The 69378-nt window shown below is 37.1% G+C and overlaps 1 protein-coding gene across 1 annotated transcript; it reads right to left on the bottom strand.

The window, feature by feature from the left end:
• Positions 1–9459: 9459 nt before the first annotated feature.
• MEOX2 (mesenchyme homeobox 2) lies at positions 9460–60939 on the bottom strand (the record flags this gene model as incomplete). The annotated part of the gene is made up of 3 exons (XM_079538055.1): positions 9460–9684; positions 22022–22194; positions 60429–60939. The coding sequence occupies 3 exons, from the start codon at positions 60937–60939 to the stop codon at positions 9460–9462; spliced, it is 909 nt and encodes a 302-aa protein (XP_079394181.1).
• Positions 60940–69378: the final 8439 nt, after the last annotated feature.

Here is a 69378-nt window from a genome sequence, read left to right as displayed (position 1 = left end):
TATATATTTTTTAAAAGCTCACAGATTGAGTACTTTATGATCATAGGTTTGACAGAGATGTAGTAGATATGAGCCACAAAGAGTGCTGGTGAGTAAGGTTAATTAAATTCAGAGAAATTATTTCTCAGATACATCATGAAGCCTTCACCTGATTTTATAACTCACAAACACACACATGCACAAAAGGATCTTAAACGTCCTTAAAAATAAAAAACCTGTATTGTCCTACGCGTCACAGAATCGCTTCTAAAAGGGAATCTCATGCTTTATGCCAGTTTCAGATATGCTTCTTCATCTTGGAGAATGTAAGAGCGGGAACTGAGAAATTTTTTTTCTTTTCAGGCAAGATAGATATAATGCCTACGCATTATTTTATTTTTGCTAGTCTGAGTAATTTACTATTGCTTTACTAATATGTGCAACGTCATATCTCATATATCTCATATAACATTCATGGTTATATTGCACGAAGTGCAGCTGTAGGCTGTGGTTAGATACATCATTATTCACATTTACTTATTCTGTTATTCTTTGAATTGTTAAGCAGCTGCAAATCTTCACCTCAGAGAGAGCTGCACAGCAGTGATAGGCAAAAGTAGAGACAGAGGGGAATTATAGTTTTCATAAAGCTGCCTATAACTTTCAAAATGATTCTTTAGAAGCAGATTTAAATGTCTGAATGATAATATAGCCTTTATCTATTAAAATCTGTGAGCAGCCTACATCCACCTTGACCCTCAGAACTCTATCAGATCTCCAGAAAAACAAAAGGACTGTTAAAGTGAGAAAGCCTTTTGCTATACTGGACTAATTTTCTGATAGTCTGAGGCAGTGGAATATTCTTGTATGTGTTTGTTACGAGAATTTAGTCTCCTGCCAGAACAGAAAAAAATCTCTATATTGGAGAATCAAATACTGTATTCACAAAGTCTTTCAGAAAGGCCATTGTAGGATGGACTCAGTCACAAACTAGTGTCTTCATCCATATTTAATCCATTATATGATGAGGTATTTAATGGATTTTAGCCTTTGACATGTTATAGCACAGGAACAATTTCTGTGCAGTTTTTGGCTTTGTTTTCCTTCCTTTCTAATGGAAACCTGACAGCTTCTGTTCCACAGATTCCATGAAGAACTCAATCTAATGAGTTAGATTTTGATTGGTATTCAATTTGGGCTAAGTAGTTTTTTTTATTGTTGTTTTTGTATTGTTTTATTTGTTTAATGAAATGTCTTTGGTATGTTTCAATAAATGTATTTGTACAAGGTCTGCTTTTAATTTCAGTAGATCCTAACTCCAGCTTCATCAGGCTTATCTTTGCACTGTGGCTGAATCTTTAATTCTTCTTTTCTTAGTCTCCTAAGAGTCAGTATAACTTTTAACAGGAATCTGGCTGAGCCAGAAAGGAAATCATCTCAATAGCGCTGCATGCCAGTTCTTTGTGTACATCTCATAATCACAGTATGCTAAGTCAGTCAGAGGCTAAGCATTATATTGAAAACACAAGAGGAAGTCTTTATCAAAGTAGAACTGCTCTTTGTGATAGAAAACTAGTAGTTCAAAATCATCCAGATGTCTCAGGGTTGATAAAAAATACAACAGTGCTAGATACGCAGTTACTTAAAAGACTGCACTTTATCTCAATGTCATATCAATTTATTGTAAATATTTTGTCAAGGGTTTTGCGTAAGGCTGCAGAAAAATTTTGATTACTTTCATCACTGATAGAGCAAACAGTGCAAAGCCTTACTGTCAAAAGGAGTAAATGTGCCTGTATTTTCCTCATCCTCATTTTTTAAACTGCTAACACTGTTATTCATTCTGAACACCCAGATTACAGAGTAAAAAGGCTGTTTATTCAAAAGACTTTCTGAAAACTCCATAGGAAAGAGGAAGCCTTGCATTTGTAGTGGCAATCCCTTACCTCCTAAAAACACTCATCTGCTAGAGACATCTGGCTCAGTGCGGTGAGTTTTCATCTTCTGTTGGGAGGGCTGATGTCATGTAAGAAAGTCAGGGGAGCATACTAACTATTGTAAATGAGAGGCAGCAGCAGTGCTTATCCTGGGAACTGGGACTCCTGGATCAATTGCATGCCTGCCTGCAGCCCCCATGTGTTGATTCTGGCCCATTAATCATCCTGTTAATCTTCAAAAAGCTTAAAAGTGCGAGTGTATGGGAGAGTGAATATAGGTGAGAATTTGCAGGTGTCATTCACAAAATACAGCCATCTTTCTCTTCTCCTTTCAACAAACAGTCCTCCCAGTCTATTATGAAGCACAGAAGGAAATTCTTTCCACCACCTTTTACCCTGTCTGAAATTTCTGAGAGCATCAGGATTTTTAACATTTTTCAAGACTACATTGTAAATATGAAGGAGCAGCAACTTCATCCCACCTATATCTATTAACTTTCATTTTTTGAACATCACTACAGTGTATACCACTGCATGAGTCATCTCAGTCCTGTATCAACCAACTTTTCAATTCTCTGCAAATGTTCTGCTGTACTCTTTTGAGAAAGAGCAACACATGAGAACAAGGCAATTCTAGGCAATTTGAAGGTTATATCATGCTTGACACCTGACTTCACTTTAGTAACACCTGCCTGAACAATAATTAGCAGGCCACTTTTAAAGAAAGAACTTCCATACACCACAGATGGCATTTTTCATACCAGACAGGCAACGATGTATGTTGGAAATGAGCCAAACTGTCTGCAAAAACTGTGAGAAATTCAAGACAGACATCTGAGTGGAAGGAAAGTTTTACCTTCCTCAACACCCCTACCTCCTCTCCCCCCCCCACAACCATTTAGAAACATCTGTTCAAACCTACCTCTGTATAATGTGCTTTATTTTTCTTATCTACTAATGCTACAAATTATAGTCAAAGGAAAGCAGCATTGCAAGTTTCTTTTATATTGGTTATGAAAACTATGATTTAATAATGTAATGTGATGACTTGCCAGCTATAGAAATCCAATATTATACAACTCCTGTCAGAACCAGGAACAAAATTTTCTTAACTGGCTAGTAATATGAAGTTCTCAACTCACATTTCTATAAAGTGGACTTAATTTTCACTCAAAACTTTGTTGAAATCAGGATACTGTGTGTCATAACGGAGGCACAAAGTCAACAGTCACTTTGGAAATTATTGGCTAATGTCTTAATCCTGGACTGCTCTCTGATTTGTATGAACTTTTGTGTATACCTTGGGCTAAATCCAAATATCTGTGAAATCCATCGTAATCTTTCCATTGCCATCTATAGGGCTTAGATGAAGTCCTTTGCTTCCTTGGAATAGTTATACTTCTTTTTAGCAAAAATATTCTATATAAATGGAATCCTGAGATCTTTTCATAATAATCAGTTGTCAGAATCAAATAGCTTATGCATAAATACTAGTTTTAGAAAAGGACCAGGTATATGTTAGATTTAGTAAAATTTACGAACTAAAAATTGTGCATTTTTATACAATTCCAATGAATTATTATGGACATGAGAATTATAGAAATGCATATATAAAATTATTTATAATGTATCTTACTTCCAAACTTTTTTGCCCCCAGTACTTTTTACTCTCCTAAATGCATTTCTGTGGTGGTTGCATAAAATATTCTAAGGGTACTTTTCAAGATAAATTTTTAATTTGGGAAAATGCCCATTTCAGTATTTTCTCAGCTGTGCATGTGACTTTCTTAGCAAATAATTTAGTAAGCATTCAGAACAAGCATATTTCTAAAAACCCTGCAGACGTAAGAAACATACACAGTGGCTATATAGTCATTGTAACGCTAAAGATGAGAATATGTCCCTAAGTACTATATCACTTATATACATATTTACCACTTTCATTCCTTCAGATAGTTTTACAGATGAGATAATTCAAACAAGGGGACATTAACAACATGAAGCCATAATATTTTCATATATGACAAGAAAATTCTTAAGGAAATCAATTACTGTGATGTTTACTTAAAGGATGAGCAAATCTGAAATTTGTTGTTCATGAATATAAAATAATCTTTTTCAAATTTTCTTATATTGGATGATAAATTTTCAAAATTTGCAGATAAAATCCAATCAGCAATAAAGTATTTTGTCCTTCTTTTGAGAGAAAACAAATTTTTTTTTTATTATTTTGTTTGATATAACAACTAAATAATTAAATTCAAATATATAACCTTAATAGAAATATACATAATAAATAAAAATGAATAAAATAATGATATTTCTGTACAAAAAAACAAAACCATTTATGGAAACAACAGAACTCAATTAATGGTCTGAATAGAATACTATTTTTACTATTGTTTAATGTTCTTATTCATATTCTTATATCCTATCGCAATCATACTTTTTATTTGTGGTTTGAAGAACCATGCATTTACTCTTTATTGTGAATCATCTGTTGACAAAAGGACTCAGGGTCTTGAGGGTTGGAAGAGATTATGATAGTAATCACTCAAGGACCAAATAAGACCAAAAAAAAAGAGCAGAAAAGTGTCCACAGTGCAAACCAAAGTGGTAATAAATCAAAAGGTTTGCTGGGTCCATGACACAAGTGACCAGTACAAATTTCTTGAGTTCACCATCATTTATTCAATAAAAGTACTTTAAAACATACCTTTCTTTAAAAACTCTTTATGTAGACAGAGTCTGTCTACATAAAAGCACTGAAAAATAAAGGAACTATGATTTTTCCCAACTATGATTATTATTTAATGAGCTCTTCATTCACAGTTCTTCTTGGGTTCTTTTCTAGTTGTTGATACAAAGCAAGTTTACTGCTGAGATAAGTTTTTATCAACTGAATGTAATCAATGTATCAAGCAAGTTCTGCAGACAGGAGTTGTGACAGTTCAGATGCCAAGAAAAAGACAACAAAGATGAATAAGTCTTCAAGCACTTGGGAAGAAGTAAGAAAAAATTGTGAAATCAGAAACCTCTAATACATTTGCATTTTATACAAATGACTGTGATAGCCTCTTGTTACACCACATGGAGGCCCTGAATAACAGCTATAGACCTTAAACTATATGGAAATTGATTCACATACTGTACCTTTCAGCTGTAAATGATGTCAAAAAACTATGGGATCTAAATTAAAATGGATAGAAATACATAAAAGCACATGAGGTCTAGTAAATTCTTATTAATATGAGGTAATAGTGTGCAACAACAGTGAGGCCATATGCCAGTTATTACAGGCTATATCAGGTACACTGCCTTTTTTGAATGAATATAGACATCAGGTTGTGTACAGAATTCTTCCTTTCAGTACACACACACTGAGTGATATTAAATTATAGTACATTATTGGTTAAACATTGCTCTAAAATTTCTTGAATCTTAAATACTGCATGTACCCTATTAAATACAGGCTCACCCAAGAGACATAAACTAACTGAAGCCAGGAAATTTTAAACAAAGGCTCAAGCTGACTTTTTGTCCCTAACTTATATAACTTTGTTTTCTCATACCAACTAAGAGCACATGTCCTAATGCTATTTTATTTTCGTTCATTAGTGCAAATAACATCGCAGCAGTCTTCATTTAAGAAACCAGGAAACTAGCTTCAAATCTTGCATTTGGTGGAAAGACATATAGAGCCTCTCCTTACATTCCATTTTTGCTAATTTTGATCCAATGGAAAGAAGTTTAGAAAATATATTCAAACTGCTTTGAATAAGTAATTAAGTAAGTCCAGTTAGTTTGCAATGGTTTTGTTTTAACCACACCTCTTGAACAACCATTGCCAAAATAAATCTGAAAAACATGAAGGCACAATTAACAAGACAAAATAAAAAGTCGACAGCCATGAGGGAAGAAAAGGAAACCCTGCAAATACTATGTAGTCTTGTACCTCAAAGACAGTAGAAAGAAATTAATTCCAATCATTTATCATGTTGAAAAACTGTCAGAGATCACTCCTGTCCTACAGTCAGTTAGATTATCCGTGTATTCAGATTCTATCTCTGATTCAACGATATTTTGAGCATCAAAGAAAGATGATCTCTGGGCAGATAAAATATGTTACAAGTCCTTAGAAGAAGGGTTCATCAATGATTAGACATAAAACAGATCAGTCACTATTTAATAACAGAAACTGATGAAAATAAGTAAACTAAATGAAGTTTCATCAAACTTCATTCTATCAAGTGCCTGCAAATTGCAAATCACAATATCAGGGGTTGTCTGTGCCCATCTGTCAAGTGGTATACTCTTAGCCATACTGTATGGCTGGATTGGTGAAAGAATCCTTTGTTAATCAGCAAGCAGATAAAAAACCCAGAGTATAAAACAAAACTTTAAGTTATAGTTCAGAAGCCATCAAAATTGTTTTCAGGAACAACTTATGCTAAAACTTTGATACAATTCATAATATGCTGCATCACTTTGTTGATTCCATAAGCTAGTTTTTGAGTAATTCGTATGTTCAGAAGAAGCCATAATACCATCTGCACTGATGAGTTTTGAGTAGAATTGCTCACCCAAAAAGCACTGTTAATGAGCAGAGGGTTCACTGCTGCTGTACACGGCTTGAGCATGAGCTAGTGGAAGATGCGTCTGGATTTCCATGGGGCTGTGCTTGTAAGTAAATTCATTCAAGATCATAGTAGGAAGCTCACTGTGCTTAGAATTTGTAGCTTCAACTTCTGCCAATGTGGGATCTCTGCACCATATTTCGCTTTGCAGTGGTCTAACCACAAAACAGTTGTTTGAAGCCAGCAAACGTTGCTACATCCAGTCAGTGTTTTTTGGCCACATTCAAAGTCTTATCTCCTTTTAAAATATGGAAGACAATCAATTTTGCTAATCTTCCCACACTCATACTCCAGTGTAAAGTTACATGATTTGGTGCTTTGTTTAAAGATTTACTTAAATAAAATTATATAAAAATTCTCCAAGCAATTTACATTCATCTGCATGTTTCTCTCCTTGTCCCTCATATCTGTAGAGATTCAGCTAAACAAGGAAAATGGAAAAAGACAATCCTCAAATGGAAAATATTCTACCTTGTAGTGAGATTATTACAGCTCATGATTGCCACCATCACACATATTGGCAAGTATTGCAATCAAATCACACAATAATACATCTCTCAAAATGCCTTGGGCTAGGAAGACATCGCTGGTGCATTTCAAGTAATGTAAATAAGCTATTTCCATTTGTACTGTGAAGTGTCATCTCAAACTTGGCAGAAGCCTTTTCAAGTTCAGTCTTAAAGTGTATAAAAGGCAGTAATCAATTTTGTGTGCTCAAAAAGGCATTTTGGCAATGATAGTATTTGAAAGATAATAATACTCTCTTACATCTTAAGTAGCAAAATGGGTCACCTAAAATTTGACTAAAAGTCTTTGTTTTTATAAGAAGGTAGTATCTGAAAATTCAAGGTGGTTTGTTTTAATTTTTTAATTAAGTTTTTTTCATTCTAAAATTCAGGTATATTTATTTTAGCAGGGAGTAAAACTAGCCTAGAATAAGAAGTATTAGTCCGGGTCACTTTTTATTTCCTATTTTGATAATCACCATCATCACTCAAAAACTTTCCCATTTAGTCATCAAAATGAAAAATATCAAGTATTTGCAAGCTGTTGGATTACTTCTCTATCCTCCTCACACACTTAGTAATTTTGTATGAAAAAGGCATTTGAAAAAGAACTGAGAAACAAATAGCAAAACCCTTCAACTCCTGGAATCAATAAAGTACTCTTTAAAGTCTTTAAAGACATGAATTACCTACTGTTTGGATATTTTAAACTAAAGGGATCATGACAACAATTAACCTGCAAGAAAGATCAAATCTACAGTGGAAAGGATTTAGAAAACAGACTCAGATCTCTTGATTGCATTTAACTTATATGATGCCCTATTACTCCACTGATAGCAGAGCTTCAGTGAATACTCTCAAAGACATGCATATTTCCCACTTGCTCCTTCTTACACTCTGCACCTTCTTTGCTGAACACACTTGAATTAATCCCTTACATTTTTGGAGGTATTTTAGTATCTTTCTCTTGAACAGCACTATCATAAAAATTATGTCATAAGTGTGCATCCCTTTCCTGATGTTTATTCATTTTAATCCATTTCAACAATGTCCAACAAAATAACCCTTTATATTCACTCTAGATCTGGAAAAATGGTTGAACAGACTCTTGTTGTTTTTGGCCAAAGACATCAGTAGCCTCTAGATGCCTTTTTCCTGCTGAAGGAAAGAGTTTCCCAAATGGATGAAGGTAGAAAGTTTATCTAGGATTAAAAGCCTAAATTTGAAAATGTAGCTTTGTTTTGTTCGCAGATGAAGTTCTAAAAGACCCAAAAAAGTCAGAGTTCCTTAGGACTTTTACAAAACAACTCTTTTAAGTTTCCTGTGAAATCACTGTAGAGAGACGAGAAATATTTAAAAAGGATTATTTATTAAACATTTTTCTTTACAAAGTACAATCAATGGTTTGCATTAAATTTTGAGTTTTGGTGTTTGCCTGTATGTACACAAAAGCTTATAACAGAAAATATGTCTTGATTTTACATACGGGACACAATACTGAGTTACCTTCATATTTTGATTCCTACCAACATAAACAGTTGATAATAACTTTCAGCTTACTGCTGTTTTTTAAACTGAAGATGAAGCAACATTTCCGCAGAGTCGGTATTAATCAACGTACTCAGTGATGACAAAGTAGAAATGAATAATCCTTTCTGGGGTTTCCACTGAGCATGAAAATTTTCTGGCAGGTTACTGGACTATCCTTATGATCCTAAAAATCATTTTTTGCAGTTATAAGATAAGAAGAATTGAGGAGCTAGGTAAGTTTAATAATACCCTATTAGCAGCAGTTGATAGTAAATGCAACATAACGTTTGTTTTGTCTGTCATACAAGGACTTGTCCTAGCAGATACTTTCTCTACTGGAACAAAAGTATCTGCATGTATTGTATGTCTTTGGCGAAACAAAACAAAAATAAAGAGACAAAAAGCCATTTATTGTCATGAGTGACTATTGCCATCAGCTAATATGAATGCATTGCTAAAATTAGTGAAGACAGGAAAATGCTGTAAGGTAAATATATACAGAGTTAAAATACATTTCTTATCCACTAGATAGTGATTTTGTGGCACTGTGGTTTTCAGAATATAACGTCTGTTGAGAGCAATGTAATTTTCAGTGCAAGCTAAAGCAAAAATACCTGCCCGCTGTCATAAACATGACAAACAAATCTGGAATGTTCAAAGTTCCACTTCTCCACTCTTGAGGCACCTTTAAGACATGGCACTTACTGTAAACCATCTAAAAATCAAGAAAAACAGACACAATAAGCCTGAATCTTCCATAACAACTTTAAAAATCATTGCCAGAGTCACTTGCATACGTAAACGATGCCTGTGTAAGGCTTGCCAGCAAAGCATCTTTCCTGAGAACGGAGCTGGGACACTCTCTGTGTATCATAAGTGTGCGTGCTCAGAGCTGTGATCGCTGTCATGGCTGTCATCATTCGCTAGTGAGTCCCCTGTGTGCTGGAGACCAGCTGCCCCAATGCCAGAGAGCTCGGAGGGGAGCAGCGTGCCTTTTTTCACATTCACCAGTTCCTTTTCACGGGCTGCTGCCCCTTGCTGGCCTCCTTTTACCCGCTTCCACTTCATCCGTCTGTTCTGGAACCAAACTTTTACCTTTGTGGAAGAAAGAAAAAAAACAAGAAAATAGAGATGGAGTCACTGAAGTTTGATAATCATCTTCCTAGCTGTAGAATAGCCCTGTCTTTTTGGTTAAAAGTGCCTCAAGGACTCCCTGAACTGCAGGAGATCAAGTCTGGGAGGGGATGAGAGCCCTGGGGATGTGAGGAGAATGACTGCAGGGGATGGAAAAAAGTTACAGCAAGAAGGCTGCGGGCCCAGCTGCAATATGCATCACTGCTGTCATGCCCTCAATGGGAAGACCTCAAAGCCCTTTAGAAAACACTGGAAATTCAACATGCTCTTGAAAAATGCATTAATGCCATTCCACAGATAAAGAAACAGAGACACAAATGAACCCACAAGGGACTGGACAGGAGATCCCAGCTGTTGAGTAGTCCAGTGTGGTATCCACAGTGCTGCTTATTTTCTAATTACATTTTAAAGAAAGCTAATCACTTTGGAGAGGAAATTCCACTGAAAAATTTTCAGTGTTTTCAGCCTGTTTGTTTCTGTTAACTGGTGGGTTTTGAGCAGAGCACTGTAAAAGTTCTTTTCCTCTTAATTTGCTGAAATGCCTGAAAAAGCATTTCTTACAGTCAAAACTTATTACTTCCCTGTCTATGTTACAAATGCCTTTAAATGAACCTGGTTGATAAATCCTTAATTCTATTCCATTTATTCAAATTTTTCACACAAATAAACACCCACAAAGGCAGACAACAAAGCAGTTATAAATTTGAATCAAAATCAGCAGTTAATCAAATAATTTCAGATAAGAATGGAAAATAAATCAATGGCATGAAAGATTAAAAATGTATCTGTACATTTGAAGTTACATTATACCCCAAGATTTTACTCCAGCTGAAACTCATTTCCCCTCCTCCCATTCTCTGTATAGAAATATATGGGAAAAAAAAAAAAAAAAAAAAGAAAAAAGAAAAAAGAAAAAAGTAAAGCTAAATTATTTGCACAGTTCTAAAGTACCAGCTCTGCAAACCACAAGCACTCTTTTTCAATAGCCAGAAGAAAAAAATGAAAAGGATGTGCATAGCATCTGTCAAATATATTCGACTAGATTAAAGGCCGATTTCAAATCAGCTTATAATACTGTCACTGAAAACACTATTTGTGAATGAAGGGAAGATTGTTGGATTTGATCCATTTAGAGTTAATGTTACTAAAAAATCTGATACATGTGTGTCTATGAAACACATAATATGAGGGTTCCACAGAAAAATAAACAATATCCACAACGTTTCCCTTGGAAAAAATGCAATAAGGCTTGCAATGCCGGTGTATTCTCATCTGTGCTTAGCAGAATGTGTTTTAAAGTTTTAAAAGAAACAGCAAGAAACCATCACAGCAGGACACATTGTACAACATGAGTAGTAGAGCCACAAGAATGCTGTCTTGCTGAATCTGTCTTATACATCCAGGAAACACTGTCGTGTTTAACCTTTACTATCACTCATAATTTTATATTAAAACTTTACTGCAACTGAATTGATAGCTCTCATCGTGATTTGTATCTATGTGTGTGGGAAGGAAGAAAGGTATTGCTATTTTTTAATACTCTATGCTCCAGTTAAAGCCAATGTGAGCTGTTAAAGCTGGTCACTTGGGAAAGAGCAAAATGATTCCAGGTTAGTTAAGAACCTTAAAGCCCAGAACATCCTTTCTTTTAGTCAACTCATTAGAAGCAAAGCAACTGGTATGTACGGTGAAATGAGCGTAAAGGGGAAGGTATTTGTTGGTGGCTGCTGTGATATTAGGAATTATCATAGTAAGATCACATATCAGACGTGTCCAAGCAAACAGTCTTCAAAAAGTGGCAGTATTGGTGCACCACTTACAGCAATGTGGGGGAAGTTAAAATGTCAGTTTGTTTATTTTGTGTTGTGTTTTGTTTTTGTTTTTTAAGACAATGAATTTTTTCTCGCAAAAGCCGTGACTACAGTGGTGAAGGGAAGTATCGTAAATGCGACCACAGGCACAATCCAAACGCCAAAAATCAATAGGCTTTGGGTTCACCCTGGTACAACAGAATATTCTCATCCCACTTCTGAAATAGTGGCCCATAAAATTTTGTTTCATAAGAAGAAATAACAGCGCTAGCGAGAAGTTTTAAAAATCTAAGCAATTCTCAGAATGCTTTTATGTTCTTGATGAAAAACAAAATAATAGTGTATACAATTAGTGGCTTCAAGAAAATAGAAGGAAACACATAAAACTATTAGAATCCAAAGGAGGGCTATGAAGATGGTTAAGGGTCTAGAGGGCGAGATGGGTGAGGAGCAGTTGAGGTCCCTAGGTTGGTTCAGCCCACAGCAGGGGAGCTGAGGGGCAGCCTCATGGTGACTGCAGCTTTCACAGGAAGCAGAGGAGTTGTGCTGAGCTCTGCTATCTGCTGACAGCAACAGGGCCTGAGGGAACAGCATGGAGCTTCGTCAGGGGAGGGACAGGTAGGGGCTAGGGACAGGTTCTGCACCAAAGTGGGATGGGCACTGGGACATGCTCCTCAGGGCAGTGGTCACAGCCCAAAACTGCCTGAGTTTAAGAAGTGTTTGCACAACACACTCATAAATATTGCTTGAATTTTGTGTAGTCCTGTGTGGAGCCAGGGGTTTGTCTCAATGATCCTTGTGTGTCCCTTCCACCTTAGGATATTCTATGATTCTTTCCAGCTTCCAGGTAATGATCAGAAGAGGTCATCATTCTAGGGAGTTTCTCTTCATTCAGATCACCTATCTAACTGGTGATCATTTAAAAAAAGAAAGAAAAAGTTTGAAAAAGAAAAAGTATTCGGGATTTTTTAGCTAATGATTTCAAACAATTCACATCTCAGTTAAAGAATATTAAATAAGAAATTTCATTATTGGTATGGCAATGATTTTTTTTATAATATAATGTAATATTATATAGTTTACATATATATATAAAATATAATTAATTTCAGTGAAATTTGTTATTAAAAATAGTGTGAGATTATTTTTACATCATTTGCTGTGTTAATGTACTGGGGTGCTCATATAAGAGAACCTAACAGTTTAGGTATTCTGTCTCTTTCTCTATATGTATATATCCTTATTTCCTTCATTTTAAAATACTGAAATCCACTTTTAACCCAATTCAAAGCACACTAATATCAGGGGGGAGTGTTTCCATCAAGTCCAGTGAACTCTATATGAGACCTCTTATGCTCAAGTGCTAATAATATGTGACAAGTCCTTCACTTGTTATTTCCTCTGAAGATCAAATTCAGATATAGGAATTCTGAACTTCCTTTGGAGCTGAAAAAGTCAGTTATGGCAGGTGTAGTAGTTTCTGATATGTGATCCATCCATATTTTTGTAACAGGAAGGAGGTGAAACAAACTATGTGAAGTGCTTCAGAGTATCATTTGTTTCAATTCATGGAAAACTGCCTTTCAGTTGCACAGATTATTTGAAACTTTGAAACACACACCAGGCAGCGCGAGGTGAGAAATAAACTGGGAGGGGAGGGAAGAGAGGAGAATATGAGGAGAGGAGAATATGAATGAAAAAAAAAATTAAAGAAACTTTAGAAAGAGAAAAAAAGATGGTCTAAAGACATGAATTTGAAAACCTTGCAGTTTTTTCCCAGTGGAAGAACAAGTTTGTTCCATTTACAACTTAAGCTAAAGCTATGACAAACTTGACAGTGTAGGAGTCCTTTTGCACTGCTTTAGTTAGCTTCAGCAGGAGCTGAATGTGCTCACCACCTCCCAGAATCAGGGTCTGATTGCCTATTATTTATTAAAATGCACTCCCTCTTCTCCTCCCTCTGACTAGCACAGAGTAAGTATATAGAGCAAGCATATGTATATCTGGAAAACAAAGGAAGTGGAGGGAAATGAATGATATTAAAGATGATGGTAGCATTAACAGCTGTTTCTACATCAGCACTTAGGAGCCAGTCTATTGAGCACATCTGCTTACTGGCACGAAAGCACAGCCTCTTTTCCCTTAGTCAACAAGTTGTTTAGCATCTGCATCTCCACATCTGATGATTAGGCTGTTACTTAAGATTTGAGTAAATGATATCACGTTCTGCGTCTCCTGATGTACCAGAGAAATGTTTTTGCTGTGACCAATTTATTTTAAGGAGTACTTTGGAAGAATCACAGAACAAGATTCAAAACAAGGGAACTGATATGGTTAGTCTACACTACTTCAGTTATCAGTATATCCTTAGATATAAAAGTCCTTAGTAAGATTAGGAACCACACTGTTCTGTCTTTTACATATAATTTCAGTACAACTTCATTTTCTGGACATTAGCACATAATTTTGGTTCCAAACAAGCACATCACCTAAACTGCTAATTTAACAATCCTTCAGTGGAGCCCTTCAGTCACATGGAAGTTAAGAATAGTTAACTTATACCATACTCTATAGATATTTCCTTTTGACAAAGGACTTTAGCATTCTGCAGATATAGAGAAAAGATTAATAGGTATTTTCTACAATTAATGATTATTCCTTAATAAAGACATTCTTCTCTGAAAAATTAAGCGTGATTGAATTCAAAATGAGCAAGTACAATAGTGAGACTTTTTCTATCAAGAAAATAGATATTTCTCTTTCAAAAAGCTCTTTTCTGAAATCTTATCTAAAATTAAGTTTTCTGTTCCCGATTTTACAGGCATAAGTCCCATACAAGATTAAAATGTAAGGCACTGATACCTCACAAGCCTTAAGTACTGGAAACAAGAGGGCTGTGCCACTTCAGGCTGTTGTTTAGCTATAAGAGATGCATATTTTTAAGTACAAGCCTTAGAAGTCAGTATCCCAAATTCTATGCCTAAACAATGTGTCAGGAAGAACATATCACTAAGCCTTTTATACATTTTCTCCCAGGTCAGCCACTGTCCTTTTTCTTGGATTGTTGTTTTTTTTAAGCCTATCAATTGAATTTCTTCTAGTGCAAGTAAAAATATGGAAAACAAAAAATAATCCTGATTTTTCTAAATTAAAAAGGAAAAGAAGGTTTACTTCTTGATTTTCTTTGGCTTTGAAAATGTTCCTTTTATTTTTAGATAGTACATTTATCTTGCCAAATTTTAAAGAAAGTCAAACTCCTGGACTTTACAGAAATCACTGATGTTCTACAGCTGAAACTTACCTTCTTCACATACGTAGAGATAGCATTTTCATAACAACTTACTCAAAACACTTATAAAAGCAAATAGGAAAGGAAAAAACAGGCATTTTTCTTTTCCTCATCTTGTCTATGAAAAAAAATAAGGTCAGCATCAGAGAATCATAGAATGGTTTGAGCTGGAACAGACCCTCAAAGATCATTAGTTCAACCTTCTGTCATGGGCAGGGAGACCTTCCACTAGATCAGGTTGCAAGAATCAAAACCATTAACTTAAAATTATTTTTACAATTGAAACTATCAACTTAAAATATTTTCAGAAACAAAGATAAGATGAGATTTTAATCAGTTTGATACATTAGTAGTTTTATTGAATTGAACTTAATTTTTTTTCCTTATATAATTGGATAGAATTCACATTTTTAATTAAAAAAAAGATCACTCGCAATTTTAAAATATATTTTAAGCTTAAAACCAATTTAAATAAATGTGTGGATATTAAATGTCTTCTAATTTATTATAAAATTGTATCAAAACATATCACTTAGAGAAATTTAACTTTTCTAAATTATTAAGTGGTACCAAAACCTTCTGATTAAAATTGCTTTAGTCACCTTCTCAATGATCTAACATAATCTACTCAGTGTTACATTACAGAGCTTTGCACCAAGTACTCACAAGTACTTTGCAGCAGCTGTTGAGAAAAAGGGGAGTTTGGCAGGTGCACAAAGGACAGCTGTAACTTTTGGCACCCAGGAAGGTGTAGGAGGGAGTTCTGGATTTTCATTACATAAAAGTCAGTTGAGGTTTGGTTACTGCTTAGGTGATACATTCTGCTTTATACCTCCCACATTTCGACAAGGATGGAATAGACATTATATTTCAGAAGAGAGCAGTGATAAAAGTATTTTGTTCTCCTTTCAGAAATCTTTGACAGCAGTCAATTAACTCCCTCCGCTCCCTCCAAAGAAGTCCCAGCTTCTCCACCAGTGCTCTTTGAAATTACTTTCACGATCACAGTGAATCAGTTAACTACTCAAAGCTTTTCTGCAATAGGTTTCAGGACTAATGCACTTTAAACAGAATTGGACACAATGCATTTCAGGTTGTTTCCTCCTCCTGACTTGCTAAGGGTGTATTTTTGAGTCTCTCTTATTTGTCTAAAGGCAGACAGGCAGCTTGTGAGGTTACTCCTAGAACTCCCATCTACCTTACCCTCCTATAACACATCTTTTGGGGGATCTGCCTTTAATAAATTCCTTTGCATATATAAAAGAAACTTACAAAAGAAACACAAGGTGGAAAACTAACTTGTGAGGAACGTCTGCTTGAGACAAAATGCTTCTTCACAGCACAAAGTAACCTATGATAGCCCTACAGGACTCTGTGGCTATAGAAGTCATTATCCTTGTACAGGAAAGAAGCACCATCACTTGTATTCATTTAAAGCAGTTCTACAGTTACTTTCCAAAATAAGCCAATCTTAAGCCTTTTCATGGCAAACTAACTCAAAATTAACATCTGGTTTTAAAGTTAGTAAGCCTCAAGAAGCTGAAGCTATGTTCAGCAGGGCCTCCCTAAGAAAGAGCTAGTGAAACTAGAAAGAGATTCTACATTTAAAAAGAGTAAAAACGATTAATTTGTACTTTTCCAATACCATTTATTCTGATTTATTTATTTTCTTCATGTAACCATAAGTCAGAAACTTGAAAAGTTTTTATCTCCTTGAACGGGTTACAAAACAAGCCATATCTTCATTAGATTTGTGCTTAGGAAAGGGTAGGGAATAGCAGAGCCTTACAGTCTTTGTAAAAGTAGCCATATGAGGAGCTAATATTTCTATCTATTATTACATGCACTGCTTTATGTTGCTTATCACAATCATATTTCTCCCCACCCAGAACTCCATGGGGTTTCTCTGCAGGTGTAAAGTCCATTCACAAGTAACAGCTTGAAGTACTTGGATCTTTGCTCATGGAATTGCTTGTTTGAATTCAGTCAATGTTGCAAAAGTAAATATACTATTTGAAGTTTTGCCATGTACATTCTTTTTCTTGCAAATGAAACTTATGTACTAGTTATAATTAAGTTTGCTAGCGGCATTCTTTCCTAAGAGAATGAATTGAGTTAGCACAGTGACTCTTATGGCTGGTATTTATATTGCTCAAGACAAACATAGAAGTATTATAGAGTTTTATTTTATGAACAATGTTACTTTAAATAAAACAAACAATCCAAACGATTTTAAACCATGCAGGCTCATTATTATATTGTGCATAGAGAGTGTTTAGCACATGGAAGCTTGGAATGAGCAGCTGCCTTTCAGAGAAGATGTGACAGCACAATCAGACAGATATGGTCAACCATGTATGATCAATTTATGAACTCTCAGGTGGAGTCTTTCTCTTTGCATTGGCTGTAACCTTATCAGTCAAATTCAATACCTAAAAAATTCTGTGATTAAATCCCCCTGAGCACACTGATGCTGAAAGGAATTTTCATCAAGTTACTTGTGATCTAGGGCTGAGGTACCATTTGCATGGGAGAAACCTTTCTTTTGGAAAACTTATTTAATATTTTTATAACCAAAACAATTTAATGTTCCAGTGTGGTTTATGGCCCCAGTGCCCAAGGTACTATATCAACATTACCTAAAAGCATTTAACTTATGATGTTGCCTCCTTCTTTTTCTGATAGAAAGGAGCATTAAAAAAGATCTTTGTCACTCTTCCCAAGTTGGTACTACATATAGGAAAGCAAAAAAGAAATGCAAAAGTACTCATCATTTAGAACAAAATGCATCCCTTGTCAACACACAATCAAAGGTTTCAGGCATTTTATAAATGACTGGTGGCTTCTGGGTGGATATTTGAAATTAAAGCTAAGGAGAAATAAACATTCTCGTTGCCATCAGCAGAATTTGATCTGACTAGGTGGGATTTTCTGTTTATGTTGGCAAACAGAAGCATTACGTATTTTGACTGTTTATTCCGGTAACCTTATCTAGCCTGCAGAACTGTAACATTGCTCTTTTGATTAGCTCCATGCAAAAAGATCTTGTGAGGTGGAAAGATCTCCTACTCTTTCTATATTTGGCAAGATCAATTCCATAAAAATGTCCATTTTACCACGCCTCTGATACCCCACTGCAGCTGCTTCCTCTCCTCATCCCACAGCGAGATATTAAAAAGCCTGAATGGAACCTTCTCCAAGTTTATCTGGATGTACAAAAAAGCCAAGAATGCGCTTGTCAAGGTTACAAATATCTGGGGAGTGAAGATATTTTTTAGTCTAACTGGCTCTTCAAAATATAATAGAGGCCTGCCAGCTGAAAATTATTAACTGCTGACTGAGCAGGGATTGTGAGTGCACTCCATAGGACATGGAGCAGGAATTATATGTACCTATACTTCTGGAATCCTTACAGTATCATAATAGAGCCATCCTACCACCAGATGTGCTTATAATGCTCTAAAAGTGCATTCTTAATATCTAGGCATTTGAGGTACTTATTTCATTTCTTTCTCCTGTCTTGTAACTCAGGTTTCCTTTTCAGGGAGTGATAAGATTAATTCCTTCTCCTGGTCCATATGCTGTGTGGGTTTTTTCATTATTATTTTTGTGAGATGGCCTTCCATGGGTCATTTATATTTGAACTAATTTTGTAAATTTTTTTAAAAGTCAAATGGAGACTTACTTTGATGACTGCAGAAAATGTTAATACCCTTATGTAGCATTTAATATGGTCAGACATATGTTTTTTCTACAGCTTGATTAAATGCCAGAAAGGTAATTATGAAGTGTTAGTTGGTCAGTGCCTCGTTTAAGCTGCAACGTATGGTTGAAATTACCACCATAGTCAAGAGGAAGATAAAGCTTTCTTGAGATAATAGACTATGATTTATCTCACATCTTGGGAAATAAACTGAAAGTTATAACACAACAATACTTTTCTCAAATTATTTTTTGCTCCTCTTCCCTCTGAATAATATAATGTCATGAAAGAGGAAAAAAGAAAAAAAATGAGAAAAAGAGAAGAAAGCAAGAAAGAGAGAGAAAAAGTGAGAAAGAAAGAAGAAAGCAAGCAAAAAAGAGAAAGAGAAAGAAGGGGAGAAGGAAGAGAAGGAAGGAAAGGAAGGAAGAGAAAACAATATAGAAGAAGAAAGAAAGAATTCTGAAAAAAAATATGCTAAATAATTAGGCCTGAAATCTTGTTTCTGAGGGGATACATTAGTTCATAAGATATCCACTGCTGTATTTGTCATCAGCTGAAGCAAATTTCAATTTTCTTTGGGCAAATTCAGTCTTTCAGGAGCTTGCATCATATATATTTACACAGTTATACAGTCTGTGATGAAACAGAGACTATAACTACTTGCATGTTTGAAGATTTCAAACAAAGGAATTACTGCCAACCAGGTACCATTTTTTTACACTGCAGCCTTTGTGGTAATACAGGATATGGAAACTACTTCAGAAATATCATTTCTGCATCTCTGGAGAGAGTGATCTGGGGAACCCCACTACTGTGTTCTTATTTAGTAACAATGATTTTTAGAGAAAGGCATGTTTTCTTGTATATGTTTAAAATAAGCATCAAATCTGACCTCCTCAGCTGGAACAGCTAGTATAAAAAAGGAATAACAGCAGCATGTAAACAAATAGGTGCAATTATCCCATTCATGAATAATTCACTCCGCTAATGATGAAAAGACAGGTCCTGAATATGAATTCAGTTTATTCATTGAAAAAGAAAGAACAATTAGTCTCACAGCAGATCTGTGCTAGAGTTTTTTCTGGACACTTTTTTAATCACTAAAATACTACTGTATACCAAATATGTAAGAAGATTCAAGCCTTTTGATTTACTGCTTTCAGTTTCTGAAGACTGCCATACACCATGGAAACCCATGCCCAGTTCCTTGACTATTTTTGCATTAAAGCAAAATATCTGATTTCAAAAAAAGACACTTCTAACTGATAACATTAGAAATGACACCATTACCTGGCTCAGTGTGATCCAGAATCCAAAAACTATGCCTAGATTTTCCTTTCAATTTTCCTTTTCTTTTGGATTAGCGATATAGATTTTACACTATACCTTTTTTTTTTCTCTCATACTACCTTATTTCAACAAGATATTGAACTGGATTCTATGGAGATGAATATTTTTTGTTTTCTAAATAATAGTGGCTTTAAAAAGGAAGACAGGAAGGAAAGCAAGGAAACAGGAAGGAAGGAAGGAAGGGAGGTGTCTATAGCAGCTCAGTTATCACTCTTTGACAATCTGGGGAAGGACAGAAGAATTATTTTGGATAATTAGGTTGGCTAATTATAATTCTATAGAAATTATGAAAGTTACCAGGACAATGAACAGAACTGACATTATATGACAATCAGAAAACAAATATACCTGTAACTTAAATGATTTCTCAGCACTAGTCTTGCATAGGATGCCTTTTCTCCTCCAGAGACACTATTCAGTATTTACCCTTACAGTATCTTAAATCCTTTTAATCTATCTACTTCAATCCTTAAAGGAAAGAATAAAACATTTTATCAGGGACAACAGTTAAATTCCAGATCAAATTAACTACTATTGAAAATGGGAATATGTTTTCCGAAGTCAGCAGATTACTTCTCACAAAGTTGCACAGCAAATAGTTAAAAAATTTTGCTGTTGCTGCTCAGTTTTACACAAATTTTAACTTGTTACTGAGGCAAGAATTCATTCCTTCTCTTAGCTGTCAAAATGAGGTGTGGAAGATATTCTAATTGTCTAGGCTTACATGAGTATGAATGAAAAGGGCAGAAAGTTATCAGTTGTTTGATACAAAATTGTATGCTTTATAAACCGACATATTTCAGTAAAGGAAAATGACCCAATGGAACCCAGTAACATCTTCAGGTCAAACAAAAAAGCATTGGTTTCTGCTTGCCAAGCTGGAAGAAAAAAAAATTCTCTAGAAACCTTCAAAGACAATTGTGTTTCATTCACATGTGTGAGTGAATGAGTGTTCACGTATTCACAGATTCTACCTGAGATGTCTAGTTACAGAAGATGTTAATGAAGCTCAAAGCAACTGATTTGATAATTTGTCATACATAGTGCTTGTGGTATTATTCTTACCATCAAACTTGGTCAGTGAAAATATGTGCACATACAGTATTTCTCCACATATTTTTCAAATGTTATTAATGTAACAATAGTGTGATCTGATGACTCTACACACATATAGATAGTTATCTCTACTCAGTGTTATTTTAATGCTGTCTCATGAATTCATCATCATCTTACCAACTGTAACTAAAGCAATCTCTCAATCATTCCTGAAGAAAGAATGACGACTTATGGGTGTGCAAAATGCTTTCAACTTCAATGATAAAATAGTAAATAACATTTCATCAGATTTGATGTTCTTAGGTCCATTATTCTAAATGCCTTTAATAAAACACATCTTTAAAACACATATGTTAGTGTAATTACTATTTGAAAGATAACTTGACCACCCATTTAGTGTGTTGGGATGAGATCCTGGAACACTTCTGTACGCATTTAACATGAATATTTCCATTAGAAATTGATGTGACAACATGCACAATGAAACTTGAGCATGTGCAGAAGTGTTTCCCGGACCAGAGCTTGGTGAGCAGGAAACCAAAAACAGTGATAAGAAATTCCATCATCTCCTCTGCTTTCACAGCACTGGGTAAGATAAAGTGGCTAAAAATGCCTGTATTCCAGTTTTGCTAGTGTTCCCATTCTTGCTGCCATCTGGAAACAGGATGTTCAGAAATTCTGGACAAATAGCAACTGCATACATTTAATAGACTAAAACAAGATGCTCATATTTGTTGCATGCAGGCAAACTGACTGCTTGTGCATACAGTACTTGGGTCCTACCACTCTCAGCCACATCAGCGTGGACAGATTAGAAAAGATATGCACCAGTTTAATATACATATTACTTTTGTCTTCATTTCCCATCTCTGCCTCCAAGATAATCTAATCTGTAGGTGGCACATGTAAAAATAAAGATTACTTGCATAACAGATAATAGATGTATATCTCTTTGATACAAACACTAAATCTGATATATTTAGATATTTGTAAATAACGTAAGCAAGAGTTCTGCTTTGAAGAGTTACTAACCACTAAGCATAACAAATAATGAGAAAGCATTTGAAGTTCATTGTTTTGCATCAGTACCTGTCTTTCAGTGAGGTCAAGGTTTACTGCTATCTCGTATCGCCTCAGCCTAGTCAAATAGTTATGATGAGCAAATTCTGCTTCCAGCTCTCTGATTTGCTCCTTGGTGAAAGCTGTCCTTTCCTTCCTGGGTTTACTGTTGACCTCTGACTTGTAGTTTCCTTCTTGGGAATCTGGAAAAACAAACAAACAAACAAAAAACAAACAAAAATGACACATTGAAGTGTTGGAATTGTACAGCTAAATAGTAAACAACCTCAAATTTAACAACACTGCCTTCTGCATAAGTTAAATTCTTCAAACTTTCTTTTTTCAGAAACACACGCTTGTCTTCATACCCATGGATCCTTCCCTGTAAATCAGGAAAACAGCAGAAACCGTGGCAGATATGAGCTGCTACTTCCATTCATGCATGTCAAACATTTGCTCTAAAACCTTGCAGTGTTTCATTTCCGTAATGGTTCTCTGTAGAATTTCTGCAGAGTTTCAACTCTTTACATTTTTGGCAACTCTCAGTGCATCCAAACATTGCAGGATGTATATCTTTTGATTATTGTTTTAATGAGCAATACTTCAAGAACTGTTCTCTCCTATTACTTCACTTGAGCTCAAGTATTTTAAAGAATACACTTTAAGGTTTATGTTTTCAGTGAAAAGAAACAGACAATTCGTAAGAAATTCAACAAACATCAGAAAGAAAACAGCAAGCATGTCCCATGTGATAATGGGAACCCTCTCCTACTCAAGCCAACGTGTAGGTAAGAAGGCTACGACATAGCTAGTAAGCTAGTATCAGTATAGAAAATTTCTTACTGCTACAGCTGATCACCTAAGGAGTACAACTGGTGACAGAAGAGCTCTATTCAAAGTTTGATAACCGGTCTCCAGGTTCCTCAGAAGGAGGTACGTTCAGTACACACTGAGCCAAACTACTGGACTCAGTGATAGCAATTCTATGGCTATTAGTAAGGAATGTTTAAATAAAAAGAGATCTAACAGTGGGAGGAGAAATAGACAGACACACAGACAGACAGACAGACAGAAAGAAAGAAAGAAAGAACGAACGAATGAAAGAAGGGAAAAGAAAAAAGAAAAGAAAAAAGAAAAGAAAAAAGAAAAGAAAAAAGAAAAGAAAAAAGAAAAGAGAGAGAGTGAAGAAAAACAGAGGAGGATCAGACATTTATATGTTTGGGAATGATACAACACATATAAATCCAAAATTAGCAAGAGAACAGTAGGAATATCATTAGTCAAATTCTGGCTTCATGAACCATCTTAAAAATGTCACAGATAAATTCACACTTCAGCTGCTTATTTAAATAGAAACCTGCATCAACATCCAAATGAAAAGGCCCATAAGAAATCACTCCCTGGAACTCTGTGTCAAATGAATCATCAACATGCCTGAGATAGTCCAACTGGCCAGCGAGTCCAATTTCAAAACTACAGGCAACTACCTACATTTTGTAAAGGTACAAAGGTATTTTGTAAAGGCTTTAGTTTTTATCCATTACTCTGCTGTGTAGAAGAGAATTGAATTTTTTTTCAGTCAGGGAAGTGGTTGATACTTGACTCAGTGCTAGAGTTATTAATTTATATTTTAAAGCTGATAGCTTCAAATCACTGAACCTCTTAGCTTGTGCTGACAAGACACAGAACTTTGTTTCAAACATGGTGTACTGTTGGTGTGTGTACTGAGAGCATATACCAAAGTGGCTGAGTGAGTATGGGAGCTGCTCAGGTCTAGCAGCAGCTGGCCTTCTCTAGGAAAGACTGCACTACAAGGCACACCCATTGGGTGCAGCATGGAACCAAGGTCTAATATCCAGACTTGGCACAGAAAACTTGACAGATCAAACCAAGATCATCATTTTTCCTTTTTACTAGTTAGTTATACTGTCACTGTAACTTGATTTTTCACTTGTAACAATATGCACATAGCTTTAATTCCCCAAAATTCCCTCTTCTGCCACCTCATCATAGGCCTATGTAGGTCCAAATACCATATAGATGACCTGACCATAGATACTTACGCTCCTATTTTAGCTTTCCACTGAAAAGAGACCTCTGAATTATTTTATTTAGCATTCTGTCCTGCTGTTACTTATACCAACAGTTTCATATGTTTGAAAGCAGGTAGAAGTGCATGTTGCTTACCTACAGAATGACACAGGAATATATTTCATGCAAGTCACTGCTAAAATCCTCTTAGCATCCTGGGTAAACCTGTGCCCATGTAAGGCCACGAGCCGTGCAGTATTCCCATGTCAGTAATTGTAACAAAGATTCATGGATTACTATTTTCCACATTAAAAGTTGTGACCTTAAATAAAGGTGATACATTTACAGATGACAACGTCAACACTGGAATTTCATTATTGCAAATAAAGACAAAAGCCGCAAAAAGCAACAGAACTTGTTTTTAAGTAGCTATTAACTTGTGCTGTGGTTAATAGTTTAAGGCAAGTACTCATTCAAGCATCTCTCAGGAGGATAGTAATCTCTGTAAGTGACTGAAACACTTTTTCTGTCAGTGAAGGGTTCTGAGAGGAAACCAGAATTAATATTCAGCCAGTAATATCCTAATAAACCGAGTCATCTTTTGGGCTAATACCCAAAGATCACAGTTCTGTGTTCTCAATTTATAAATGGCATCAGAATCTAAATTTCAGGTTCCTGGGATACTGATGTAAGGAAATGCAACTGCAACAGTAACATTCATCCTTCGTGTTTGCCAGCACAGAGAATTCAGCACTGCTAGCAACAACAGCCCACACAGACCCTGTGTGAATATAAGCACGCATGGACATCTGATTATTCAGACATTCCAGCCATTGCTGGATGCTACCTTTAAGTAAATGCCAGGTTGAAAATACTTGGCAGCTGCAGTTCTGTCAGCAGTGTGATTTCATCAGTAGACTGACACAGTGGCAAAGTTTCAGTCACTTTTTTTCTTTTTGATGCATGCCACTGAATGCATTTGCCTTGCTTCTTGCTAGGCAGACCCTAGCCTACATGCTGGAAATTTCTTCTGTACACAAATCTCTAAACGATTTCTCATTTTGTCACACACACCTGTCTGGGTTGCCATGGCCTACTAATGTTCCTTATTCTTCATGTGAATGGCAGGTTAAACAACACATTTGTATTTTGACTAGAGAATATACCTGCTTACCTTTCCTGTAACAACAGAATTTTCATATCTGTATTATTTCCAGTGTGTTGCTCTGTAGTATCTTTAAACCCTGACAGACAAACTCAGTGTCAAGGCCACTACAGCTACTAACAGCCTTCATAGCTTTGGATGCCCACATAATTGTCTTCAGGAGACAGAACTGCAAGTTTAGATCTTCAAGTTCATGTTGAAACATCGTAAAATACATGGAGGAGCTCACTCATGAGCCAATACAATTTTTCTGTTGTTCAGTGTTCATATTTACCCTCTTTGATATACCATAAATGCGAAGAATTTAGAATATTTTTATAATTCAACTCACATTTAGAAACGAGTCTTGTCAACTACATCATTGACAATACCTTTACTGAATCACACTTTTGTAAGAAATCCGTACTTTGTAGAGAAACTTGCAATAGTCAAGATACTCTAAAATAAACACATTATATTCAAAGTTGGAGAGGTACGCAGAAACCTGAAACAAAGATCACTTCCTCTTTCTCAGTACTGAGGTCCATGCAACAGTAGCACTGTCATTTTTGAGAATCTCTTTTAGCAAAGTTCTGGCTAGTAAGACAATGGTATTTTGCTTAATGCACTAGAGATAGTAAAAAAATTATCTAAAAAGAGACTTAGGTGGGTGTCAGTTGGGTGAACGCCAGTTTTGAACTCTTGCCATCATTTCATTTTCTTTGCTATAGTGCTACTGTAGTTAATTTTATTTTCCACTGATATCATGCTACGAGGAACACTAATTTTTAGAAATGTTATCACCTTAAGTTGTTGCTCCACCTTTCAGAGCCCTAAATAGAGCTTTTTTGATTGCATCTTTTTAAGTCTCTGTTGAACCAGGACTGGGAGCTCCCATTTCTTCCTGACATTTGGGTCTCTGCTCACATCACCTGACTAGTTTCTTTGGTGGAAAATGGGTGGGAGACTTGGAAGAGATTTTTGGCAGAACTAATGTCAGCTTACATCTGTTTTGCAGCTGTTGCAACTAAAGCAAAGAAAAATGTCCCAAAAATCTTAGTTTTCTTCTACTGGCTAAATCTTATGCCAAATGGTAGGTGTAGAGTCTGAGAACAAAGCCTACGGGGATCTAAGTTACAGTCCTTGCCTCTCAAAAGGAAAACATAAAATAAATGCAGATGGTAAAAACCACATGATGAAAAATATATCAATCTATGTTGTCTGTCTTCTACCTTCTCCCAGATGAATTCTGGCAATCTCTCAGAAGACACAGCTAACATGTAGGTATTAGTACCTTATCAGTCTCTTTTTGCAAACCTTTGTTCTTTGGATGTCACGTAATGTAGGCAGTTAAATGCTGCTTCAAGGAGGGCAGGTCATACCATTTTCTCATAATTGTTCTTACTATTTTCCAACATGTCTTTAATGTCTCCTGGTAATTAAAAATGCTTGTTGATAGCTGATGCAGAAAGTACCATCTAAAAAGGCATTAGAAGTTTAAAATGACTGTATAAAAGACAAAAGGATTTCAGAAGCTTAGATTTTTACTAAGCTTAATATTAGTTCAAAAATTATTAAAAAAAATAAATTACTAATTGTGCTAGTCTCCATCCTCCAAAGTTAATCTTACTGTACTCTTAAGAAATGATTGGTGTTAATTCCAACGTCTGTATTGTCAGAGCTCCTTTTTCCTTTGTTGTACATCACTGAGATAAAGCATACCAAGCAAGTACAGCATCTCAGTCTGGAATAGATCATTTTGACAATTTTGCTTTTGATATGTGCTTAGAAAAAAAAATAAAAAATAGAAAATAAAAATAATTTTAAAGAAAGGCCTGCTCACGGAATAGGAAAAAAAATACCAACCAATAAAACATCAGTGATACAGAGATCTGCTGCTGAGCATTCTCAGAATCAGATACAAAATGTGTCTGCTATTCTTTCTTATAATAGTTCAAAAACGTTCTGTCCTTATACAGAAATTAACTTTCTGTCAAGACCTGCAACGTAGGATCTCAGATAAGAATTTTCAAAGAGTAGTGACAACAAACATTAACAATTTGTGACACAGGCCATCAGAATTTCACCTCTAGCATTGTCTTTCAATGACCAGCTTCTCAACTTTTCCTCACATTTTCCAGCAATTTTCACAGAATGTCCCTACCGTGAATAACCTATTTCTAAATTTATGTCACTATAAACGTATAGAGAAGATGGATAAATTAAATGTTATTCATTGCATACCTTCCTAAAAATGATATTCAAGCATTTGTCACAAACAAGTACTAGGTGATATTTTAATTTAAAATGAAATAATCTATACAAATAAATCAACGTGAAAAACTTCTCACTTCTGAGTAGATCAACACTACTAAAAGCATTTATCTGAAACATAAGTCCCCTGCATTTGTTTAAATCACTAATGTAAACAAACGAGAGATCCTAAACATCAACAAGATACAACAAAGGCATGTGACTCAATGCCAAAGCCTTCTTTCATAACCTTCAAGATATCTGCAGTATGAGCTCAGGAAAAACTGCTTCAGTGTCTAGGCAATAATCTAGAATAATATCACTTATCTGAGATACACTGATGAAGAAGCAATTTTGCTAAATTTGCAAAGGGACATTAAGAAACAGGGAAAATATATAAATGTTTTTAATGGGTATGAAGTACATGCTGGTATATAGCTGAATTGCCTGACCTGATTGTTTCTGATACTTTATAGTTAACTGCATTTTCTGGCAAAATGAAATAGTTCACAGATACAAGAGCTGGCATAAAGTCCTCCATATGGTTCCTATTCTTTTCCCTGCAGCTACATGTGAGAACAAGATTTACCCAGAAATGGTCAATTTCAAACATTTTTTTTACATTTCATAGAGAATGCTAAGAAGTTTTTCCATTACATTTATTTTTCTAAATTTTCAACTCAAAGTTCCTTAGACTTCATATCTAAACTTACTCAGTCTTTAAAACACTGCTCATTGCTTTCCAGGATCCCTTGAAATGTTTGTTCAGTTAAAAATGCAATTCCAAATCACTAAACATTGTCAGTTGGTCAATCTGTGGCTACAATTCACTAAATGTGTTTAAAGAATCACCTCTGAAAATTGGAACAAACAGCACCTTCAATTCCATAATTCACAGTACTGCCTGTACAAATGGCCCAGTAGCACAAGTCTGATGTCAAAGTGACATGAAATCTTTTCCTTCTAATGAAAGCACATTTTTGTTTGCTTATTGAGTTAATTTGTTCTAACCCAATATGTAACAACTTTCAATTTAAAACAGCCTTATATCCACTCCCCAGAAAAAATAAATTGAAGTGGTGTAGCAAGACCTGTGAATATTCTGAAACACACTATATACCATCCTAAACCATTACATATCCAGTAGTGCTGCCATTTTATTTTATTTTATTTTATTTTATTTTATTTTATTTTATTTTATTTTATTTTATGTTATTTCAGCCTCCTGAAACTACAAGTCCAGGAATTATACTACAGTATTGGAAACACAGATTCATAATACTGTGATAGCTAATGCTGTAACTTTTGAAGATACCTATGCTGGAAAGCATGTGTTTCTGCCAGGTCATCTGATCTATATCACTATATAGATATAGTAATCATTTATTAGTAAAACTTTGCAAAAATAGAAGCCATTGTAGCTCTTCATATGGAAAACAATATAAGTTGTATAATTACAGCTTATGTTAGTATGAGAGAGTTGAAAGATCTTTTAAGAAACAACAAAACCTAAAAACCTGTTTAGAAATTCATCACAATATTTCCCTTTCAGAAAGCTTTCAGTATGCATTTAAATTGAATTTTATCTAGTGGGACTTCAAGTCCCATTAAGAGTTCCATAGACACATCTCTTACTTTCAGCACTGGATACACATGGAGATTGTTTATCTATTTACAGGATCATTTCTTTAATTAGCTTTCACGTAGAAGAGTTTCATTAATGAAGGTGGGAGATGCCACCATCATCTACTCACAGAATAGCAGTGAGACTTCTTGAGCAAGAATTGATTTATAAAAATAAAACAGGAAATTTTTCACACAGCTTTCTTTAAGAAAGACATCTAAGTGGAAAAATTATAGTTAAGATAGCAGCTCATGTAATCTTCCTTCTCTTGTGTCTCACTTCCTAGATATCTCCCACTGAGGTTCTTTACTACTCAAAGGAGGCAGAATAAAAGTGAAGGGAGATTAAGCCCACCCCAAACACTGTGCATACCTCAGTCATCAGCACTGGCCTGATCAAAGCCTTTCCCTTGACAAGCAGCTGTATCTCTTGTAAAGTAAGCATTATAATACTCCTCTGGGCCCTACTTTATTGTATAAAAATTCTTAGGAAAACAGATTTTTTCCTGCAAATGAAATACATGAAATATCTAAAGCACTACAAAGTGAGGGAAGTGCTTGCTTAAGACAAAAGAATACATAACACGAAGAACTTATTCAGATAATCACCTCTCAGCAGATCTTATCTCCCAAAAACACTGAGTTTTCATTTTAGCTTTACAAAGCAGGGAAAGCTTTATGCCCCTAAAAATGCTGGAGGAGCTAACAGTATTCTTGGATTCATGTTTAACAAAGAAACATCTGTAATTTCTGTCTGGAAAAACAAAACAAAACAAAAACCATTAAAATACTTAAACAATAAAGAATATAATCAGATAGTAATATAATATGTAATATATAATATATATAATATAATCAGATAATATAATCAGATAATAAGATAATACAACTGGTGAGCTTTCTGCAGAGTTGCTTTCTTACAAGTATGTGTATAACACAGTCTTTGTTAAAATATAGTTCAAGCTGTCCCACAGTGCATGAATTTCATTGTGAGAAGAAAAAAAAAGAAAAAAAAAATTTAGCTTGAAGACACTGACAGCAGCAATAGTGGAGGTAAGGCTAGTGAATGGAAAAATATGCTGCAGTGACCAGCCATTAAGACATATACACGAAAATTACAGTAGTATATGTCCTGTATGTACTGTTTGGAACTGAAATATCATGAAAATAGTTATATATTTATTCTCTACAAAGATAGGCACACACTCTTACTATTAAAAATCCAAAGTATATTTGGAAACGAAACATATGTTGAGCAATGCATTTTAGAAATCTGGTTTCTAAATTAATTTCTTTATATAAATGGTCATTAGTTTTACATGTTTTCAAATTTACCTTGATAGTCTTCTGCATTTAAAGCAGGAAATTCCATTGCAAGACCATTGCAAGAATGTCTGCTTCCCAAATGGCAGTTGGCTCTTGCTGTTGATTCTGTTGCTTAGAAATTTGGACATTCAAGATACTATTCTTGACATCTGTCACACTTTCACTGAGATGGTGTAAATTTAGTTATTCCTTATAAAGATTTCAGTTATTCACTTTCCAGATATCACTACAATAAATCTTCACTATGAATTTCCAAGTATCATCCAATTAAAAATCACTGTTGTGTTTTATCCATAGGCAAAGAGACTTTTCTACATGCAGTGACTACAGTCACCTTATACAAACTTTGCTGAAATCAAGGTGTAATTTCCAGATTTCATTGAGCATAAAGTCTGATGCCCTTTCCTCCTTAGGTATATAGATGTTATATGGAAATAATATCACTACCTCCACTTCTCACAAATTAGATATCCGTAGTAATACTGGTGGTTTTGTAATAGACCACACTGTGATGCAACATGTACCTTCACTGGAATAAATGATACAGGACTGAGTGTGTCATCTAGAACAACTTGTAAGTATAGAACAAGTTCCTCCCCAGGTTACAATGGGATACAGGCTGGTGCAAGATCAAGAATTTCAGTGGAAGTGTTTCTCTACTTCCATGATGTCAGAGCTGATTTTGAACCCATTATATGTCCCAGCTTGCTTGGTGTATGAGAAGTCTTAAGTTGATTATATAAAGTTATTTTCCTAGGCTCATATGTACAGATTTTCTCAAAATACATATGCAGAACTTAAAGTCAAAATCGTATTGACATAAGTTTGCTTTTTTTGAAAATTTCATTGTGAACGTATGAGTTCCTGAATAGCAACAAAAATAAAAAATCTTGCACATAAGCCAAAGAATTCAGGCTTTTAGTTTCCTACATTTAGTAATAAAAGTAGAAAAACGTACAGAATTTTAATACAGTGGGAGTTTCTTTAAGGCTCTGTATTGCTTCACCCACCCATTCCAAAGTACATCTTCAGGATACAGTCACATAAAGAAAAATATTTTGGATGATATTGGTGGTAGGCAGACAGTTGTACTAGATCATCTTCGAGGTCTTTTCCAACCTTAATGATTCTATGATTCTACAAAACTATAAATGGATAACAAAAATTCTACTTTAACTCTTTCCAAGAGTTATTTTACTGCTATGTGAAAAAGGAAGCCATTTCACAGTGGTATTTTTCAGTGCAGTCCTTCCATGTGTGTGACACTGGCTGTATTTTTGTTTCCATTCATGGAACAGATTTCTCAAGGACTCCTTAATGATGTAATGAAAAATTTATATATGTTGAGCATGTGACAGAAAGAAACAGTGTCTGGAGCAAATCTAATATCCAATATTTCTACTTAATCCTATGTTAGCACGATTTTTCTCCTTTTTCTTTCTGCCTCAAGTGTTTTTTTCCCTTTTAAAACACTGTCCTTCCGGAACACACTTAACCAGACACTGCAGTATCTACAACATTTCACAGAACTGCAGGATCACAAATTGCAATCCATCTCAGTCTGGGTAAATGTCCTAGTCCTCACAAGGCACTGCATGCAGTCATTTTCTGAGTTACTGGATGTTGCTAGTGGACAGGGCTCAGTTTATGTAGCGTAAGAGCATCCAGTATGAGGAACAAAAGTAACCCCTGCCTGGTTATTTAAGAAATATCAGAGATTTCTGTGTAAATGCATATGCCCACATATGTTTTAGTGACACGTTTTGTAAATCCCTCAGAAAGCATTAAAATGAAGTCAACAGTCCCAGCTGTGCCTATAACATACCTTAGTAGATATCCAGACATTTTTAAGGAGAGAAAAGCACATACACTCTTATACCAACTAAGGATACTGTTATGGGTGTATTCTACTATTTCATTCATAGCTTACTTTACAACACTGTTCTGAAGTATAACACTAACTATAAAAATGGAAAAACAGTGGAAAGTACTTTCCCACATGCAATTAAATTGAATTACCTGTCTTTCAGGGGAAACTAAAATAATAAGGGTTGCAAAATAAAAAAATAAAAAATAAATTAAATTATACTACCGACTTTCAGGCCAACCATGACATTTTTCATTTCTCACATATTACTATCAATTAGTGTTAGGCAGAAAACCTTCCAATGACTATTTTTAAAGTCCTGATTATCAGCTGTTTTTGTCTTACAAGTTTTCCTAGCTAGCGAGAGAGGAGAGAAGAGGAAGGGGAAGGGGAAGAAGAAGGGGAAGGGCAAGGGGAAGAATCCTTTAAAGACCACAAGTTTACAGCGTGTTAATCAAATCAAAAGGTCATTTTGTCTCCAGCTTCAATTCCAACTCCTTTTCAATAATGGAAAGTTTTCTGTGGTCATTATACTAACACAAAAGTAGAAACTATTATTTTCCAAAATAAGAGAGGCCATTTGGCACACAAATGTTAAATAGTATGTCCTGACTCTTTCATCATTCATCTCATACAACTTACTGCATCTAAGCTGGAGAGGAAAGGCTCTTTTGGTAATGTGCTAGTGAAATAGTCTGACAGTGCATGTCAAAGCATAGTAAATCCTATGTAAGTTTTACAATCCTATATAGTGTTTGTTTTACTCTTTTAAACAAAGTTCATTTTAAATACCTATCTCTATTGGGGTAAGTTAAGAAACATTCATTATAATTGAAGATACTGGCTGAGTAAGTACAACTTCTTCCTCAGTCCTTTAACTTGTACAAAAGTTATTTAATTCTTCAGTAAAACAAGCTACACTAGTACCCACATTCTGGGTTTTTGACATTCGAGCAGATATCCCAGTTAGCAGCAACTAGATGTCTGGGCTTTATGCAACCGCACGTGTTGCATTTGCCACTGCTAATGGGGTGAGGAAGGAAAGGTAAAAAAAAAAAACCCTCCTCTGAACCTCAAAAAAAGCCTCCTGAATTCTGTTTTGGCAGCTTGGAACAAGAGTATGAAGCAGCACTGAAATGGCACAAATTCAAAGGATATATTAAGAAGTGGAATAAAGGCCTGCAGCTTTCCAACAAAATGAGTTATAGCAGTTCAACATGAGTTCTGGGGTGTTATTCTACTCAACATAAAACTTCATTCCATCTAATTTTAAACTACTCAGTCACTGAGTTTCCGCTCAATTAAATAAGATAATTGGTCATTATATTATTTTTATCTAAGGTATCTTACTTTAAAATTGCATAGCTTAGTGCTAAGAAAGGAGATTTTCCAGACTCTTTCATCCATTGATAGCCTCCAGAATACAGGCCTCTCACATTCCTGCACAGGATTTTGAGACGAAGGGGAAGCCTATGACTGAGGGACAGCACAGCCATCCTTGTGATCAGCTTAGAATTTCTACTGATATGAAACAAAAACTGAACTTCCAGTCTCTATTGTCCATAGTGTGACAAAGTGTCATGAAGAGGTTGGAAAGTTAAGTGATGAATAAACTCATTTCCTCTACTACCTGCTATTCTGGTGGAAGCTACTCAGTAACAAAGCAATTTTAGGACTTGTCTGCTTGCTGCCTGATTGCTTACAACATCCAACTAGGATGCCTTGCATCTCCTTTCCTTTCTGTGGTCCCTAGCGACTCCTGTAAGTAGAACAAATGTCACCAGAGGCTTGCATTTAATTTAGATGCTGGACTAAGCATGCTCTGCTACAGCACAGTCCTATAAAAATGGTACTTGCTGAGTAACTGCACTGTTGTATTTTTTTACATTGTTGCAATTTTTTCCAGGGAATTTATAGGCCTTTGGGGCACTGAGACATGGAGCAACAGTTTCTTCTGCAGATGTAAACATGGATCTGAGTAAATAGTTAATTTATGGTGGTGTCACAGCACTTGGCAGATGTCCCTGGTCATAAACAAGCTTTCTCCAACTTTCTAAACAAAAACAAAAACTGGATATTGACTTGTGCCATCATCCAAAATACTAGCTTTCTTAAACAAAATTGGAATCAATTCACAAATGAGAGGCAGAATTCAAAAGGAGAGACTTTAAAATGTTGGTCTATTAGAATTATGACTATGCTAAGCTCATATAAAAGATAAAAAAGCATAACATTTTGATGTATGTGATGTTTTTATGCAGTACTGCCTTGTTTCCATTAAAAAGCAAAGAGACAGCTACTGTTTAATTGAAGAAACTGATGGAAAATCCTCATTGCTGTATAAACAGTGGTTTAGGCATAAAAAGTGTTTATGCATCTGTGCATTTAGCTGAACACTAAGCTTTATCTAAACACAATTTAGTGCCTTCCTACTCCCATATATTTTCACTTTCTTTTTAAAAGCAGGAAATCTGTATCTTCTCATGCCTTAAAATGCAGAACAGAAACAAAAAAAGAATAGAGGGGTGGAGGAAGCTTATCATTTGTTTTACCTAACTCACCAGAGTATCTCAGTATATCACTCCTGTTGTGATTTCCCTTTAAAGTTTCTCTTCAACTTATTTTTTTACCTTATTTCCAAAGCAGACTTCGGTCTACCGTCATCATAAAAGACATCACTGTTTACCTCATCTAACTATTCTATTTTGGAATTTAAATCTTTTGCTTATTTGGTGTTCTGGCACTCAGCTGCTTATCCAGACCCAAAGCTAAAGAAGAAAATGTCACAGTCAAGAAATTATAACAGGATGTTCTCATTTCAGTTCCCTTAGCTTTTAAGTCACATCAATAAAAATACACACACATAAACCATTTTTTTAATGGTGGCTTCTACTTCCGGTTCCACAGATTTCACCTCTTTCAAGCTGACTTAGTCTCTATAGAAAGTCTCAATACCAGCCCCTTCTCTCTTCATTCACTTCCATGACATAAGCCCTTCAAGCCCTTCAAAGGATAAAACTTGTTTTGCAGTTAACTCTCACACAATTCAGCCTTCTGTTTTGTTGGCAAAATGAGTAGTTAAGGCAAAGCTGCAAAAATAAAAATAATCACTGGCCTTTCCCTTTTGGATTGCATCAGTGGTGATCAGATAAGAAATTCAGATTACCCACTATCCTTCAACATATTAATGAGCACTAATTCACATGTATAGTATATAGTATAGTAACATGCAAGGCAAACAGGATTACTTGTGTGGATGGCCTTTTAATCAGATAAGAACTAATTCCGATTTGTTTTCATTTATTTTGCTTTAACTTGAATTGAGGTAATTGAAGCCTTTTTCTGTCTGTTTACTCCTGCCTAAATTCTTTGTTTGTTCTCAGAAAAGGAACACTATCGGGGCACTAATACTTGACCTTACTAAATTTTCAAAGGTAATCAATAAATACATACATTTTTATAATACTACCTGGAAAAGCCTAAACTCTAATCAATCACTGAAGAATACCAGTCTTGGGCAGGTAGGCTAATTCCCTAAGATGATGCTTGCTGCAAACAATTTGGAGAGCCTAGGAGCTTTTTCCTTGAATGAAAACATGTATGCAAAATGCATATTATCAGAGAAGCTTCCAACACACTAATTCTTCAGTTTTAGTGTAGTTATGTTACTTGAAGGGCCCTTCTTATTCTAGAAGACTCTGCATTCTTACAAATGAAAGCCCATGCCCCCAGGAGCTAATAATGCATCAAATACACTGCACCTCACTTCTTTGTGACACTGGAAAAAAAAAGCATTGTTCACTGCCTATCAGCAATCACTATCATTGCTATTACACCAAAGCAGGTTTTAAGGCAAGACTGAGCAAAAAACTCACTGTTGCTATAACCTTCAACCTAGTCTCCCAATTTATTTAACTGTAAACAGCAGTTCTTTTCTTGAACAAGACTTCAATCCCTATTCAAATAAGGTGTGATAGGAGCTAGCCAAATTTACATAGATTGCATATTGCTTTGCATATAAACAGTATCCTCAAATTTTTGCATTTTAAATAACAGATCTGGACAAAAATTTGAGGATAAGGAGTCAGACTGTATATGATCCAGCTAAAGGTATGCAGACAGGGTGATAGGACAATGTTCAGGTCTCTTGTCAGTAAGGTACAACATGACAGTGCAGCTTGTTTCTCTCATTCAAAGTTGTCTTTTTAACTGGAACAATTCTGAAATTCCTTAGAGTATGCTTATGCAAAAACAAACAAATAAAAAACCCACGAGTATAATTTGTCTCAAAGGCTGTGGTAATTGAAAGAATGATAAGAAAAAAACAAACTGTGAACTGTCCTCAGAGTCATTTCCAGCAAAAGGCTGAGGAAGAAAAGTGCTAGGGTCTAAATAAGGAAGAAAAGGACAAAAACAACATCAAACAATAATATATAGAGTTCTTAAACTTCATAAGCCTTCAGATGCTTCAATATCTGAAAACACGAGTTTTAGTGGGTATAAATCAGCTACATGACAAATTGCAAAGTGGGTATGAGCTATTCAATTTATAATTGAATGATTTAATCAGATGAAGACATCCTTACTCATAGACATCTCACCTGAGCACCCAGAATTACATTTACAAAGTATGAGTACAAGCCACAGTCACCCAAAAACTAGTTTCAGACTGGAAGCAATTTCTGGAATTACAGAAGCATCATTGCACAAGCAACAATTTATCATAAGAGAGCTGATAAAAACAGACATTTATTTTTGCGGCACTTACATCAGGTTACCCAACCACAAAATCACTTATCAGTATCTAGATTGTCATCTTCCTAAGCATACTTGGATGTTTTGAAATATCCTTTGCACACATAAGGTGTTTAGGGCAGCCATATCCAGTTTTTAAACCTGGTAAAAAAGTACACAAAGCCGTTGACTGAAATCCAGTTCTGAAAACCTGTTAACAAATAATAATCCCATGGAGCACTCACACGGGATATGAACAATAAGTTGTCTTGCAACACTCAGCTTATGTGTATAATGTGTATGTAAAAATAAAGAAGTGGTAGAAAGTACTACTGCCTTTGTACACATTTTTTTTCCTAAGGAAAATGAACTTCAGTGACATAAAAGGCTGTTCTGGATTAGCTATTTCTCTACAGCTTGTGCTAATATTGACCATCAAATTTATCTATCCCATTTTTAACTGGTTATTACACAGAGATCCTCCTCTTAGACCCAAAACCTTGTGAATCATTTTGAAAACGATATCCTGGGATATCTCTACCTGTCCTTACTCAAAGCTTTCAATATTTCTACAAAAACTACAACTTCCTAGCTACAACTACAAAAGTAGTTTAGGAACCTGAAAGGCAATAATGTTGAGATGCCAAAAATGATGTTCAGCTCCTCATTTACTTTAAATCAATATGAAGAAAAATGTAGAGATGGTAATATTATATCCGGTACAAATCATCACTTGGACAAAGCATAGCTGACTCTAGACAGGACCAAAGTACTTGTCTGAAATGCTTCCTTTTTTCTAAATGCCTTCCGCTTCACCCCCCCAACTCCTGATGTTAAGACGTGAAGGCAGATGCCCTTGTCACTGACTAGCCTCTGTGTATTCACTTGCCTTGATTCTCACTGTTTCTAACTCTCACTCCAGATGATGAAGATTATGCCCTGTCTTACCCGAAACAAAGCAGGCAGCGATGAGCAGAATTTGCTAACTGATGTAATGCATATGCACTTACTAAGTCACACGTCCCGAAAAAAAAGTTTGAGCTGATATATAAACACACAAGGAGTCTGCTTAGCATGAAGATTCACATGACATATTACTTTCCCTCTCTGCTCTGTGCACTGGTTCTCCCTTGAAGGAAAGAGTCCACCTCAAGGTCTCTACAGCTGTTTCCAGCCCTCCACAGTAATAGCTTTAGAAACCTGGCAACTTTTCCCCTCCAAGATTCTACTTTTCCAACACAATTGTGTTCCACTGAAACAATTACAAAATAGAAGATTGTGAGAGGCTAGCAAATGAGGAGCCAGAACATTTTTTCCTACCAAGACAGCATAAGAAATGCATGGCTCCAGCATTCATGGCTTACAAGAAGCGATTCAGAGTACTTTGATTACATAAGCTGTGCAGTGCATACAGGAAGAAATTCATTCTTTTACGCAAAATGAATATACAGAATTCATGAATACGTCGTCTTCAGGTATTTGTAAGGCAGCTCAAAAATCATAACAAATACTATTTACTATTTTAGTTCAGCACATACAAAAAATACTCAACACAGATAGCTAAAAATAGCAAAGCAGCGTTGAAAAACTGGCTACAGCCTTTGCTCTGAACAGCCCCTGAAATTTCATAATGCTAACCTGGAGCTTGCCCGCGTCATTCCAAACTCATGTTTGTGGATTCATTCTCAGAAAAGAATGTCTTGCTGATCAGATTTATACTGCAAACAGGAAATCCAAGCATTTGACTTTTACAAAACAAGCTATCAAGTCAGAGGCAGAGGCAATGCTTTGAGTCTCAGGATTATATAAAATTGTCCAAATATGTCCCTATTGTTTTTTTATCTGGAAAATAAATCCGTGTCTTCGCTGCATTCTTTACAGTTCTGGAGATACCACATGTAAGAACAGGGAAAGGGATCCCGTATATGCTCAGTAAAATGTAAAAACATCCTTTATAGTTGTCATATAACTAACATTCCTTGAAGTTCATGTAATGTAAAGCTAAGTGTTAAGTGGTTTTCACAATTTCCTGTACTTTATTAATCTTCACGTTTTTTTCCTGTATTCTTTTAGAGATCAGCTCTAGAATGGCAAAAGCAGAACTTCTGGCTATTCAATAAGCTATATATAATCTGATAACATATGTGAAGATGCTTCTTCATGTGGACATAACTGAATAACATCATCTTTTCTCATTAGTGATGGATCATAAGTCTCTGGGAAACAAGATTATAATTGGAGAAAAGTAATAATATGAAAAAGAAGATAAGGCATGAATAGATTTTCTATCTTGTGCTTCATATTTCTTTAATTCCCACCAGATAGATTTGTAATACAATATTCTCAGCAAATTCAGCTTTCATAGTCTGTCTTATTGTCTCTGATTCCTCTGACCATTTTGTTATTTATTCCTAATGATGAGATTATGTCTGTGATATATCAGGAGCTAAACAGTTGTACCATTTCAACAAATGGTCCTTTTAACAACTTGAAGCTGCTAAAATCACATTTGCAAAATAATCTCTAAGCACTATTTGAGAGAATGTATGGATTCAGTTCAGGCTATTTTGGCAAATGTAATTTGGAAAGTAACCTCAGTTTTATAAACAAATAATATATTTTGTAGGAATTGAACTGTCACATGTATGGCAGGCAGCTACAGGCCTTTCTTCTCATTCTATTATTGACAGAAGCATGTGGGATTAAATGAAAGTCAGTAAATACTGGCAGTCAACTGAAGTTATTCTAGAAGTTTTCCAAATCAGATCTGGCACTTGGCACCACAGCAAGTGCCATACTCCTTCTGGTTTGGTTTTATGCCATCTTACCATGGGATTTTTTTTTTTTTTAACCTCACCATCAATGGTGCAATCAATTACTAATGCAGAAAATAAGAAAGGAAGAAGGACATCTCCAGCCCTCTCTCACAGGAAACGTGGTGGGGTAAGCTCCTGGCTCAGGACTGTATGTGGCAAAGTACATTGCTATGGTTTCAACAAGACTATCTTTCTGTCCATTTCCCTCCACTTCCCTTCCTGTATTTTCCCATCAAGGAAGACCAAGACACTTCAGCACTGCACTGGGAGTGTACAATTGCCAAGTCCATGGCAGAAATGGGACAGGTATAGGAATGTCCCTTTAAGTCACTACTAGTAAAAACAACTTCTGTTGTCTTGTTTTTCTTTTTTAAATAACGTCCATCTTAACTTATAAAACTTATTATATACACAAAGTATCAGATGGTAATCTGAAAACAGAGGTTAGAATAAGCACTTGGACAGGATACAGCCTATGTTTATGCCTGCAGTAATTACAGGAGTAGTTTCTACCTTATCATGTGTTCAAAATGAAAATATTAAATTTGCTATCAATAAAAGTACAGTGGAATCTCAGCACAGGTCTGAAAATAAGTCACTTAAAAGAATGCATATAGGAACAGAATAAATATTTTATTTATATGACTAAAGGCAAAAATATTACTTGCTGGGGATCCACATCTGAGATAGAATTTTCAGTGAGACTGTAACAACACTGCTTTCCAAAAAGAACAAATTACTAATGTTAAACTCTTAAAAAGCATCAAATGATTTAGAAACAAGCATAAATAAGGGAATGGATAAAGTGATTTGAAAGGTTTTTTTCAACAATTTCTTATAAACAATGCTGTAATACTGCCCTATTTAAAAATTATTATTAGATTTTGCTGTGCCAGGGCTCCATTTTTAATGAAGAATCATTAAATTTCCCCCCTCCCCCTCCCAAAAAAGAAAATAACTTTTCTTCTGTTATTGATTGTTTCTCTCATGAGATCTGCTACCTTTAACAGATTCTAGTATTTTTCATATTCACAGGCATCTGTACAAGTCAAAAGTCAGCTTTTATAAGGAAAAAAGCTTAATGTTACTTTGCTGAAAATAGCTGCAAACTTTAACTTGAATATTTTCCCTCATTTTTACGAAGAACTTAAATATCCTTGTTAAGAACCTAAAAATGACTCACATAACCTAGCAACAAGATTTTTTTTTGTCTTCCCAACAACCATGATAGCCTGTCACAAACTTAACTTCCAAAAACTGCTAGAGCAGTGGAAATACTTCAACAGAGATCAACAAAAATGAATTAAAGACTTTCTACTTCCTCAAGACTAATTTTTCACACTGAAGAAAAGCTAAAAGAGAAGACTTAGGGCGCAGATCGTTGGGAAACAGAGATGTAATAAATATGATGAAATAAAAACCGGCTCAAGTATAAAGAAAAAGCAGATGCAAAGTAACATGTGAAAACACTCGGTGGTAAAGGAAGTTAAGGCACAGAGAAGTACTCCACGGCATGGAACACCAGGAGCAGCAGGGAGAGGAGTACCTGATTTTAAATGGGACTTGGAGAAGTGTGGAGGTCAGAAGCATGGCACAGGGCAACCAGCAGCTGACTCCATGGATGTCACAAACATCCTGGACTCTGTTTTCAAGTTTCCTACGTCCCTGTGAAACTGGCTTTCTTTAAGTAGTTTCCAAGGGCCTGCAATTCATTTCTTGGCTAAGTAAGCTCACTTTCACTGAAAACTGTGATCTGAGATTTGTTTGAATTCCTGCTGTGTGGAAATCTACTGTACTCTCTAGCAGGTGTGAGAACACTGAGGCTCCTTCAGTTGCAGCTCATTTCCACTTACTAACTACTTTATCTCCGTGGATGAAGCAAAAGTGACTTTTGTGTTTCCTGGCAGTCTGCTGCTTCAAAGAACCTAATAGTGATTTGTTTATTTCAGAGGAAATGGAGACCAGTCAGTGATGACAGATTTATTGGTTAAATGGACATCACAAAAAAAATTTTCATGCAGTACAGGCTGGCTCTAACCACTATGAGAACTCATAGTAAAGGGATGATGTGCATTCCAGAAATCCAGTCCTATTTAATCCACTCCACTCTAATCTGTACTTTTATATAGCACCCTTCACACAATTTCCTAGAGCTCTGTACAGAAATGTAATAACAACTGTACTGAAAAATATCCAGGTATATTAATGGCTTACATTTAGACTTGAAAAATACAGCAAAAGAAGCCAGACTTCAATATCTCCTGGCAATGAGTCATTCAGCAACATGCAAGAAAAAACTTGGGCGTCCAATCTCTTCCAGTTCAGTCTCAGGGTATAAGCTCCTAGATCTTGGAGAGACAATTCACAATATGGCAATTCATAATAGCTCCTAGTGTTATGGAATGAGACGGTGGAGAATTTTACACTGGAGCAATAAAAAAGAAAAATTGATATGAAACTTTGATGGGAGCCAAGATAAATTGGACAATATGACTGATCAAACTCAGTCCAACAAGAAGGGAAGGCATAGGGTTTTCAGCAGCTGGTTCATTGGCAATGCATGAAGACTTACTCAGAGAACTGCACAGTCTCAACGTGAAAAATAAATAAATAAAATATTCTAGAACAAGATGCTACTAAACTTATGTTTCTATAGTCTTCAAATGCTAGCAGGATGTGGTATTTGCATCTGTCAAAGAAGGTAAAATAGATTTATGGATATTATTTAGGAACCTATGTAGAAAATCCCAGATAACCTGACAACTACTCATTTTCTATCAGGGTGAGGAACATCGATCAAGGCAGGCATTGAGATCCAATCAGTTAGCAGGCAATTCCATTTGATCTGGATTCAATTTCATAAAAATGTCTGGCTGAGGTCGTGCATCAGCCAAACAAACACAGCATTTGGAAAGAAGCTGGAATATTTTTTGAGGCTGAGAAATATATCTGTACATCACCTCTATACATATGGTTTGCTAAAGCACATCTGCCAATAATTGGCTCAAAAAAAAAAAAAAAAAAAAAAAAAACAACAAAATGATAAAAATGTCCCTACTTAAAATGATAAAATAAAAAGTGCTTTTCATTGTTCTAGGTCCCAGACCTGCTCAAAAATAACTTGATTGCTCTTTCACCCAGCAATTAGTAACCACTCTGAGGGGACTCTGAAGGTAATGAAACAAGTGGATCCACACAGGGACTGCTGTAAGGTGTATAGTTGGGGTGATATGTGCAAAATAATGCATTTGCTTCTCAAAAGGGATAGTTTACATGACAAGAGCATTGTGGTGGCCTGTATGTGCTAACTTGGACTGCTTGGGTGCTTCCATGCAAAATTCTTTCAAATTTGTATACAGAGTCTACGGCAGAGTTGGAAATTCAACATTTTGATTTCTTTCTAACACCTTATTTCAAAGCCACCTACCTTCTCTGCATTGAAGAGCAGGGTAGCACAGTGGATTGTTTATTAAAAGTGTCTTTGAGGACCATTTGCAGTCCTCTCATTTTAGTTATTATTTCTAAATTTAAGGAACTTGTAATATAAGAATGAAGTCCATAGGACCTTTTGAATGAAGTATAATACACCCATAACAAAATGGAAGTTCAGATGGTGCTTTAACTGTTTGCACACAAAACTTTTCTAAAGAAGTTACATAAACTTATCAAGAGCCAATAATTTTCATTATAAGAAAGCATACTAGATGCTATGTTTGATAATGATTAACCAGGTCTTGCAGTTATGTATGTCATGATAATCCATGAGCTTTGTAGTGTAAGCATAAAATCATCCTATAGATGATGGCTGCTCTGAAAGTAATGCCTCCTATTTTAGTATGATGTCAGAGGCAGATGTTGTGGTATGGCAGTAGAGACTGAACCTTCTCGCCAATAATACATTCTGTTGCCATGCAACAGATGGCAGCAGAGGGGTGGTCTGACAAAATGGCATCTGTCATAGAAGTGCATGTGAAGCAAAGCTGCACCATGGAATTCCTCCATGTGGAAAAAATGGCACCTACTGACATTCACTGACCCTAGCTCGACATTTATGGAGACCAAACAGTGGCTGTGAGCACAGTGAGTCAGTGAGTAGTGTGTTTTAGCAGTGGTGACAGCAACATGAAAAAAAAAATAAAAATCCAGAGGGCTATGCAGATTTTTACATGCGTGGTGTGAGAACTCTTGTTCTTCACTGGTGAAAACACATAGCTAATGGTGGTGAGTATATTGAAAAATAATGTTTTGTAGCTGAGAACTTTCTTAATCAAATATTGTTATGGTACTCTTTGTATCTATTGTAGTTTCCATGGATACAAATAGGAGGTATTACTTTCAGAGCGACCTACATACTAACCTCATGGTAAACTTTCCATGACTGAGAGCTTACTGCATGGTAAAAAGTGTACAGCCCTTTTTTTTTTTTTTTTTCAAGTATTCTGTATTTTCCACAATTTTAAGCCTGAAGCATCTGAGCGTATGACCACATTACATTTCTAAGAGTCCACAGCTTGGTTGAACTCCTCGAAAATGTATTACCAAAATATTAGATGCAGAGCAGTAGATTTCCAGCATGAAAATAATATGAGTGGGACTTATTTTTAAAACTCAGAACAATCTGAAGGGGTTATGGTCCTGCAATTTTAAGAATAGATCTCTTAACTACAAGCAAATGCTTGAAGGATACAGATGAGGGACAATTCTGGAGTAAAATGTTTACAGTTAAATTCTATAGCCAGGAAGAGATACACTGAAGCCTAAAAGCTGCCTCAATACAAAAGGATCAGTTTTCAAGAAAGCTGCACACCCAACTGTTACCATTTAGGCACCTAAATGAAGAACAATGGGGGCTGCTTGGTTCTGAGCTCTTTCAAGCATCTGGTCCAAATTTTTTCTTCCATATGAATCAAAACAAATGTTTAGGCTACCAACTTTCCATTGCCCTTTCAGTTTAATGCCAGCTTTTCTAGCTTTTAAATTCCTTCGCATTATAAAAAGGAATAAAACACCAGCTTAGCAAACTGCCCAGTTAGGGACTATTTGCAATATTATTTTTTTTTTTATTAGTAGCAGACTTAAAGTTTTTATAAAGTCATTGTATAAATGTATCTTTCAAAACAATATCTTTTGGATCAAGATTTTTGTTTTAATATGTTTTTAAAAAAATAAATCCATAATACTTGGCTAGCAATAAGTGGTCAGATTGGCTCATAGGTTTGAAGACAGTACAGATTGAAAATCAGCTTAAAACAAAACACAGTGGCAGAAACGGTCAGAAAATTACCAACTAATTATGTAAGAAAACAAAAGAGAGATCACATCACGATGTGGAAGTAGAACATAAGCTGATGTGTGATGCACCACATAAGCTAAGAGAAGTTTTAAGACTTGACAATTCCTAACGCTCAGGGCAACCATGTCCATCCTACAGTGCCTCGGTGGTTAATACAAGAGCTGCAACGCTCTGCAAGAGCCTGGGATGCATCACTGTGCCTGGACCCTGATACATCCTAAGATGGATGAAAGTTATGCTATGTAGTTAAACTACCTAGTAACTGCGTTAAGTGTTTGAGGACAACTCTAACAGACAGGCAAATATAACTAGAGACAGTGCCAAGGGTCTGCGGATCCAACAAATGACATAGGAAATGCCCACCATAACCTAACACTAAACTTGGGAGAACAAAGGGCCATTCCCAGTCGCCTTCCCACCATGGGAAAACTTACAGAGATGAGTAAATCCAAACATTTTGGGAAAGATTCTGTTAAACAAAGATATTTTTCTGGCCTATCACAGAATATTGAACCCTTCAACACCTTCAGGAAGTTTTGTGAATGGGCACACAGCTGGACAAAAGCAAAGAACAACTGGATATCTCATTTCAATTTTACAACACACAAAGCAGTAAAGGAAACTGCGACCAGTGAAAACAAAACCACAGATGGAAATTTTGTCTCTTTTTTGTTGTCTAGTACAAAAGCTGCTTCAAGAAACATGTAAACAAAGTTGGCAAGAAGCATCTTTACTAATTTATATGAGCTAATTTAATAAAATTTGGGGGAAGAAAAAAGCATAAAGTCAATTTTCAGCTTTTCTTATATGTAATGAATATTTTCCTCAGTTGTTCTTTTCTAAACTATATTCAGATTTAATGCTTCTACTGCTTTCTGATTCTTAAATATTTTTTGTGATATTGTGCTAAGTAGCCATCATGCTAAAGTTCCCCCGATCTTAATTTGCAGAAGAAATGCTCATTAAGAAAAGAAACCAAACAGTTTAGAATGAGTAACACAAAGATAAGCACAAAGACTTGCAGACTAACTAATCCTGTGTAGAAGGATGCGTGAGAACTGTCTCCTAATGCTAGAGGATGAAAAGCAAGGAGGAATTACTTAAGATTGTCTTAGAGCAAGAGACAAGGCTCAGGAAAAGAAAGTTTGGAGTATTTTTAGATGAGTATCAGGCCAAAATTCCTGCAAGTGAGATTTATTACACCATGGAGTCTGTTTCCTGAGACTGCTAATGAAGGCAAGCTATTTTTTAAAGTCCAAATGAGCATTTGATAAATTAGTACCACACTCACGAACCATATACATAACCCGCATTGTCATGCTGACTCGAAAGAAATCAACCCACACTCAACCCTTTTAGTCACCACTACTTCACTCCATCTGTCACTCATCAGTAAAAGAATATAAATATGGATTTCTGTTTTGGGGGTGGGAGTACTGACAGGATTGCTGTAGGTAGATTATATGCAACTTTTTTTTTTTTTTTTTCCCAAGATTTTTTTTCCTTCTTTTCATACTGTGTTCTCTGTTTTTCTAATCACTGTTAGGTCCTCATAGCTAAACAGCAAAGTTCTTGTGATTAATTCTCTGGAGTTCAGATCCCATCCGCTGTACCATTCTACTGTCTTTCGCATTCATTTCACTATAAATAAGGGCATCCTTAATAGACACTGCATCCTTAAAGGAACTGTAGTTCCTTTATTTCTTGGACCAGAGAAACCTTAGTATGGTATAGAGAGACACAAGCAAAGGGAGGGGAAGAGAGGGGAGAAAAAGGTTGTTTTCTCCTCTCTAAGGAGGCTGGAAGTGAAGTGAGGAGAGTAGTGATGAAAGTCAGTATGATTATGACAAAAAAAAGGTTTCAGCTATGACAGTTTTGCACCATTTCCTGGAGGGGGGCAGCCTCTTGATCCTTTTTAATATCCTTATTAGTCTCCAGTTCAAGAAGCGTGTGCGAGGACATGTTTAACTCCCACTGAAGTCAATGGTTCCTAAGCATATGCTCAAATTTTTTCACAAATCAGGACTTTAATCTGTTCCTTATGTACATTTAGGATTACAGAGAAGTCTTCTGTTTTTGAAGTTGCTGGAAACATCAGCTTGCTGATGGGTGGTGGGGGAAGGGAGCAGGACTCCATCACTTTCCAAAGTCTGCAACTTTCTTGTTTAAAATTTTTCTAATTTTGACCAGACAAGTATCTGTTTACCAATTTTTCAAAGTACTTTCAAGCCATCTATTAGATTCTGATGTGCGCTACAGAAATGTGAGTTGCTGACACAATAGCCTAATAGGATTGCATTAAAGTCACGAATGTTAAGGCTGGTGTCTCATTCCTCCCTCCCTCCCCCCCTTCTATAGATTTGATAGAATTCTTACAAAAAATCAAAGAGTTTTATCCCTCGCAAGGGGAAAGAAAAGTTGAGACAGAAGCTGTAAAACTGTCTCCATACTACACTGCAAATGCACCTCAGTTCTGGCATTTCGTGCTTTTGGCTATTTCAGTCCTGGAACTGAATCCTCTTCACTGAGCTGAATGGTTGTGCCAAACTTTATGGTGATATTTGTGATATGGGTAAATGCTCACTGGAGATTAGCCGGAAAGCAGCCAATCTTGTGATCTGGTCCTCATGTGAATTTATGCCTCCAGAGTTCAGATTTAATATCTTCTGTAATTTTACCTTGCATTCTATTTGCAGATAATACACTGAAAAATTCTAGATATTCAAAGTAACAGCAAAATTGCTAACCCCAAGAATCCAAAAGCTATCAGCAATATTTCTGTACCTTCTCTTTTCTTTCCCTGCTTACAGTGCCTCCAACCTTCCCAAACTGTTTTAGAAACACATTTAGGAATAAAGCAGCACACCAGAACCAAGTGCTGGTCCAACCAAATCCAGTGGTGTATCCCAGGTCCTCATTTCCTGTTATTTTAGATTCAATACACACACATGCGTGCACACACATAACAAACGTATATATGTGTCCATTATACCAATGAAATTGAATAAAAATGTTTTACTGTTTTACCACTTCTAGGATTTTTCTTACAGGAAACTAGAGTGAAAAGACAAATTGCCAGTGCTATTTAAAGAGTTTACAGGCCACATCAAAATGAGACTTTACTTTGAAGCATGTTCCTTCTGGCAAAAATAATTATTACCTAAAATTTTGGAATTAAATATTGCCTTTTAAGGAAGCCAAACTCTTTTCTTTTTTTCACACAGTTAGTTTAGTTCTCCCTCTTATACAAGGATTTTTAATTTATATATATTTTTTTTTAATACTGGGTACATCACTGGCATGAAATATTAACCACTGGCATTGCAGTCCCTGGGTCACATCTGATTTCTGCTACAGTCATTTACAGAATCTGCTCTGTGCACCCTTATGAAATTAAAATCTCAAGAAAAAAAGAGAGAACATGAAGCATCTCTTCTATTTATTGTTGTTAGCTCTCAGTTAATCAAAGTATGTTCCTACTAAAAAAACTGATGATTGGGGACCAAGGATATAATGACAGAATGTTAATTCTGGACATTTTTTTCATGAATGTAAGCTGTACCAGCAAAAGAGAGGAGTGTGAATAGACAGGGGAAGAACATGCTTAGGACAGTACAAAGAAAAGATTTATGCAGATAACCCTGGATGGGATAAGAGAACAGATGCACTGTCTGGAGTTGTGCAAAGCTTTTTGGAGAAATAAGAGTTTAGTTCTAAGTGGATAAACTGGTATCAGAAGAAGGATTCTAGGAAAGGAATTTGAGAGGGGTATGAATAAAAGGTAGGATCATTTGATTACTTTGGGATATTTTTGGTGGGGACAGAGCAGGAATCAAAAGACCACTGTGGCAGAAAAACTGGATTTGATTTCTGCTGAGTGGTCTAATAGTCATTTGCAAAAAATCTGAAAATAAGTAGGAAAAAGAGAGGATTAAAAAAAAAAAAACAAAAAACTACCAAACTCAAGGGGCAAATTATCCATAGCTCTTACCCTATTCAAAACAAGAAGGAGAATGTGGTTCCATCCTGTACTGAGGAAATCAAGAACAGCGCTGTTTTGCTCCTGTAAAAAAGTACTTTGTGATGGTCCCCAGGTCTGGTTTGTGAGCATTTTTCCTACATCTGTGCATTCTTGCTCTCGAAGGAGAAGAAATGCTGTCCTCCTTTACAAAGAAACCAGCTTTATTTGCACAAAGCTACCTCCTAGGTTTTGTGGAGATCAGAAGGCATTAAATGTAATGGCAGTGAGAGTACAAGGGAAGACTAGCGAAACCTCTTTTTTCCTGCTTGTTGTGCAGTACACTACAAGCATTTCTTGGCACTGATGCAGTCCACCTTTTCCCAAAGTTGCAAAAACGCACTTGCAGAGGTATTCAGGGACCGTGTCCCCCCAGATAAACCACGAACAAACAAGGCTCCGTGCACATTCACATGAATGCCTCAGTTAAGAGCATTTCTTGCATTTCTAGTTCAGTGTGGATCTCAACTTTGCCTTTTGAAGGAAGTCTGCTGATACGTTAACAAGCTCCTTTTACTTAATAGGCCAGCAACAACATACAGCCAGACTCCACTATACGGGTAGCATCAAGCTTTCCACTTATCTACATAATCAAGTCACCATATGTTTCAAGGTAAACGTGGATGCAGCTTTAATGTGTGTGTGTGTGAATTAAGACTACCAATTAGCTGTGGAAACACGCCTGAAAAACACAAAGCAAGACAGTCTCCATAAATAATATTTTTATGGTATCTACCCATATGTTTTGTAACTACAAACATGTCTTAGCCTGACATCATCGAGCTGAAGGAGTCAATGACTTAGAAGCAATCAATATGCCGGTGCTTAAGTTTTTTAATATTATACTGTTAATTCCAACATAACTACATACAGTAAATTAAGCTTAGAGCATCACTACGCATATTTATACATTTATCATAAGGGACTCAGCCTGGTAAAGTGTTGGGGAACTTGTGTGGGAGGGGAGGAAATGGCATTCATGGGAACTGTGAAAGACTGGGCCGTTCTGTAAGTTATAGCTCATGAAACGTACTTCAGAATGCCTGGACACATTTAGCTCCTGTGCTTGAAACACGCAATCTCTATCCAAAAACAAAAGTGTTTGTTTGGGTGTCATGTCTGGCAAAGCTCTCCTGATATGTTTGCAAATACAAAACCATTAAATTGCTGATATTTCACATGCCAGCAGACTGCAAACTCTACTGACGCCTTCTCTACATGGCTAAATTTCAGTTTGGAACCAGTCGAATAAAGATAGCTTTATAGGGTTCAAATACCGTTAGATTTCTGTATTAAAGTAATAAAGACGTTAGCCTCATAAAGTTGCAGCAATGTATAAAGTGTAAGAAACAAGGAGGTCAGAACAAGTGGAGGAAAAAATTAAAATACAAAGCTGAACCAAACCTACAGGGAAGTTTGACTGCTCTTTTCCTCATAATTTAAACCAATCCAAAACATTTCTGCCCCAATCTTTAGATTTTTCTCCTGTGTTTGTCTGTATTATTTTTTTAAATTTGAAGTAGTTCCATTTTCTACTTTTAATAATAATATATTACTTCAAAGATAACAAATAGATATACTAACAGTATAGACAGATACTCGCCTTATTGGCGCGATAATTGAATATCATGTAAATAATGTAAATTTAAGCAGTAATAATACAAGAAAAGATAACGTTACAGTTTCAAGTCACCTCATGGACGGCTGCTAATGAGGTCTCCTATTTTCATCTGACTGCTCTGCTGATCATTCTGCGTTGCCTAACAAAGTAACATTACCTAACAGTACAGTTGTATTTAGCTGATCACTGCAGTTCTTCAAGTTACTTTAGATTAATATCTAATGGAAATCTGGAAAAAGAGTGGTATTTTTTGTTTTGCAATAAAACAGGCATTCTTTCTGCAAGAATAAATGGAAACTGAAAAGACGTACAGGAATACACTCATTCAGAAAACAGATCTGTTAAAAAAAAGAAGAGAGCAGGAGGGAAGAGAGGGCAAGGAGAGTGCCGAGGCTGAGGCTGTCAGTATGCATTGTTGCAATGTCCTCAGGAACGCAGAAAGCTTTGCACACAGCTGGTGCTTGAGGTCATTGTGGTACTCTCAAAACAAGAGTATAAGAAAAGAATTGGGGAAAAAAAAAAAAAAAAAAAATGCTTACAGTACTCTGTCATTTTTAAGTGAATCACAGTAATTTCAAAGTGCAAAAGGCTTGCAGTGCTCTTGGTTCTCCCTAAATCCCACACAAGGTGAGCATGCTGATCACCTTGCAGACTAGTACTAGATTTTAAACTCTACTTCACAAAATACCAATTTGAAAGGAGTGAACAAGCCTTATTCTGCATTAGACTGCTCTTTTCTTCTGACAGAAAATACTGTCAGCTGTTGTAAGCAAAAGGATTTACAGTGCATCTTCGAGTAGTCGACATCACCGCAACCATACGGGTTTCCATTCACATCATTGTTACCAGCTCAGTGTACCGAGGCCTCAAAATATCTGTCATCTTACAGTTTATTAAAGCATCTGACTCCAGTTCTTTTCACTAAAACAGCTGATATTTCTGTGATTTTAGGAGCTATTTAGTCACTGTTTCTATCATTCTGTTCATAGTTTAAAAAAAAAAAATTTAACAATAGGATTTGCTTGTCCACAAGTAAAAGGATGGGGTCTGTAGCACTTCCAAAGAAAATGAAAGGCTTGAAGAGCAACCAAGACACCCACATGCCCAATGAGCCACACTTGTGTTTCAGAACCCCCCATTCCAACGAAGTCACTGCACATACTCTCCATACTTTGCAGACTTCTAGGATATGCCACTTTTCCCATGGCAGGTAGAAAACCCCACAGTTCTCTCCATTCCCTTCAAGGCTACGCTGTTGCTTCACATGTGTCCAACAGATTTTTAGTATCTATTTTTAGAAGGGCCAAAGTAGGAAACTGTTGTGGGGTCTTTTTTCCACTTGGTAAATTTAAGCTACTTATGCCCCCAATTCAACAAAATGTATAAACATCCACTTAACTTCAGATGTGCTCATATCAAAGTAATGCAACTACTGATGCTTGATATGAAGCCCTGGCTCCAGTCAGGAGTTAACTTCCACTTCAGCATACCCAGGTTTCCATTCATCTCCTAACATCCAAAATTACACATACTGTCATCATTTAGGATCACAGCCAAATTAAAACTCACAATGGTGGCAAAGGACTCTGAAGTGCATCTAACACAATTTATGTAAAGCAGCATTTGTTTGAACTTTCTCACTAAAAAATAAAAATAAAAAATAAAAAAATAAAAAAAAAAACCAGCTATTATAGATCTGAGAGAATGCAAAAGGAAGAAGGACTTCTTTTAAAAGCTTGCAGTAATCTGTTTCAGTTTTGGTTTTTCATATCCCATTTGCTATAAAATAATGCTCAGTCAACCAATTTTTCTCAAGTTCAAGGAAGAAATTAAAAAAAGAAAAAACTAAAGAGAAAAAGAAGGCAGCAAAAGAAAGAGAGAGAGAGACAGAGAGAAAGAGAGAGAGAAGAGAGAGAGAAGAGAGAGAAAGATTACTTGGCTTCCAGTTAAGGTTTCATAATGCACTAGATTTTATTGGTTTAGTAAAACTATGCTCTTCCATAATACATGAAAGATTTGCCTTATTCCTTTGAGACTTGTTTCTTCTGTTGTTTGGTCAATTATTTTGTTTTTTCCATTTGTTGAAAAGAAAGATAAAAGGAAACATAGGTTCAAGTATGAAATAATTTCTCCTTCAAAAGAATGTTAAGTTTTTGTGTATGTTTTCTTCTGTTCACGCATTGTAATTACCCTTTGCTCTACTGCTGCAAGGCTTGTTTGGCGTAGGTAATTTTAAATGTAAAGTTCAGCTGTTGTTTTATCTAGGTAATTAGCAGGAGGCTCAAGTAACTGCAGACAGCATAGTATTGAATGATTACATAAATCGTTATACAACAAAATGCTAACTACTAAATGTGATTTCTGATTGTTCCTTTAATGTATAAATTGTGTGCCTATTTAGTAATATGCATAACTTCCAGTTGAGTAACCTACCTCTAAAAGTATTTGTAAAATCCAGGAATCTATAAAATCCAGGAATCTATATGGAAAATAAACTCATGCTATTGTCTCCTGTAGGCCCAAGATCTCAAAATGAAGGAAATCCTCTCTCATCTACAATGAATACTGCACATTTAATATTCACGTTTTAACATTAGTAGAATTTTGACAGTCTAAATTGTCTATTTACAATGTTTATTAGAACACTTAAGAAGCAGATCCTCATGTAATGGCACCAAACCGTCTACTGTTTTAACACATTATATAAATGATTTTTTTCCACTTTGCATAACTCATTGAATGTGAGGATATAACAGTGTAACTGTGTTAGCGATATTCCAGACATATATATAATTCCAGACTGACCAATGTTGCTGTGATTTAAATTTAACTTTTTATCTACTAAAACGTCATTTCAAATGGATATGGGCTAGGTGAACATCTCACAGGATACAGATTTTTGATATGTATTACTAAATAATGACAGCACACATTTTTTCCACATCTAAGACCCAAGGGAACAGTCCTTCTTCAAATGAATGTTCCTTCACTGCGCTCTTTGTTGTCCATGGAAGCACAGCAGATCACAAAAAGCATAAGCACAACCATGGCTATCTGGTCTGCCTCCTTTGCCCAAGCTAAGCTACATTCACAGTAAGAACACACGTCTTAAAATCTGGCCCTATCAAAAATCAGTGGGAGTTCTGTCATCAGTTTCTTCCAGGTGAAATTTCACTGAACACATATGTTTATAAATCATTTATTTTAATAACATTTTTTGGTGATTCAAATGCTTCAAATACATACAAGTGTGGACTACACACATGTACCACCGTCACATTTGGCTATTTTTGAATTCAAACTTTCATCAAATCCAATTCAAAAGCAGCCATCAAGTCACCGGAGACCCCAGGCACAAAGCTTAGAGGTCTAAATGACTTCTTGTTGCATGTGCCTATGCAGCCAGAAGCAAAGGTGATATCAGTGCCTGCTGAGTAGTGGGCAAAAGATTTTCTGTGATGTGGCTATGCCCCATGCTGCTCATAGCTCATACCCTGCCACCAGTAGTGCTTGAGAAATGGTGATGCAGATCTGGAAGCCTTTAAAGTCTCCTAAAAAAGCACGCGCGCACTCACACAAAGCTTTTCATTTAATAAGAGCTTATAGCATTTTGCAAATGGAAGGAGGGTACTGGCACTGCCATTGTATGGACTAGGAACACAGGCATAAAATAAATGAGTGGGGCACAAGCTCAAAACAGATCCTAAGGCTGGGTTCGGTGCCCAGCTGTGCTCTGATGTAATGAAGTAGCCTTGAGCACTGTTTATCAAACTTCTCTAACACCACACTATTTTAGTTACGACCCTTATTAGCGACATATGCAAGTATTTATATTTAAAAAATATGATTTTCCCTTCACGTCCTTTCAAGTTGCATTCTTAAGAGTATTAGAACAAGGACACACAATAGCATGAAAAAAAAAAAAAAAAGACTGAACCCAACTACACTAAAACTGCATTTTATCGCTGGATTTCAACTTTGCTCTTTCTGGTAGATGAAAGCAGACTTATTTCACTTCCCTTCTGGAGACTAGCAAAACTGGTTGGATAAAGTTCATTCCAATACTGAAAGAAACATGCTACAGCGACCGCTATACTGTGATGTAACATTGTCTTTGCTGGAAGCAATAACGCTATGAGCAATATCAGATTATTAGCAGACAGCAGCAAAGATAATGTCACCTTCCCTTAAATTTCAAGGCACAGAACCCAGTCCTACTCTTGAGAATTTCAAAGGTACCGCACATCGAGTCATCCTATCACCGGAGAATGAACATTTACGAATGGCAAACTCTACGCAGATTAAAAGGCTCAATTAAAAACTACTTATTAAATAACCAGCATATCTGAAAAGGCAATAAGTCTGAGAGCAAACAAAAACAAAAGTCCGGAATCTGATCACTTACTGTGCAAAATACTAGAGAAGCTACGCTAAATATGTCAGGTTAAATTTTGCCCGAGGCTGCTAAAACCAATGAAATTAAAATTCACTTTATGTATATAAAGCAGGATTAGCAATGCTCAAACTATCCTAGTATTTCATCAATCAATATTTGGAAGAATTATAAAGCATTGCTTTTTCCCTATCATACTACATTTGTTTAAAAAATAAAGGATAACTACAGTCACAATTTCTTGAGTAAGTTTTACTGAAATTTGCAGTTCTCCTGCCAGGCTGCTCCGATCTTTAATCCACACGTGTCCATATCTCTTTCTGCAATTTGATTCTAGCACCACGTTTCTAACTCATCCAGACCCCTTGTGACTTCGCTTTGAAGACTGGATCCTTGATAGCGCTTAATACCAAATAATAAAAGAATAACATGAAGTTACATTTCTGTGCCAAAAGTTTCAGACCAGAGTAACAGAGTCAACCTCCAATGGCTTAAAAAACCTCCAGAGCTTAAAGAGTTGCACTGGAGTCAACAGACCTTCTCACAAAAACATTTGTGCTCCAGAGAACAACTACATTGAGACCTCAATGCTTATATGGGTGGGGGAAGTGTAAATCGTACTGAATAATACAAGTAAATAGCCAGAAATACATACTTATTGCTGTCCTGACACAATTAGTTTTAGGCAATGGGAAAAAGGGTTGGTTTTTTTTTTTTCAAATTTACCAGTAAAATAGTGTTTGAAATGTTTACAGATCTAAAAATTTGAAGATTGTATTTCTCGAGAACGTGAATGTACAGCAATTTTCGTAAGGTAAATGATTGAGCAAGTACCCCATAGCGTAACCCAATGTTTGCTAATTAATTAGTCTTACCCTTTTTCTCCTAAGATCATTATTACTGTCCACCACATTTGGAACTTGCTTCATTTATGAAATCTACAATGTCTTTTCGATTGTTGTTGTTTTCCTGTACAATGGTAAGCAACGCTTTGATAATGGATACCAAACAAATTAACTCTTTTCAGAAAAACTGTGCTTTATTATATATTTTTCCTGCTTCCGTTTACAACCATGTTGAAAAGCACAGACACATTGATGAATCAGTTACACAGTTCTTTTTGACTACAAGTGTTTAGCTCATTTTTCTTACTGATGTGTTTCAGAAACCAATCAGAAGTCCTCAAAACCAATGATTTCACAGTATTTACAATCATTTATCAAAATGACCTGCTTTCAAACAAGTGCATATGATTTATGGTATTTAGTTGTGTTTAAAATAAATTCTCTGGAGATGTTACTTTTACTGCATGCTTGTTGAGAATAGGTAGGTTATAAAAGATGTTAAGGCACTGGAGAAAAGAGTACTGTTTTCTTTTTGCATGATTTCTCAATGAACAAAACCCAGCAGAACAGCCACTGAAACGCTGGATTCCTGAGATGTTTTTGTAGGTTTAACAGTAGTGTTTCTATATGACATTATTCTAAATGCAGTAAAAATGTGAATGGACATTATTACCTGCTAGCCTTCCACTGGAAAATTATGCCACATAGAAACATTTTTCCACGTCAAATTAAGAATAAAAAAATTAAAAATATTTTAAAAAAAGACTTCTCATATCTGGAGGTGTGTTTAATTACGTTAAACTTTCATTCACTAGAATCGAATTTCCTATTAACATATATATCTATATATCTATCATAATTCCATGTTTGAGCAGTAGCAATGCCTAGAAGAGCTTCTTTAGTAGGACTCACGCTCCCCTAAACTTTGCAGCTCAGTACTGAATTTTAGGTTTTCTTAAGATACGTTCACTTTCTTTTTGCATTTCTCAGTAAAGTCAGTTTTCACTTCTACGTAGGTTTTTCTCCTGAGCAAAGTTTTAACAAATCTGGGACTGAACTAAGCCAACTGACACAATCACAGTAGTAATTTTTTATATGATATGTACTGTATCTTCTCAGAAACAAAACCTACTCAATAAAAAAAAAAAAAAAACAGAAAGAAAATGGCCTTAAAAGTCACAAGCAGCTAATGAGAAGGGAAGAAATTAAAATAATAATAATAAATCAAAATATACCATACAGAACAACTCACAACACAAAGCAAGAAAGAGCTCCAAAAATATGTTTTTCATACACTCAACATGGTTTTCATCTGCACCTCATTAGCACACAGATAATCCTGACCATTAGTGCGCTTTAAAATAAGTGAATTTACTTGCAACCTATCCTCAGTTTTATTATCGCCACTTTCCTCCACCATCCTCACCATAAGCACAGCTGAGCTAGGAGGGCTGCAGACGGCAATACTCACTGCAGAAATCTTGTGTCTATAGACCTGAGGGCATCCCTCCAGCTTGCCTGCACATCTACTGAGTCACTGCTGGGCCTATGCAGGTTGAAAGGAATGTCCTCAGATAGTGAGAGTGACTGCAGAACACAGAGACACTGACAACTGTACTGTGCATGAGTCGATGGCTAAGCAAGCAGTGTTTCCCAGACCTCTATAACAAGAACAGTTGGCAGTGCCACCCTGTCCTTTAGCAGCCGAGTCAATAGCTTCTAAGGGTATTTCTAAAACCTGCGTTAGGCAGAAGAGAACTGTAAATCAGGCAGATTACATGGAAATACTATCAAAGCACATTTCACCTGGCTTTCTGCTTCCAAACAAAAGTGTAACAAAGCGTAGCACAAACAGTGGCTCTCTCCTTCCATTCCTCTGCAAGATGTGAATTTCAGAGAAAAAGAGCAAGCACAGGAACAAGCACACGGCCCACTGCCCAATATTTTGCCTGCCTTCTGGAGTTCCTTCTTAATTGAAAGAATTACCCTCCTGCCATTATAACAAGTAAGCAAAAATGGGCACTGCTTCTGGTAAAGAAGATACTTCTTTGGAGTATCTACACGGCTAAGCAACAATTACTAGTTTGGGAGATAAATGACACAAGTACCACTGACGTTTCACTTTCTTGTAACTATCAAACTCGGTTTTATGAATCATCGTTACTGATCTGGTAACGCAGGGATGAAAGCAGTGCAGTGCAAGGAAGGGGTGGCCTAAGGTTAATGCACATCTGACGTACGAAACAGCTTCAGCGCTCAAGAAAACACAGAACATTCTGTGGCTTTATGCGATATGCTTCAGAGCAGGAAATATATCTGTAAATAAGCAGGAGCATTAATAATTGTCTCAGAATACTGGCAGTGAAACTTAAACAGTCTCTCTTTACTTCTTAGTTATTTACTATAAGGATTTTATACAAACGCCTATTGAAGTGGTTCCAAGTGTGATGAATCTGTCACCAAAAATTGGGAAGGGGGGGATAAAATGCTTTAAAGCATGGCCATTTGTTTAAAAAAGCAGATTAATGAGAAATAAAGGGAGTGATTTTTAATTTAATGAGAGGCAATTATGGATTACAGATATAGAAATGCAGCAAGTTAACAACAGTTCCTTCTGCCATACCTTAGGATGGCATTAAGTAGCATCAGAGTTTAGGATTAATAAAGGGGTGGGGTTAAATGGTTGTCCAAAATTCTGGCTTTTCCTGAGGAAAGACCAAAGACATTGCAGCTACCCAGCTGCTGTCAGAAGGTGCCTATTTTCAGTTCTATAAGTTCCTCATTGAGTGAATGGACAAAATGCTTTCTTCCTCTGAGAGAGGAGGGGGCAACCAGCAGTTACCTGCTTTGGTCTTTTGAAAGTCTCAGAAAGTGATGTGTGGAGCACAGCGCGATAGTGTAAGCACAGCCGCAACTCAAGGCTCCCACCCGTGTCCACTAAATCCAACGGAAGGCTCCAGTCCCTTCAGGATACAATCTGTGACATTCCTCAGTGGGTTTTTTTTGTTGTTTTTTTTTTTTTTTTTTTTTTGGTTTGCATCGCAAAATTAAATAAACAGAAAGCAATACAGATACTTCCCTGACAGTGAAAGGGACCCATTTCCTTTTTTCGCTTCAGCTTTAAGTACGCTGACAAATACAAGAAATCCTTACACCAACAGGACAGGCATCCAATTATTTTTCAGTAGTAACAGGGACTCAAATTGTAGCACTTCTACCTCACAAAAATCTGACAATTCCTTTTGTTTCATAAAGTACAAGGAAGATGCATCGATGGAATTCACCACCGCTGTTTGACAAAGTACAGCTTTCATTCTTGGAAGACTTTTCAGCCCGGCTACATAAGATAAAACTCAACTAAGCCTATCCTGAATGACAAATAAAAATAATTTACTAATGTAATGATGGTATCCTTCAGGGTCATTTTCCTAAATGGTTCCAATCGCTCACTACTCTACCGAGCCAACAACATTCTGACTGCAAGAGGTCACGGTTTCAATTGGGAACTCCACAGCTATGTGGAAAAGCCTTTCACTTTCTCTTCCTTGATAACAAACAATTTACGACGCCTGCTCTGGAGCTCTCGGAGCACCGCGTCCTCCTTTCCAAGTGCCCACTGCCCCCTCGCTGCATCCCTGACGGCCCTTTGGTTTGCGTGTGCCATCTTTGCATCGCCTGCACCACACGCCTTTAGTCAGAGCTGCCCTTGCTAGGCTCCGCCGGTTTAAGCAGAAATTATGTCAGGGCTTTTGTGAGCCCAGAGCTCCCAAATCACCCTCCTAAAATAACCGCGGCTCTGTATGTTTTTCTGCTCATCTATAAGCAAGAGTTGTGGTGTTGTGAAAAGTCAGACAGCTCCTTCCTTCCCTCTGCCCCCGGCACCAGCAATTTTCTAAAGCTCTTATTCACCCGTTTGGCTGACGGACCCCAGCTTTTGCCCCTTCCCGAGGACTGAGCGGCACGCATATCCAGATCCTACACACAGGGTGCAAAAGGCTCGGAACGGCCCGAGCAGCCCCACGCTGCGATCTCCCTCCGCAGTGCCGCAATGCCGCAGCCCGCGGGCAGGGCGGGGGCACCGAGCGCGTCCTGTCCCCAACTTTGGGGCAGAGGTGGCGGATCGACAAGGGGGAGGGGGACGCGGAGCCAGATCCTAAAATCCTCACCGAAACTATGAACAGCTCTCACCCCGTCGGATGGAAACTTTCCTCCCGCCGCCGCCACCTTCACTACTTCATGCGCTATCACGTGCTGGATTTTTCCTTTTTATTTCTCCCCCCCGTGGCCCTAATAAAGTTGCCCTTAATGACGGACATCCCGAGAACGCGGCCGAGGGCAGCCCCGTGGCAGCCCCGCGGCGAAAACAGCCGAGCCGGGCCGGGCCGGGCCGGGCTGGGACAGCCGGGACCCGGCAGCGCAGCTCCCCGGTACCCTCCGCCCGGGTTCCCACCCCTCAGGGAAAGCCGTCGTTACCTGAGCTGTCGCTTTTCCTCTTGCCGGACCTCTTCTCCGTTTCCACCGGGGACAGAGCCTGCCTGCCATAGTCCCCCGGCGCACACGCTGCCCCCGTAGGGGTGGTAGTGCCCAGGCTGGAGGAGTTCGAACACAGCACGGGGGGGCTGCTGCCCAGCTCTGGGGGTCCTCCTGAGTCCGGCTGGAGGCAGAGGCTGTGCCTGGCCGCGGCGGGAGGAGACGACATCTGAGGGATGTGCCAGTTCGTCTGCAAAGCCTGGTGCTGCTGTTGCTGGTGGTGGTGGTGGTGATGGTGGTGATGATGGTGGTGCCCCCTATGATGCTGGCTGGCAAACATGCCCTCCTCATTGGGGTATCCCGTTATTATGCAAGAGGAAGAAGAAGAAGACAGATCGGGGTAGGACATGTGGTCGGATCTTCCATGCAGGGCAAGAGAAGACTGGGAGAAAGGGTGCAAGCTCTGCGCGGTGGCATGGGGGCTGCGCAGGCAGCCAAAGAGTGTGTGATCCATGGCATGCAAGTCTCAGGTTCCAGGCAGGAGAGCTTAGGAAGGATCCAACTTCACCACCCTTTGTCAACTTTCACTGTAAACAGATCGGGGCTGGGATTTTTTTTTCCAAAACGGCAACGACAGACTTTGCAGCAAGCAACTGAGCTCAGATAATCCAGGTCTTTAGCCCTAGCGGCCAGTCTCCGCTGCATAAACACTCGGACCTAGATGAGCCTTTCTCAGAGCTGCTCAGATGTCAAGAAGTGGGAGAGCTTGAAGCCAATAGAAGGTGGTCCCAGAGAACTGCTTGAAGGGGGAAACGGCTCTGAGAGGTTATAAATACAGTAGTGTGTAATGTGAGCTGGGGGCTGGCTTAGCGGCACAGCACTGACCACATGCAAACTCCCTCCAAAACGCCAGCGCCATCCCCGCGCCGAGCGGCTCCGGCAGCGGGCGGCAGCGCTGCGCGCCCCGGGCGGCGGCGGCGGCGGCGACGGGGGGGGGTTGGGTTGGGTTGGGGTGGGGTGGCCGGGGGCGGCCCAGCGGGGAACGGCCGCTTCTCCTCCCCCTCGACGCGGGGAGCGCGTTCGCCGCTCCGCCGGGGCTGTGCGTTCCCCCCTCCGAACGGATACGGGGCAAGGCGGGGGGCGGCCGGGCCCCACGGGGCCATCACCGCACCCCTCCCCACCCCTTTTCCATCCTGGAAAGAAGGGAGAGCGATAAAGGACACCCCGCGGAGTGTGCGCAGGAGCGAGGTGCAGTACATGGGCGAAATCAAATACGCCTGGAGGGCGCGGGGCTGCAGCCCCACCTGAGCTCTCAGCGCACCTGGGCATGGCCTGGCTTGGCTGCGCGAGACTGCCCGCACACCTCGGCCTTAAAGACAGGAGAACCCCAGTGTGTGTGGGTCTGCGATAAAACACCCGGTGCTCAGCGAGCTGCCACGTGTGTTCGAACACAGACAAGTTGCCTCTTGCCCCCTGCCCCTCCAGAAGCGCAGTTTGCTCAACTTCTTCGTTTGCTGCGTCGCAGTCTTTAGCGTGGGACAAACTGGAGAGGGACAGCCTGGGCTGCGCGTGTCGTGGGATTAGCAGCAGCCCCGAGGAAGGCTGTACGTGGGTTTAAACTAGGATAAAGCGCTTACTGATCATTGCTCAAAGCGATGCCCACTGCTGAAATGCTGAGTTCCTTTGCCCTTTCTCCTCGCTCTACCTTCCTCCTCCTCCCTGCAAACCAAACTTAAAGTGAAAAAAAAAAAAAAAAAAAAAAAAAAGCTCTCCCTTTTCAGTCTAAACTCTTGGGTCCATGTGTGAAAGATAAAATGAATTTGAATTGCCATTGGAAAAAATCAGGAATTGTATGAGATTTGCAAGAGCTGGTTTCTTAAACGGAAATTGAGTCCTATTTTGTGGGAAATTAGTTTTGCAGACTTTCTGAAAAAAAAAAAAAATCTAAAACTTTTGTTCAGCAGCTGCTCCACTTTTCCCTGCAGTTTCAGGCTGAGCTGGAACCTGCAGCAGTCTTTCGACGGTAAGACTTTCCCCCCTTTTCTGTCATCTAATGCTTTTTAAGAATTGTCTCTAGATTTAACTGTAACAATGCGGTCTTTAAAAAGAGAGCGGCGTCCAAAGCAGAAGTCGCTGCCTCTGTGCACTGTTCAAAACTTGATATTTCTTCAGAATAAAGGAAATATACAGTTACAACACTGATGAAATATTTTGTGCTTTTCATTGTGTTTATCGTTTCAATATGTGCTCTAATATTAAAAAAAAAAAAAAAAAAAAAAAAAAAAAAAAGAGTACAAAGAAATCGCAGTGGCTGAAGCGCTCTTGGTTCCGCGAACCCGCCGGGCCGCGGGCGCGGTGATGCCGCTGTCCCCGCAGCGGGGTGTGCCATCAAAGCACGGGGCCACCGGCCCCGCCGGCCCCGATCTCGTGTCCCCGCCGCGGGCGGCCCCAGGTGAGCGCGAGGAGCGGCCGCCCGGCCCCGCTGCGCTCCGCGGCTCTCCAACCTGCTGCTGTCAGTCCGCCCGCCCCGGCCGAGGGGGCGAGACGCCGTCGTGGGGGCCGGGGGTGAAGGGGGGGGGGGGAAGGAATGCAGGGACCCGTCCTGCAAGGGCGGCCGCTGCCGGAGCTCTGACACCGACACGGATGCGAAGGGGCCGGGGAAGTCCCGGACCCAAAGCGCTGTGAAAGTGCTTTTTTTTTTTTTTTTTTTTTTTTTTTTTTTTTTTTTTTTTTCCCCCTTTTTTTTTTTTTTTTTTTTTTTTTTAAATTCTAGGGGATGGCCGCACAAGATTTCTCGCGCGGGATAAGAAAGGGGGAATAAGTGAAGCAAAGCGAGAGGGTGAGAGGGGAAGGGGAAGGGAGAAAGATTGGGTTTCCAAGAGAAGGTAAGAGATGGAGCCAAATCGTGCTGTTTAGAGAGAGGTAGGAGAGGCTTGAAAAGGTGAAGAAATAAAAGAGAAAAAGAAAAAATATAAAAGGAATGCAGTAACAAAGCCATAATGGCACGGCAACGTCTTTGCCATCAGCTTCATAACCAGACGTGAATATGTGAGGCTGCATTTCCTTTGGCGCTGGTGACCCCCAATACATACACAAGTCCCACATCAAGTGTTCTTAGCACTTCTTCCATCAGCGCTTTGAAGCACAGAAGAACTGGAAATGCAAACCTCAATGAAGCTTTGTGCTTTCATTTTAAACGATGTAAGGAGAATCCAAACACAGGCAACTCATGATGAGGCAAATAAACAGACATTTACTGGAGCAATCCAGAAAGTTTCTGAACGGAGCTATCGGATAACTATGGTTACGTGATGCCATACTTTGTAAACATTTGTGATTTTTTCAAAGAAAGCTCCAGTGCAAAGCTTCTCGGTGCAATAATTACTGAAGAAAGTGTAAAGCAGCTATTACCTCTCAATGTAAATGGTTGGATTCTTGTTCGTACTGTATCTTTTTAGAATGTGTATTTGACCTACATATGGTACAAAAGCATTATTTAAATCAATGCCAGCAAGTTTGCCCAAAGCTTATAACATCAAGTGAAAAAATAGAATGTTTTAAATATGAAAACAGTAAACCGTTTAACTCATAAAAACATCTGGAGCCAACGCAGTTTGGAACATCATTTATATTTTCATATAAGGGCTAATATTTGCATTCGCTTTGTGTTTTTTGGTTGCAGTTGTTGTTTCCTTTTTTAACTTACGATTTATGGCAAAAGAGATCATATAAAATTGACCTGAATGAACCAGCACGCAATTTCTTTGCTTTAGGACTTCTGTAGCCTCATTCGGTATTTTACGTTGAAGGCTAAAAGCACCATCTTCTCAAGCAATGCCAGAATGTAAGTAAAATTCTCAAACATTTCTTTCTGGTGTGCAGTTTGTATATTTGCAGTGTGCACAGGACAAGGAAATCAGACGGTCCTACTTGGGGACCACTGTATCAATGGGGGTAAACTGCCCTAACTTTGCTGAAGTCAGCAAAAAGGTGGCAATTTATGCCGTTTGAGATCGTTCTCCTTACTGTCAAAGAGAAAGCTAACAAATATGAATTCAGTTTATTTTAGCCAAAGATTTTATTGTACTCAAGAGCCTACCAAAGCAAGAGGACGAGATTTTATTGTACTGTAATTATGATCAGTTCGTATTTTTCCATGGCAATTTGGTGAAGGCAGGCATCATTATTTAACCTTAGAGTCAATCCAGATTCACAACAGATGTATGTTTATTTTCAGTCTTCCTTTTTCCTAATTTTTCCCTGCTTAAGTCCCATGGAGGCAATATAATTATTTCTCTTGATACCTGTGCTGCAAAGGAAACCTACAGATACAAGCAGCAGTAAAGCCAGGGGATTATGCATCATTTCAGAGATGCTTGGTTGCCTTAACTGAAAATCCTCACCCAGAGAATGAATAATTGGTTGGTTGATTTGTCAGAAATGCCTAATCCCTGCCTAGTTAAAGACACTGATAACTGCATTTACCACTCATAAATCGATGGTGTATTGGTGTCTTCTTGGTGACTCACCAGAAAATCAGGGGTGCTTTTTTGAGAAATTCCACTGCCACAAAGTGCACCACATAACTTTAGCACTGCATTTCTTTGGTGTACTTCCAGTTCACTCTTTTTAACGTTTACATGTGCATTGGTTTAACACTTATCAGACACAATTTTTGTTTTAAAGACTACATCATATCTATAAAAACGTTAAGCCCGAATCCATATTTTCAGCTACTTCTCCTGGATACATATGGATTCTGTTCTAATTTTCATGATCTCCAAGTATTACAAATTTTAAAGCTATGCCAGCAATTTAGTATATTACATAAAAGTTGTGCTGAACTATGAGGCCCTCACTGAAAATGATTTACAACTTTGCATTACATCATTAAAAGTTATGTGATTTGCCAACCCACTCCAGCCAGTAAAATATCTTACGCTTCTTATTTATTTTAAATAAACTGATGAAATACTAAAATGGTGAATGTACTTGAAGCTTCACACCTGAGCGATGATGTTTCAGGAATGCTTTTAGAGCTTAAACTGTGGGGAAACTGCATTCCGCATTAGATACTCAAAAGCCCCAGAACAAGTTCTCTTCAAATCCATGGTGTGCGCTCGTACGTCTTAAATAGGTAATCCATTTGCAGACTAAACTATCTTGCACAATGCCATTTCTTTCCCAATCTGCATGTTACATTGCAACTTACCAACTGCTCAATTCTTTTCAGTATTATCTCCACTTAAGAACTCTGACCTAAAAAACAGTTATCTCAATCCTTGTAGGGTGTTTTAATGATCCATATCTCTCAATTGTATTTAGAAATGTATTTGAAGCGCATGTGCAGGCAAGCCAATGATGCCTGAAAAATATGTTTTCCATTTTGTTTTCTTTAGATCTTGACAGTTAGATACTATACTCAGTCAATTCTCCTATTAAAATTACTAATCATAGAGGGAAAAAGGCTTGTTTTTTTTCATATTGTTCATTTCATTATTTAATGAAGTTTGCACTGTGGATTTTGATAGCTACACAAAGGACATTTCACCGGATCCCCCATCAAAATACACACAGATGCAGATGGAAACAGGGTTAAGTGCATTTTAAACCCTTTAAATTTTACCAGTGCTTATTTCATACTGTGCAGTTAAAATTTTGCCGATGATACTTGATCATCCAGAATAAAAAATGCAGCTGACTCAGACGTTTGTGCATCAAATGTTTCACACTAAGACTTACTCCTGCTTACCGAACAAATAAACAGAGTGTTTACTTTACAAAGACCAAAGTAGAGAAGAAAAAACTATCATTACCTGATCTATTTATCATCCCTGGCTGACATTCCTGGGCCCTTCTAGGACCAGCAGCAGGGGGCATATTTCATAATTCTGCTGCTGCTGGGGGATGGTAGCAGCGTGATAAGTCCCTAATCTTCATCACCTCTTTTGCACATTAATGAGGAAAATGCAGCTCGCAGTGTATATTCCTCGCCACTTCTAATTTTCTCAGCTCTGGAATGAGAAAAAGACACATATGCATAGATGAATGCACCAAGCATAAATAAATATCTACACAGTATCTAGGTTTTAATAGCTGCTGGGATTATGTCACCTACTCTGCAGGTATATATGCCTGTGATTTACAGCGTGATGAGCTCAAGACTCAGAGCAGAAAGCCAGAACTAGCGAGTATTTGGGAGAGAATGATATTCATCACCCCGAGGAGCTCAGGCTCTATTCATTTCACTTGCTTCACGTGGGAGTACTTCTGTGTTTTTACAGAGTCCTGTCTGCATTCACGGCAATTTGCTCGACTAGAAGCATTCGCGGGGTTGGAACCTTAATTAATAGTAGCTGTAGGAAACAGCAAAAAATCACATGTAGCTTTTTGTAATTTTTTAGGCATAGCTGCATTGTAGCCCTCAGTGGTTAATATAAGATAACGCCAATAACTGATACCGAGGAGGAGAAATCAAATACAAAGTAACCATTTTTTGAAATGATCATTTTAGATTCTGACATTTTAGCTTATGAAAAAAAAAAATTAAAAATAGCAAGCTAGATTTCCTTTAAAAATATTTGCTTAATTTAGAGGAGGATCACAAAAGATGAAATCGTAGCTGTTTCAAAGATATGACCATATTCAGGAAATTATGTTAAGTTTTCTGGAGCCAATGACACTACTGATGTTTAAAAAATTAGACAACTTCTGCAGTATCTTTAAAAACAGTCCAAGCAGAGTACCTTATGGAGACAAATAGATTTATTTGGATAATTCATTTTATTTTCCCAAAACCAAATGTAGCCTCATCAATGTGCTGTGAATATACTGTACTGCTTCTTGCAATGAGCCTTTCCAGGATATTTGTATTCATTATGCTTCGTTAGGCATCACACTTGCACAGTAATACAGATAGGTCTCACGGTGAGCTCAGTAAGCCATTCCACTAAGGGGCTGCCTTTGAGGAGCCTTCACAACATCCAAGTGTACGTATTAGACTCTGGCACACTCTCAGGAGCCACATTCTTCTTTTATTGGTGCCTATCTCATATATTTCATCTAAAATAGATGCCCACAATAAAATTGTTATTATTCTATCCTATTTATTCTTTATCCCCTGTTTTCCAAACATAAAGTGCCTAGGACTGTGAGCTTGGTGAAGCTCAGCTGTGAAGCAAATAAGAGGTATATTTTTGGCATACTTTTTAGTTGCCTGAGACACACATGCAAAATACAATACATGGAGACACTATCTGAATTTCTGCAGTTCCCTCAAGAGCATTTTGTCCATGTTAGGCATTTGTGCATTTTAGCCATAGAACGTATCACTTACGGATTTAGATTGTATTTAATAATGCAAGAATATTTCAATACAAGATGGCAAACTAAAAATATTTTCCACTTAACTGTTTCAAAATGCCATGTGCAGGAGAACACAACAAAATGGAATTAACTCGTAACATATGCAAGTCTTATTTGTGCAAGAGCAGTATATGCCCCTAAATCCAGAATCCAGCATCTGGAGGCATAGCATGTCTCTAATGGAAGAGAAAGGCATGAGACATGTCAGCTTCTTGGCTATGATACGTGGAAAGCTGTGCCTTTTCCTTCATGATACCCAATACAGCTCCGATTAAAACTAATAAAGCAGACAATGTCCAGGTAAGCTGCCTTGGAAGCATTTTGGATTTTTCATCTCATTAGTTGTAGGCAGCGGGATTAAGCTGAGAAAAGTATTTACTACAGTAAAAAACTTTATCTAAAGCTCTTTCATTTGAAACAATCAAGTTGAATGAAAACCAATATCCCATGGTATGAATCATGTATATGTAGTGCATCCAAACTAAAGATTCCAATTTGCAGAAACAAGTTTTGCTGTCACCAAGGTATTCCTGGTGCCTCTTTCTCATTACTATTTCTTACCTCCACCACCATCACAGAATAATGTAGTCTTTCTATGCTTCCATCACTGTGATCAGCTTGGTAGTCTCCGAAAACATTGTAAAGAAACAGTTCATCCTATAAACATTTTAAGACATGAACTGTCTTCAGACTTGACCTTGAGAAGTGCTGAGTCTTTTTTTTTTTCCCTCATCAACCTCACGGGAGATACTTTACAGGATCAGCTTCATTGTTAGACTGTAATAACAATTTTAAAAGTATGCAGCTGAGCATAATATTCTTCCTTTTGTTAAAAAAAGGAAAAAAAGGAAATAATAATTAAAAAAAAAAGGAAATAATAATTAAAAAAAAAAAACACCAAAAAAAAACCAAACCCCGGCAACAATCAAAAAAGAAACAACTGAAAATTGCACTTTGAAACAAATGTGTGAAAGAGATCTGCTGGATAAAATATTTTTATGAATGCATTTTCAAATTTTTATTGCACTAAAACATTTAGATGACTTTTTGTTGAAGCTGAGACACCAAACTTCAGATTTTCTTTTGTTCATTTTTATTTAGTAATCTCCCTTGTTACATTCATAGCAACCAAGGGAGAAGGTATGCCTTTCTATTGTAGTTATTCTCATTTGCACAAAATACAAGTAGAAACAGAGAAGCTGCTTTGCTGCAGAGATTTAGTTATTAAATTTAAAAAATCGTTTGCAGAACAACCTTCTGGATAGATGAATACACTGTAAGAGGGTGTTCAACCTTGCAAAAAATACAAGCATACCTTCAGGCTGAAATCTTTAATGTGTGATTCAAACCGATTAGATTAATGATTGTTTTAATAACAGGGAAAGACCTTAGATGCATTGTACAAAAAAAAAAAAAAAAAAAAAAAAAAAAAGAATGCCTAACGTTAAAGCAAGAGAAGGAACAGAAAAACCTCTTTGCACAGTTTACCAGACAAACTTCTGACTTCGCTTCCTAGCTGAGAAAATTGTTTGGGAATGTATCTAATCTAACACACCCTATAAAACTGCACAGTAGTCCCTGATATAAC

The sequence above is a fragment of the Tetrao urogallus genome (genome assembly GCF_951394365.1).
Source record: "Tetrao urogallus genome assembly, chromosome: 7".
In the NCBI taxonomy this organism is placed as follows: domain Eukaryota; kingdom Metazoa; phylum Chordata; class Aves; order Galliformes; family Phasianidae; genus Tetrao; species Tetrao urogallus.
This window is presented reverse-complemented; position numbering and strand designations above follow the sequence as displayed.